Source organism: Mytilus californianus, unplaced genomic scaffold (assembly GCF_021869535.1).
Source record: "Mytilus californianus isolate M0D057914Y unplaced genomic scaffold, xbMytCali1.0.p SCAF_99, whole genome shotgun sequence".
NCBI lineage: Eukaryota > Metazoa > Mollusca > Bivalvia > Mytilida > Mytilidae > Mytilus > Mytilus californianus.
This window is the reverse complement of record NW_026262755.1, coordinates 31,226-103,314: the sequence shown is the minus strand read 5'-3', so window position 1 is coordinate 103,314 and position 72,089 is coordinate 31,226. Positions and strand designations below refer to the sequence as shown.

Here is a 72,089-nt window from a genome sequence, read left to right as displayed (position 1 = left end):
ATTTCTCTGGGCTAACCTTTGACAGACACGGAAGAATTGCCAGAGGTTAGCTTCCATAATATTGTAAATTATTTAGTCTACAGTCAAAGTGCTGATACATTACATGACTGTATGTTCATGCAGAGGAAGTTTTCGAAACTATAAAAATGAAAGATGATCAAGCAACGATCTGCGAAAGTGACACCCGAGATCAGTCAAATAGCAACCAGATCGTGTCATCAATACAACATACATACCAGCTCTTCAAAAACCCAAAAAGAACTTATTCATATATGCAGGAAGGACTCAAAGATGCCATATCATATATTGTGCTAATGAAAACTGTCTATATAAGTTGCTGCATTTCAAATGTGCAGGCAAAAAGAGAGTGCCTAAGTGAACATGGATATGCAAAACCTGTAGCAAATCAAAGTGCTGGATAGCACCTCTGGGAAGTTTGCAACTGTAGATGTGTATTATTTCAAATAGGTTAAAGATGTGTATTATTTCAAATATGTATTTAATCACAGCTTTGATGTTTTTAACTAAACCATTTTCTTTTTAGCAATTATCAAAAATCACTTTTTTTTCATATGTTTTTCATATAAAATTTTGATACTTTCTATTGCAACCTTAAACTGTTGTTCTAAAATAATCAATATATACAATAAGCTCTGTTAATTTCTTTATATGCCCATGCCATATCTAGGGCCTGTGATTTTAAAGTATTTTTTTTCCATTTGTAACTGGGCATAACCCTTACCGTAACAGTAAAATGACGGCACTAAAATTCAAACTTGATCTTGGTTTTCTGGTTAAAAGTATTGTGTATAAGTTTCGTAACATTTGGTTGAGGCACACTGAAGTTAGAGCACGGAATTGAAAAAAAAAACGTAAGTGTTCTGCGGAACCCGGTATCTCGCCTACTTTTGCTGTTAATCGCAGGCTCAACAAAAATGAGGAAAAAAAATAATAAAAATATTCCTCTTTATACTATCTTTGAATTGTAAGAAGCTTCTGTCCGAGTTTGGTAAAAATCCAGGATAGTTTATGAATCTAATAAATGTTTAAAAAAAAATTAAACTGCAGACTGTATGTAATGTTAACTGGAAGAAAAGCTAAGTCCATTCATAAGTAAATACGGAAAAACAAGAACAAAAATTTAACTAAATTTTCTTCCAGATACTAGCTTTTGATCATAAACAAGCTTCTGTCCAAGTTTGGTACAAATCCAGGATAGTTTAAGAAAGTTGTTAAAATTTCAAAAACTTTAACCACACAGTGAATGTAATGTTTCCTGGCAGAAACACTAAGTCCATTTATAAGTAAAATACGGAAAAAATGGATTTTTTTTATTTACAAAATTTACTTCTGGATACTACGTATCATATGATCATAAACAAGCTTCTGTCCAAGTTTGATAGAAATCAAGGATAGTTTAAGAAAGTTATCAAAATTTCAAAAACTTTAACCAAAGAGTGAATATTTGTGGACGCCGCAGACAAAATGTAGGATCGCTTTGTCTCGCTTTTTCAACAAAAGTCGTTGGCTCGACAACAATCACAATTTTTGAATTTGTAAAGGGGCATAACTCTAGAACAGTGAAACTGACGCCACCAAAACTCAAATTTAATCAGAACTTTGTGATATTGAGCATTGTATACAAGTTTCATAACATTTGGTTGAGACAAACTAAAGTAAGAGATCGTAAACAAAAAAATTCAAGCAACTTTTCCGTTTGTTAAGGAGCATAACTCATAGAATTGTAAAATCGACGCCACCAAAATTCAAATTGACCTGTGTTTTGTGGAATTTAATATTGCCTATAAGTTTCATACAATTTGGTTTAGAAAAACTAAAGTTAGAGAACAATAACCAATGTGTTAAGGGGCATAACTCTAGAATTGTAAAATAAACGCCACCAAAATTCAACTTGGCCTGTGTTTTGTGGAAATAAGCATTGCGTATAAGTTTCATACAATTTGGTTTAGGAAAACTAAAAGTTAGAGAACAGAAACCAATTTTTGGATTACGGACGTATGTACAAGTAAGGGACGTACATACTTACAGAAGAAAAAGGTTCTTATAACCTTGAAACACATTTTATAGTTGATGCTGTGAAATTAAGCATTGAGGCAATAACATTTCAGATTTTTTGGTTCGTCATAATTATTTGGATTAGCACTAAGAGTAAGAAAGTCATTTTGCTATTACATGGACAGATTTTATTTAATCATGTAAATAATTGCTACAGCACTTGTCTTGACACACTGATTTATTCTAAGTAGAAGCTGACTTGTCTGCCTTATCCTTTTAACGATTTGTGTACAAATGTAATTGTTAATAGTAACACTGAGGAGACTGTGATATGTACGAACTCTGTGATATGTACGAACTGTCGTTGAGTCAATGTTTTTCAGCTGTCAGTTTGATCCACGTGACTGAGCACGCTGGACGACTGAAGGTCCTTAAATCCACATTGGAATGTGAAATAGCTGGTATGTATTTAAATAGCGGAATTTAAAAGTTTTCAAATGTTTTTGGCATCAACATTTTGACAAAAACATGCACTTTTCTATCATAGCCGGTATTAACCTTTACTCGTCCTTGGCGTGTGACATAAGCCATATGATTATCGAGTATTTCTGTCACCTGTGTATAATTGTTCAATCAAACTTTTATCACTTGTCAATTATCCGACGGCTTGGTCAAAATATAAACAAGTCGCATTCAGTAATGTCAGTCATACGGGAGTTACCTGTCTTTCGGTACACTTGGGCTTTTACTTTATATTTAATAATTAACATTTGTAAATATCGTACATAGTAAATATTACGCGGGAAAATGTTCATTCATGAAATATTCATGAATGAAACGATGTCTCGCGTAGGTTTCTTTTGATTTTCTCTTCAGCGAATGGAAAATCCGCAAAGTAGTGTTTGTGATACTCATTTTCAAAATGAAGTTAAATTCACCTGAATTGTCGGTGAACCTTCATTCCTTTTTTATTCCAGCTGTAATCTTTTCAAAAGGACTCAAATTTTCTAAAGCATCTTTCTAGAATCAGTATTCAAACACTAGTACTACATTATCTTGGAGCAGAACATTTGCGATAGTCTGTCACCGGAAGTTTGAGGCCGACGCCTAAGGAAAGTATTGCTATAGCAAACTTCCCAAAAAAACTATGAACAGACTGTTAGTTATGTCCATTCATAAAGAGGCTACTACAGACAAATTATTGCTATCACAGAATGACGAGCCATATATGTGCAAAAGGCATTTGTACAAATTAGACCCTAGATCGACATCTGAGAATTTGACATTCTGACGATCAACCGTTTAAATGTGTTCTTGTCTATCGTCACATGAACAGTCTTGCTTGTGATAAACCTTTAACGGATACAGAAGTCATATCCTATAAATCAGAACGTTCAACAATTGTATATGTATCTATAAACAAAAAAAATAATGTTCGTTCAGACAGAATATTTGAAGTTCATAATGACATTTAAAACAAATTACAAAAAGTATCTCCAATTTTCTCAGCTGCTTCCAACCTCTCGTTCACGATGTTCACGGGTGTTTCTGATGAGCAATGAGTTTTCTTCTTTCAGAATTGCATAATTTGTTTTCTAAATGCATTTCCTTTGCAGAATTACGCCTTTTGCCTCGATATAATTTTAAAAAAATATGATCACCAGTTGCATATGAACTTCTTTTCTTCAGCTGGTATCTGGATGATTCGTTCCAACTCCAATTCGTACCAATCAATTCGTCCGAAGTTGCTTGGTCAGTTTGTTCAAACTTTCTAAAGAACAGTATTAAACAATATTAACCATTTAAATAGCCTTATTAATATTTTTGTTAATGCTGTACTTATATAAAATGTATGTAAATACTTATCTAAAAGCGATTCTATCCCGTTTGTTATATTTATCTTTTTGATACTGGTAAATGAAATTACAGTGTGTACTGGCTGGTCATTATCGCGTATGATACAATTTTGACACGCCTACATAGCTAATGCATATTCATGACTTAATAGATAAGATCAACACGTGTAGTCATAAACTGAAAGAGTTGTAGATTTGTAGCGTAATTGTATAGATGTTGTTTTGAGAATAGAAAATAGTTACAAAGATATAGTTATTAATTATTATAATCCGAGCAAGTAAAACACAGATCTATCATGGTGGAGGACCTCAATTATATATATGAAAATTGAGACTTTAATTTCAAATGTTTACATGAATACCATACGCAAACAATTATCGAAAATTGAGGAAATTCCGTAAATACACAATAATTTAACAAGTGTTCCGGTTATTTTATATGACAGCAAAGGTCGATGTTGCAAGTTAATTTCCGGAATTCAATTAAATGATGTTATTGATCAGGAGCTACTAAAAGGGAACAGTTTATTTTTTGGAACTTGTAAAACAGTATAACATTACATTGTTTGTGTGGTTAGGGACGAACGATTTAACAAAGAAAGAAAGAAATGGCAGTATTTTTTTTGAAAAATAGCGGAAATGACTGTGTAAATCATATAGATTCGATCTTCAAAGAAAAGAAGTGGGGAAAACAATACAAAATAGATGTCATTTGAGAATCGTCAAGGTCCCAATATATGAGTAAGACAGGTGTGATTGATTAAAGATGTAGTGTTATTTCCCTGTCGTTCTAGGGTTGCCCCCAGCCTGTCACGAGGGTACTTGTACAGCACCAAGGGATCCGAAGAAACACATGACACAAGGGTAACCGTTGGGTACTTCCAGCTTCTACTTCGAGTGCATCTCTCTCCTACCGCGGAACAAGCAAGGCAAGGAGCCTGAGATCTAGGACCTGACGAGGGTAGAAGGGACTCACACCTAGCAGGAAGGTAATGCACTCTCACACTTTGCAAAACTTGTATAAGCCCTTTGGATAACCGTAGAGCCCAACGAGACAGGCCATTTAAAACTTTACTGGTAGATGCGGGTGGTTTGAATTTTGGACCTGTAGGGGTTTGGGCGACATTTTAGCAACACTCAAACATTTTGAGTGCCTACGGTCAATCCTGAAAATTCATTTTTGTGTCCTAGAGAGTCATACCAGGTCCCGTGTTTTACTTTCTGGGTGAAAGTAGGTAGAATTACATCGTTATTGAAAAACTGTTTGGAAGTTCGCTGTACTGATGGCGATGTCACCTTGATTTTATGATAATTATCTACTCGAAAGACTACGATTATTTTTTTAAATATGCTCTGATTAACTGAAATAGTTTTCAATAGACCAATTAAATAAAGTTACATTAAGATAGCGCTTATAACTAAAACTATATTATCAGTCCACCTCCCGTAATAAAAATGTTTTTAAACATGTTTCACCAATCCAAATACATACAAATTTATTTTTAAATTTTTCAAATTTTGAATTCAAAGAATATATAATTAAAGAGTCCCTGGAAATTAACCAAAACATCTTTAGGATTAACAAAAGTTGGCCATTTCGACTACCTTTTAAAGAAAAAACGCAAACAAAAGGATCATCTTTAAAATCTTTCATCTTTTCTGTAAATGTATTTAAAACATGACAAATTGTTATCAAAATTTGGTCTTCTCAATACATTTTAGTTGCCCCAAGGGATGTTTTTGATGCAGTGTAGATTAAAATAAGGACCGTTAAGTTAAAATAAGACACTACTTTTGATTGAGGGATTAAGTTGGAAGGAAATATATTCATGAATGAATATTTTTTTTACTATGATTTAAATTCAAATTCTATTTCTTTCTCAATCGATAAATAAAAAAAACTAATCAAATGTTTTTCAGCACATACCGCAATGTCATATACAATCCTAATTTCATCTACGGATTTCAAAGCTCGTCGGCAACCAGCAGGTCAAAAAGAAATTTAAGATCAGTTTACGTAGTAGAGAATTTATAAGAAATAGTGGATTCGGAAACGATAATCAACGAGCTAGGCCATTGCTTTGGATTCTTTGTACATTTGTTTTTAAGATGAAAATGGTATCCTCTCCCTACGGTTATTTCAACATTTTACTCGGAACCCAATAATATGTATCCCTTACGAATCACAAATTCTCAATAAATTTTTCACTTAAAGGGATTAAATATTCTGAATTGTTTTCGTCCATGGATGAAATATTTCAAAGCTGAAAATTAAATAAAACTGTTCACAATTCAATTTTATTGTCTGCATTAAATAAAAACAAGAATTTCTAGAACGGAATATTTACCATATTATTATTTTATTAAAGATACAAATGATAACCATATATCAAAAATATATCTAAATACGATGATATATCCATCGCTATGTAATGATAATTGCAATTGAAAAAACTTTGAACTCACCCCTCAAAACCAATTGTGCCCCTCTTCTTGCCGACTTGTTTCTTTGTTATTATGAGGCTGATTCCATACGAGAACTTCTCAGGGAGAAGGATAAGAAGTTAGCAATATCATTTTACTTTACGTTCCGCTATAACAATGATGTTCTCTCACGAAATAATTAAGAAAAAAAGTGAAATATGTACATGTCTTTTTATTCATTGTTTTTCATAACATTACTGTAATTCTAAAATATTTCACTTGAACTTTAAAAATATGTTAAACATGTGTAAAAGGAGATGCGAGGTTTAAATAAGTCAATATTGAAGACAACAACCCAACAACCAAAATAACTGAAAGAAAATTTAGCTGCAATCCAACTACAAAAATGATCTCAAATACATCATTTTAAGAGCACCATACGGCCTTCACTAAACAGGAACAATATAAGGTCATCAACAAATGAGGGACGAAATGAATTTATTTGTATCCACGATCACCATCAATTTTCTGTCAATATCAGATCATACATAAGAACCAATTGTTGTACTTGAACCTAGCACATAAGGAGCAAAACAAAGAAATATGACAAATATAAATACAATTTTGGTGTCAGAACATTGAACTCTGGTGGATAGTTGTTTCATTGTCATTCATACGACTCTTTTTTTTATATCCTTGTCCCCTGGATAATAGTCTCATTGGTAATCATGTATCATTTCTCATGACGACCACAGCCAAACACGGGAACACATGAACATGAATGGAACACTACTAAACTATCAGGAACACATACAACTTTATGTACTTAAATTTATTCTGGATAGCTTTTAATAATAGAGATTTGTTCTTGCTGAAAGTTTTATTTACACACAACAAAATGCACAATGTCAAATTATAATTCAAGCATGTGAGAAACATTGAACATGTTCTAACTCTCTCTCAATTTCTACAAATTCACAACATAATGAAAAATTTTGTACAAATATAGAATGGCACAATATAAAAAAACTTTTATCATATATTACACGTTATACACAATTTATTTCACATATTTGTTTTCTCAAAAACTACACAACTTAATTACATTTTTAAAGACAGAAACATGTGAGAGAATAAACACTTCACTTTATAACTAATAAGCATGTTTAAAACTATTTTTTTTGTGTTAAATATTATTTCCTGTATAGTTGAAATTAATATAGAAAAAATAGAAATAAGTATAAAATGCAAAAAGGTTTATGAATGACTATTTACTGTATTGAGCATGTATCTGGTCCAAAAACACTAAATCCTTCATCTAAGGTAAATATTAAGATGACAACATTATTTGGAAATAAAAACATATAACAGGTATACATGTAAATTACACTTGTACAAAAAGATTTCTTGCATTTATAACATTAATATGTTCTGCGCTTTGGTAAAGAAGTGTTATCAATCACAAAGTTCCTGTCTCTCTGGTTACTGACATTTCCTCGTTTGGGTGCCAAAGCTTGAGCTCCAACCGCTCTCATGGAGGTCATCATATGACGAACATCATTCACTGTAGCGTTGTTATTGTCCCCAACCCTGTGTCGGTAGTGTCCAAAATGTTGTTCCAAGGGATCTTGGTTAAAATGATGTGTGAGAACAAACTTTGCGCCAGATTCTAATAGAAATTTAACACAGTCTACAACTGAAAGCACACTGATTTAAAAACCTGTCAATGTTTGATGACTCAGTAGCATTCCGTTGTTTCCTTGTAAAATTACCAGCTCGTTGCATCACCGGTTGGTTCCAGGAATCAAAGTACTTAATAAAGTCTACTCACTCTCAATCAATGTAATCTTTCATCATTGACAGTTGTAGATGGTTCAAGGTCAGGATTTCTCTTATTTCTACCTTCATATAGGTCTCTAACATTCAAACAATCAAAAATTTGTTCATAATTCTGATGAAATTTACTGTCTCGGTTACATTATCTCCATACATCATTTTAAGGGCATTCGCTACTGTGGAGCTCAAACCTTGTGCTGCAATGTTTACTTTCATGCAACCATAGGTTGTCATGTCAAGGTGAATTCTTGTCAATTTTGGACACGGACTGCACAGTGATAGTTCGCAATGGTCTTCAAAGAATTTCAACAGATGCATCCACGAAATATCTTTCCACATTTTTCTGGTGTTTTTGTGTGAACAAGAATTGCTGAAACAGTTTTCACAAGATGGGGAACATCTGAGATGAAATAAAGTTTTATTTCGTCATCGGCATAAGGATTGTTCGTGTAATGATTAAATTCATTCACCTGTCCATGAATATTAAAGAACTTCCTATTTGCAGATGCGCCATCACAAGTCAGAAAGAGTACTTTAAGTTGAGCAAAGCCGATCTCTAAAATGCGAATAGCCTTCCAAATAATCGGATAAAGAAAATCAGCAGTAATACTTCAGGTAGCAAAGCCTGCTAAAGGGAATTTTAAGTTTGTTGCAACACCTCTCACCATTAACACAAGCATGTATTTGGCAATGTATGCATCTGTCTCTGTAGAACTTGTATCTTTCATAATTCTTTCAAAGTTCATAATCTGGTTTCCGACCTTATCTAGATTGCAATCCAATTAGTTCGCCACTATGCTTATCGTACACCCAGTAAGATTTTACTTTGATTTCGTCGAAAACAAGTCCTACATAATTCTTCCACGGATCATTTTACTATACATTTCTCTTTTCGAAGCCTTATTTTTCAATTCTTTCACTACATCTGGCAACAATCCATTTTCACTTTTAGTATAATGAGAATAATCGAACAATGTCCTTGAACTTGAGAGAGTAATGAAACCAGAATTTCTTAAAGCCTCGTATGCTGCACTTGATTTGTGACGCAAGTACAGACACCATCTTAGTATCATTGGGTGCCATCGCATACCCTTCAATGACTTCACATCAGTGCTCTTTTGTTGTTCTGCCCAGAAAAGGCGTTGATAGGAATTTGCACCAGGAAAGGCTTTCATTATTTCAGTTGTACATGCTGCCATAGTATCTTGCATTTCAAGTGTCTGACATAAGTCTAATGTAACACCTCTACTACTAACCTCACGTTGAAACTTGCGTTGTGTTTTGTCAATTTCACTCTGTAGGGTTGTAATTGTATCTTTCTGCTGGTGAAATTTGGTAATTAATTCATGTCGAGACATCTTAGTATGTCCAATAGTACTATGTAAATAATTAGGAATATTTTCCTTACTTTTTCTCTCTTTCTCTTCTCTTCTGTGCTTTCTGTCGTAGAATTTATTTTAATTCCTATAAAATGCACGTACCATTGTTCTCTATTGAACATAAAGTTATTGATTGATTGATTGATTGTTGGTTGCTTAACGTCCAGTGGCAAATATTTCATGCATATTCAGGACGAGAACAAGTTCACAATAAATACAATAGGTAGGTTCTGTAATAGGTTAAGGGATTGAGGTCGGAGAAATTTAGACTGCCACGGGAAATGAGGGTATATTGGATAGGGACAGAAATTTAGCCTTGCAACAGGTCACCTACGGACCCCTCAAAGAGTTGTTGCAAGGGTTCTTAACGTGCAAAGAACGTGGCACTTTCTTTACACGAGGCATCGGATTTAACGTCCCCATTCTGACCGGACGTGGCTGCAAATTTGTACATCCCGCACAGCCAAACGGACGCCCCACTTTAGCACGGTTTTACTGCCGGTCGGAGGAAGACCAATGGTGACCATACTTCTATTCCCCAGTCACCCTTGGGGGTTAAAGTTATTGAAGAGAGATTAATAACCACACACAGTACATACAGAGAGTATCAAATAACAACATACAATACATATAGACAGTATCTAATAACCACACACAATACATACAGAGAGTATCTAATAACCACCAACAATACATACAGACAGTATCTAATAACCATAGAAAACATATACAGAAATTATATAATAACCAACAACAATACATAGAGACAGTATCTAATAACCATAGACAGTACATACAGACAGTATCTAATAACCACCAACAATACATACAGACAGTATCTAATAACCATAGACAGTATATACAGAGAGTATCAAATAACAACACACAATACATATAGACAGTATCTAATAACCACACACAGTACATACAGACAGTATCTAATAACCACCAACAATACATACAGACAGTATCTAATAACCATAGACAGTATATACAGAGAGTATCTAATAACCACACACAATACATATAGACAGTATCTAATAACCACCAACAATACATAGACAGTATCTAATAACCACCAACAATACATACAGACAGTATCTAATAACCATAGACAGTATATACAGACAATTTTTATTAACCACAGTCAGAACATACAAACAGTTTTTAATAACCAACAACATACACAACCCGTATCATATAATTATCAAACACATATATAGACCCTCTTTAAGTAAATATCTGAAAAAAAATGTATTACCGTGTTTAAACAATGCTGTTAATATCCCAGGCATAAGTGTAGGGTGTCTAATTTCGCCTTTCTTGCAGTTGTCATTTAACAATTATGATTTATCGGCCTCTCACAATCAATCATGCAATCATCGTTCGTGGCATTTATTGTTGCCAAACCGAAGTGAAAGTGGAACTGTTCGTCTACTTTGAACTTCAAGCAAAGCCTTTGGTTGAGGCGTAGATGAAAAAGTGGTGTGTATAGGTTATTTGACACTTATTTGAAGAACAAGAAAGACACAACAGTGAAGTTTGTACGGTTTAGTCACAGTCAATTCAACATTCTATTCTTGTAAGGTCAAATTACGTATTATCATAGACAGAACATCAGCCTTTTTATAGAGTCTGTACTAAAAGACTTTCAAAAACAGTTTGTACTGACATTTCAAATCTGGAACTTGTGGCTGGGAGCAGATCACTAGGTATTATATCTAAACTGGTAACAGCTCCTTAAGGACGGATATAGAAAAGAAAAACTCGCATACTTGATATGAATGATAACACAGAAGTCATCGTATTAGATTAGTCACCATTGATAATTAATCCGCTAACAAAGATAGCCACACCTGCCAGTCCGAAAGTAGAATCCTATGATCCAGAGAAGAATAGACTGAGAGGTGACTGTCAAAGAGGAGATTCCTTTCTACCCGTCAAGGAAAATAGACGTCAGCAGATATGAGAAGACATATGATTGGTCACACCTCAAGCTCCCCAGTCAAGAATGTAGGGACTACATATACTGATGGAACTCATTTGAACTCGTATGGAGTTGGTAGTTTAGTTGAGTGTATGAAAAAAAGTATTTAATCCTAAATTAGGGTTTATCATAAATGAGACAGAAATAGATAGAAAAAGAGTGTCTAAAAACTGGGACAAAAATCATAATAGTTACACTCAAGAAAGATTGATTGATTGTTGGTTGCTTAACGTCCAATGGCAAATATTTCATGCATATTCAGGACGAGAACAAGTTCACAATAAATGCAATAGGTGGGTTCTGTAATAGATAAAGGGTTTTACTGCCGGTCGGAGGAAGACCAATGGTGACCGTACTTCTATTCCCCAGTCACCCTTGGGGGGCACTCAAGAAAGACAAAACTCAAATGTGTATAGCAAAGAAAATAGAAATTTTGCACAATCTATATTTTAGTAAGACAAATTAAACTATAATAATCAAGAAGGTTCATAATATGGAGTAATGATAGTCATTTCGTACCGTAACCATTTCGAACCCCTATGGTTAAAATTTTACCGTGATTCGTCAAAATATCCTTATCGTGATTCGTCAGGGGTCTTGAAATTGTTATCGTTAGTGTTATTTTTTGGAAACAATTTAACGTGATTCTTCAAAATCAGTTGATTTTTTTATCGTCTAAAAGAAAGTGTGCATTTCAACGTCATGCTCCAAAAAATACCGTAAAGGTCGTTTGGCAAGAACTTTTACCGTTATTCGTCATGAAGCACCCCAATTACCACCCTCAAGCATATTGTACAACCATTTGTCAAGAGCAACCTATACTTCCTTGTACCATATGTTGTAATAAATGTGGGGTTTTTTTTTTGCAACTTTGCTATTTATGTGGACAATAACTTTAGTTCAGGTAAAGGGATCTCTATGAAATTTTGCCACACGGATTCATATCACAAAGGGAAGGCTGTGATTGAGTTTGAAGGTAATTTATTTTCTTTACAATTTTATCAAATTTCAAATTTTTGAAAAGTTTCAAAAAGAAAACTTCAATTGTACAGAATTGCACAATAGATTTTTAAGATCTTTGATCAAAATCCAAATTTAGACAGTATCAAGCTTGAATATTGTGTCCAAATTTATGTGCATGGTACATGACTATAACTAAAACATCTTCAAAAATTTTTGAGAAGTGATTATTGAATATCCGTGTATTATTTGATCACCCCTTGAGTTACACCCCCTCTCCTAAAAAAATTTAAGAAAGTCATTAATATTATGAAAAACAATGTTAACATTCTAACTGTCTGACAACATTATATTGTATTGATTGCTGAGAAATAAAAAAAAAAGACCTTTTTTTATCATGTATATTTTTATATTTTTCAGCACTGGAAAGAAATATTGGTGTGTCCCAGGATGCAGTCATACATCTGACAAAATAGGACTAGATGGAAGAAAATTTATACTTCACCGAATTCCCATGTCAGAAAAAAACCCATATTTAAAAACTGTGGATTCAGAGACTTATAAATGTGAAAGCAAGCTTAATTGTTAATTACAGTACAAGAGTTTGTAGTGCTCATTTCAATGGACCTTTCACACTTGGCTGTACATCCCGCACAACCAAACAGACGCCCTACTTTGGCAAGAAATTAAGTGCCGGTCGGAAGAAGACCAATTGACAATTTTTCTATTCACCAGTCATCCTTGGGAATCCCAATATTGAACCGGTTAAACTACTTTGGTATATCGTCGTCTTATTTACACTTGACTGCTGTAACCTTATTTTGACAATTTTACCTATTATGTCTGTTTTGTTCACGCATCGTTATAAATATAATGGAATTTGATGCGACTGTCGTACAAGTGAGAGGTTTAGCGCTATTTAACCAGGTTCAATCCACCATTATCTACATTTGAAAATGCCTGTACCAAGTCATGATTGATTGATTGTTGGTTGCTTAACGTCCAGTGGCAAATATTTCATGCATATTCAGGACGGGAACAAATTAACAATAAATACAATATGTAGGTTCTGTAATAGAGGGGTCTGGGATTGAGGTCTGAGAAATTTAGACTGCCACGGGAAATGAGGGTATATTGGATAGGGACAGAAGTTTAGCCTTGCAACAGGTCACCTACGGACCCCTCAAAGAGTTGTTGCAAGGGTTCTTAACGTGCAAAGAGCGTGGCACTCTCTTTACACGAGGCATCAGATTTAACGTCCCCATTCTGACCGGACGTGGCTGCAAATTTGTACATCCCGCACAGCCAAACGGACGCCCCTCTTTGACGAGGGTTTTACCGTCGGTCGGAGGAAGACCAATGGTGATCATACTTCTATTCCCCAGTCACCCTTGGGGAGACCAAGTCATGAATATGACAGATGTTGTCCATTCGTTTAATGTGTTTTATCATTTGATTTTGCCATTTGATTAGGGACTTTCAGTGTTGAATTTTATTCGGAGTACTTTATTTTTGTAATTTTCCTTTTTTATGTAAAAAAAAAATCTGAAAAAACCTCGGGTAATTCCAAGTTTCCAAAAATGGTAAGGAGAGAAAATTAAGGGGAAACAAATCATCAATTCATCTTGGCGTTACATAAAATAATCGTTCTTCTTTTCGGAAACTTCATTTGTGGATGGTTTTGGATTTGGCACAGGATCAGATTTTAGACTCCCTACTATTCCTTTTAAGCCCTAGCGTTACTCTTGATACCAATGGTAATGAAAATGATGAGTACTACTGAAACAAGTGTTGCAACCAGACCCGTTGTACTAACAACTGTGTCGGTTACTGTTCAATCATCACACGCAGCTGTAATAACAAGTTAGTATTTCTATGGATAATGGATTTTTACCTTATTATATTTTGAGGAGATGAACATTTATGGATCGCAATGCAGTGAATTGTATAACATGTGAAAAATTTGTCCCGGCTATTGCAATGTGGAATATTTCTGGGCAGCACTCCAGACGACCCAGTCAGGCACCCTATGGTTGTCGTGACGATTGTGATGATGTGGAAGACCATGTTCACATTTTTTATGTCCTTGATCCTGATTTTGACAAATCAAATCATTGAGATTATCAAAGCCTTCATCAAAATCAGGATTGAGACTCTCTCTTTTTCTTGTCTAAAATATGTAAAAGAAAGCATGAAAATTAAAGTAGAAATCTATCATTTATATTAGTGTTTGTCAAATGAATGTCATTTTTGCAGGACCAGTGGATTTGAAGCCGGACCAGTAGATTTTTTAGTCCACTGGTCTGACTGGCTAGTACACAAACAAGCTTAAATTCGACCCCTGAGCGTATCAGAACATCGGATTTTAATGAGATTGTGGTGAATCCAAAATTCATCACAATAAAGAAACGTAAACAAACGATGTTAATAGTTATCAAAGGTACCAGGATTATAATTTAATACGCCAGACGCGCGTTTCGTCTACATAAGACTCATCAGTGACGCTCAGATCAGAATAGTTATAAAGTCAAACAAGTACAAAGTTGAAGAGTTAATTGTGTTATAAGCCATTGTTTTTTTATACATAAAAGACATATAAGAAAAATTATCATTTCAATTTATCGAAACCTATCTAAATACATTACTGTAAATGGTTTAAGCATGTCCCCAATTCAGTTTGCGAACCGTCAATTTAATAGTGCGTTTATTTATGGGAATGGCAAATATCTGCCTTCACATTGAGCGTTTCGATCCTAAAGAATATCCGCATTTGTCCTATTAGAATCTAAATAATTCATGGGGGCTTGATTTTATACTGATTTTACAACTGGTTTGTCTTTTGTGCCGATATTTTACCCCTCGCCGTTGCTCGTGGTAAAAATATTTAGCATAAAGGGCCAAGCCCCCATGAATTATTTCCTAAATATAATCTTTCACCAATTTGAAAAAAAAAACAAACAATGAAGATATAGGAGTGTGTAGTGTTTGTTGATTAAAGAAATTTTAGATATGATGATTTGTCCTATGACAGTGAACCTTCTTTTTCATGGAGATATCAGTAATGAAGGAAATGATAACTGAATCATTGGAGACTGAATATGGCACTCAAGAATTGCAACAAATCTTACAGTTTGATAGTATAGAGACTGAAGATATGGAAATTGACACTTTTGATGAAAATGAAATGCTTCAGAAAGGGATAGTTCAGTGGAAGAAATCACAGCTTATAATACATAAACAATAACTGTTTCGGAAGAAGAAAAAAAAATAGAAAGTGTTCCTTTATATATTTTGCCATCTTATGAAAATATATATTCATCAGATATTTCACATACAGAACACTGGCTTTCCCTCTGTGCATTTTAAATAAAAAACGATTTGTCTGACTAAGTGCATGTGAATAATCTAGATGGACCTCAGTATACTTAGGTTGGATCCAGGCATCAATCGTGAAATGAATGAACGAAATTTAGATGAGACTGGTATACTAATGGCATGCTGTGATAAAATGTACGTGTAACCATAATTTATATCATCTATTTCTATTTTATGAGTTTAAACATTTAAATCTGGACTTTTTTCATAAAGAAAATAAACATATTTTTTTTACTCAGCTCTAGATTAGAAAAAAAAATGGTTACAGAACATATTTTAAGATAACAAATTATAGCAACCCCTCCTATTGTTATATATTCATGACTTAATATATTTTTTATTATTGGAGTACTTAAAAGAACATACATAATGTACAATTTGACTTGAATAACAGTTATTAAAGATCTATCTGATTTTCATTAAGCAGCAGAACACTAAAAATCAAAAGTAAAGCTTCCGGGGCTCGTTAATGAGCAAAATTGGTGACGAGTTCAACTTAACTTGTAACTACAAGTAAATGAGGGCAGTAAAAGAAGAAGGAAGACATAAATTAACTTTTAGAGTTAACCACAACTGCAAACATAAAGGCAGAGTGCCATAGGTCAAAGATATATGTGCTACCTGGTGATAGTTCTGTAACTTCTAAAGGGGGACTATGTTTAAAAATAGATCGGAAGTGTCCTCACATTTCGATCCAATTGCCAATGCATTGTAACAAGGAAGGGTATTTATCTCCTATATAAAATAAACAGCTGCGCCATGAGCGCATGATACGCCCGTCGTCTTGTGTGTGAATTTTTATGCAATAAGCATAAATAGTTTCTGACATACGGCGTGACATGCGAAAACCCCCCCTTTTTTTTTACAAAAAACTCAATATCTATAAAATAAAATTTTGAATCAAAACCAAAAAGTATACAGATCTTTAGATTAATATAACTAAGAAGTGTGTAAAATTTTAAGCAATAATCATAAATCGTTTTTGAGATACGGCGCGACATGTGAAAACACCCCTTTTAAAAAAAAAAATCAATATCTCAAAAATAAAATTTTGAATCAAAACCAAAAAGTATACAGATCTTTAGATTAATATAACTAAGAAGTGTGTAAAATTTTAAGCAATAATCTTAAATCATTTTTGAGATATGGCGCGACATGTGAAAAACCCCTCCCCCTTTTTTTACAAAATACTCAATAACTCAAAAATAAAATTTTGAATCAAAACCAAAAAGTATACAGATCTTAAGGTTAATATAACTAAGAAGTGTGTAAAGTTTTAAGCAATAATCATAAACTGTTTTTGAGATACGGCGCGACATGTGAAAAACCCCTCCCCCTTTTTAACAAAATACTCAATAACTCAAAAATAAAATTTTGAATCATCACCAAAGAGTATACAGATCTTAAGATTAATATATTTAAGAAGTGTGTAAAATTTTAAGCAATAATCATAAATCGTTTTTGAGATACGGCGCGACATGTGAAAACACCCCTTTTAAAAAAAAAAATCAATATCTCAAAAATAAAATTTTGAATCAAAACCAAAAAGTATACAGATCTTTAGATTAATATAACTAAGAAGAGTGTAAAATTTTAAGCAATAATCATAAATCATTTTTGAGATATGGCGCGACATGTGAAAAACCCCTCCCCCTTTTTTTTACAAAATACTCTAACTCAAAAATAAAATTTTGAATCAAAACCAAAAAGTATACAGATCTTAAGGTTAATATAACTAAGAAGTGTGTAAAGTTTAAAGCAATAATCATAAACTGTTTTTGAGATACGGCGCGACATGTGAAAAACCCCTCCCCCTTTTTAACAAAATACTCAATAACTCAAAAATAAAATTTTGAATCATCACCAAAAAGGTATACAGATCTTAAGATTAATATATTTAAGAAGTGTGTAAAGTTTTAAGCAATAATCATAAATTGTTTTTGAGATACGGCGCGACATGTGAAAAAAAAACACACACCTGTTTTAGTTACTAAGTCCCGTAACTCAAAAAGTTTTAATCTTATTTTCACCAAAAAGTATACAGATCGTTTGACCATCATAAGAAACAACTATGTTAAGTTTCATGAAATTTGGATAAGTCATTCTCAAGTTACGGTGCGACATGTTTACGCCGGAAAGACAGACGGACAGACAGACGGACGGACGCCGGACATTTGTATAACTTAATACGTCCCGTCAAAAATTTGACGGGCGTATAAAAATGAAACAATTCAAACCAGAAAACTAGCGGCATTATATTACAAAATACCATGTGAAATATACAGTCAACAAAAATGTGTCCATAGCACACGGATGGTCCATCCGCACTATCATTTTCTATGTTCAGTGGACAGTGAAAATGGGGTTAAAAACTCTTATTTGGCATCAAAATTAAAAAAGATGAGTACCAAGTTTCAGGTTGATTGGACTTCAACTTCATCAAAAACTACCTCGACCACAAACTTTAACCTGTAGCGGGACAGACGGACGAACGCACGGAGACCAGAAAACATACTGCCCATATATGGGGCATAATAAGTTTTATATCGACTTGTTAGATTATATAGAATCTCAGACTTTATCCTTTGTCAATATAATCTGAACAGGTCCTTAAAATATGTATTAAAATTGTCAAAAGTCCATAATTGATTGATATATTCAGCCTGGTCACTCTAGAGGGCAAGACCAATTGCAATTATATTATTCGTTCATCCTTTGATGATAAATTAGGCAGCACTTAGGTGTAATAAGACTTGCTTTTTATAAATAAGTACAGGTTTTACAATTTTACAAACTTCGTATTAATCAGAATTCATATTTATCAAGCCAATTGCCATTGACTCTTTATTACTTTCTGGTATCATTTATTTTAATGATGTGATCTTTCTGAATTGTATGCCAAATGAGAGTTCTTACCAAATTTCATGGTTTACTGAAAATGAAAAATAATAGTTCAATGGGTACGTCAGTGTTAAAAGTTCCATATTTATTTATTTTTGTTTTGTATAAAGATTATAGCATTGTGTTCTGGTTTCTTTTAGATAAAAGATACCAGGCATTTGTAATGGACTCGCAGACTCCATCGACATCAGGAATGGCAAAGAAATTGCATGATAATGCATACAGAAAAAAAGAAATACTAAACTACCATCTCCTACACTACTGACAGGTAGAAGTAGAAGTTGTAGCCCGAGAAGCTTGTCTGGATCGTCATCACGTTATACCAGATCTAGATCTCCATCATTCAGTCGAGACAGATGTAGTTCATCTTTAAGGCGCCACAGGTCAATATCATCATCCAAATGGCAGAGGTCAAGATTATTCCAATGATTTGTGGTCAAGGTTAAACTTATCCGAACATCAAACATCCAGATTATTTTCTAGATGTACGAATTCTCCTCCCAGAAATAGAAGTCGTATACCAAGACGCACTGAACGCCAACAATATAGATCACGGTTTCTCTCCAGAAATCAAGAGATAGGAAACATTCTTCTCACAAAAACTTATATAACTAAGTAATGAATACTAGCGGTATGGGCTTTGCTCATTGTTGAAGGCCGTATGGTGACCTATAGTTGTTAATTTCTGTGTTATTTTGGTCTCTTGTGGAGAGTTGTCTCATTGGCAATCAAACCACATCTTCTTTTTTTTTATATTTATCGCAGGGTTTGTTACTCGTGCTGTGTGGGTGCAGTAGAATGTGTCCCCGTGTCTGTAGTGTATGCCCTTATATTTTTACAGTTAGGGGTTTTTTGCTTGTGGGAGAGCTGTCTACTTATTCCATTTTCATGATTAGTGTTTTATTTCTTATACTGTAATTTTTATCCTGCCCCCTTCTATGGTTTTACTAAGAGTTCTTATATCTTCCTGTATTTGCCTTTAATAGGTCCGGGACACAGTTATCGTCCTTCTTTCGTTGTCTACGAATCTAGTCCCTAATGCGGATAGTTTCTTTTTTGTTTTACATTTTGTTTAAACACCTTTCAATTATATTTCCTTATATTTTATGTATAATATAGTTATATGGAGTAGAAATAACATGTATAAACAGTTTATAGTAATTTTTACGTGAAGGTAAATGAGTGATCTGGTCCAGTTTGAAAAGGTCAAAAATTAGTATGTCTAGATCTGAATCTGTCAGACTAAAATTGTCCTATATTTAAGTGACAATTTTTTTTTTTTTTTACTTAGGTGGCAGGTACCAGTTTTGCTGTACCAGAACATGTGTCCCACGCAGAAATTGTGTTATAGTTACGCATTGAGGTATTTTAATGCATCATGTGGACTGAAAAGATAAATAAATAAATGTAAATTCTAGGCTATTATACTACACAAGTAAGTTGTTGCATACACAGGTTGGGGATTTCCTTCACATATGGGTCCAATCAGAAGTCAAATTGTGGTCTCCTCACTTGACGGCATCCAGTCAAAGTGGGGAAAAAATTCAGTTTTAAGTAAACAAAAATATCTTGAGATTTTGATGGTAAGGATAGGTACGGACAAGGCTCTAATTCACTGAATATCATTTATCTCGTGGATTTTGCCTACAATTCTTGTCTGCTATTAGCAGGATTCTGAAGGTGAGGATTAGATTTGTATCAGAGCATCACATTTTTTGCCTTATTTCCAATGCATTTATAAATATTAAAATCTCCATGCTGGACAGACACCCAAATTTTAAGGTTTTCTATATATTCACATAAGCACGCACACATCTTAGTTACTTGAAACCATACATTTTATTTGTATATAAGCTTATATGATTTTTCAAGAAAATTAAATCATAAATCCATGAAATTCTAAAGATTTATTATAAAATAACTGGTTTCTGCCACTTTATCTATAATTTTGATATGGTGTGTCCCTGTTAATACACTACACTTTAAAAATATTTTTTGGATAGATCAAGTGCTGATTTTTGTTAAAATATTTTTGTTGCTTTCTGTTAACGATTAATTCACTACGTCATAACTGTTTTCTCAGACCAATATTTGTGACATGTCTGTCTTGTTTTACTGACGTCATTTTGTCGGGCTGTTCAATATAGTTTTTATAAGAATTATTCGACGGTTTTACAAATTGTTTATATATTCCGTTATTGTCACTCTTAATTCAGTGTTATGACTTTCGGCCTCATTTTACCGTCTCATTACCCTTTAAATAATCATGATTTTACGAAATGGAAAGAAAACTTTAAACACCAATCCCTCAAGGATATTCACGTGCTCTAAAAACCTCATTTCAAATATTAATTCAACCGCCGTCAATCGAAATTCCCAGTCTAAATTTAGCACTTTTTATAATTGACAAACCTGTTCTAGATCATCTTCTGATAATACTGTAAGGTCAACAGTGAACGGGAGAGCTTTTTCGCTTTCCTTTTCCTGTGACATTACATGAAACACCCAAAGCCTCATTTACCTGGTTACATGAACAAAGCCAAAGTGCGGTATACAATATGTAGGACAAACAGGACGGGAGTTTTTTAAACGAACACAGGAACATCTATACCGCTTCCGAAAACCTAAGAAATTCAAAAGAATAATTTATCAACATTTAGGTAAACACAACCACAATATTAAATATATTAGATTTCAACCACTCGAAACGATCCAAAAACAACAAGGGCAATCGCATATAAAATTTGAAGATTCCCGTAAAATTATCAAACTGTCTTGGATTAAACGAATTCAAACAGCTTATCCCCTTGGTCTAAATGACAATATACTTGGACAAGGGAACATATCTACAACTTCTTCTATTGATATCATAAATATTATGGATAAAAGATTGATTGATTGATTGTTGGTTGCTTAACGTCCAGTGGCAAATATTTCATGCATATTCAGGACGAGAACAAGTTCACAATAAATACAATATGTAGGTTCTGTAATAGATTAAGGGAATAAGGTAGGAGAAATTTAGACTGCCACGGGAAATGAGGGTATATTGGATATGGACAGAAATTTAGCCTTGCAACAGGTCACCTACGGACCCCTCAAAGAGTTGTTGCAAGGGTTCTTAACGTGCAAAGAGCGTGGCACTCTCTTTACACGAGGCATCGAATTTAACGTCCCCATTCTGGGGGGGTATGGATAAAAGACAACGAAATAATAGGTCTCATGGCAAACGTATCAATCGAAATCAACGAATTAAACATCGTATAAATTATACACTTGGTAATCTATCTATATTAAAAAAACAATGGTAGGCATCAATTATTATGTAAACTGGGTCAAAGAGCCATTAGTAAATTACACGATATTTTCAAGGAGTGTGACACCATCTCCCTCTTCAGCCCACTGTATGAATATTCGCGTATAATTACATCTTTTTGCCACCATAGGCTGTTTCCGCGTATCGACAAACCTGAAGATCATAAACGTCATTTTCTGAAAATTAAATATATAAGCAGAGGTATTGATTTTATCAACTTATCTAGTATATTTAATGACTCTACCGTTCAAAACTTTATACCTCCCTATTTTGATAACATAGAACCCCCTATTATTTCATACACTTACAAAAAAACCAGCAGAAGTTTGATTTTTAATTATACGTCGGTTACATCAGACGTTAACATAGAAAATAATACTCCCTTAACTTGAAACTGTGAATCGTCGAAGTTTAGATATGTTCCCTATGGCCATGTTATTACAGGGGACCTCAATATCGTCCAGGACAGAGAGGTTAAAAACTTTTTGAAAAAAAGACCAAAATATCGTCCTCCATCTAAAATAGATTGGAAAGTGTGTCGTCAAGTCACCAAAGATGCTCTATAGCTATAGCAAACTTTCCAAAAATACATTGCTTCAGAAGGAAGAAGGGGAGCTGCCGAGTTTTTCAAGGGGAAAGTGGAAGGGGAGGTGGTGCTAGGAGGAAAAATGTTGAAACTTGTGGGCCCCAGAAGAAGCTGAAGAAGACGCAGCAGATGATGTGCGTGGACGGAGCAATACTGAGGTTCCTGAGTTCGGGGACGAGGTAATTTTGAAGGAAGACGTATCAGAATTTGATCTAGAATATGCACATAAGGGTGTCAGTGTTTGAGGAAGTAATACACTGGAACCTGACGGCGTGTATAACTCGGATTCAGATACTATCACAGGTTATCAGGAAGAGGTAGGAGATTCGTACACTGACAGTGTGGATATAGTGAATTTATCTTTAATCACCATTCGATCGACCAGGGATGGAGTCTCATCCGTCAAGAAAGAACACAATTTTGCTACCTCCACACACTGTAATCCGAGGAATTTCGATTGGCGTGGCCTCATAAGTCATATGGAATGTGAGCTGTGTGAACACGCAGAAGCAATGCACAAAAAGGGAAGCCGTGATTGAAACTGTAGAATAGCTAAAGACTTGTTTTGTTTGTTATATATGGGAGTTTTGGTTTTTTTTTTATTATAGGCTTTTCTTTTATGGAACTCCAGAGACAATTTATTGGATTGGAGTCCATTTGATGATTTATATAATTTTGTTTTTTTAAGTATGCAAAAAGGTTAATCATGTTAAGGATCCATTTACACGTATGTTACTGGCATCCTTAACGGGTAATTTTATCTGTCTTATGATCTGTTCTTCTAGATCTATTTTTTTTTAAAGTTTTGGTACATTGAATGCCCTATTTTGTGCCACAATGTCGCTTTACATTATAATTTGATTCTCCTGGTACCTAGGTCCCTATGTTTGGTGTCCTAAGTCTATTTATTTGCCATATATAAGTTTATTTCTTCTCGCATAAGAAGATTCATACCTTTGTTTTTTTTTTTATATATTTACATGTATACATGATCCACATCAAACTCTTAATCAAGAAATTTTGAGATAGAATCGGTATGATGTAAATAATTAAAGACCATATATTTGGTCGAGACCATGGTTTTTGTCAATAGCTGTAATTTTTTAGACCATGTATTTGGTCAATGCAAATTGATTATAGACCATGATTTAATCATTAGCCATGGATTTGGTCTATAGCAATATACCATGTATACATTTGGTCACTGAAATTGATAATAGATTATGTATATAGATATAGGAAGATGTGGTATGAGTGCCAATGAGACAACTCTCCATCCAAGTCACAATTTATAAAAGTAAACCATTATATGCCTATTTTGGCCAAATTATTTGGTCAAAAGCTGTAATTTATGGTACAAGTTTAGGTCATTGAAAATTAATTACAGACCAGCTGTTTGGTCAGTATGGTATTCACATGTTAAACCCCAAGAACATAGCTGTCAGTGTCCAAGTTTTATCACAAGTTACTTGCCATCTCCAGCTGATAGTGAAAGTGGGGTTACAGTATCTGTCTTGTTAAAGGTTATTAATGGCAGTCATTTAGGTACAGCTACAAATGTTGAAGTGGAATGTTACCAAAACAAATGTGTGTAAAGTTTCAATAAAGACATTTCTACTGTAGAGCGTTTTACACATAATTATCTTTTGAAGTTATACTATGGGATAAACTCTCTGTATACCTGTGTAGAATGTAAGTCAATTCTTTGGATAAATAATTGATATTTTAAAGTTTAATGTCTATGCATCATTCTGTAAATTCAAATTTTTTCATGTTTTCACAGTAAATGTTTGAAAGTTTATCAAAATCGAAACCTGTTTCTTTGTTGTTGATTTTATTCAAATTTCATGGGAAAATAAGGAGAATCTCCCCCTGCATAACTTTGTCCTTAGACAGTTTTTTATTTGGTCTTCAATAATTTAGGTAATGGTTGATTAAATCATCATTTTGGCCTTGAGCATCATCACATGTTAGTGTGTTATGCATCTAAATTTGTATTTTTTATCTACATTTCAGAGTTTACAGTATTGTGTGAAATCATCTTATTTTTTGTGTTTCATAAGTTTTTGCAATTAAAAATTTTGGGATCAATATTTTGTTTTTTCAATTAACAAAGAAGACAAAAATGCACACAAAATAATTTAATTATACTAATAAATTATACATAAAGATATATCACAGTTTATTCATCATCATTTGAATCTTCATATTCACTACCAATTGTATCATTTTGGTCTATTTGTACATTTTCAATGTCATCAGGCTCAATTTGGTCATTGCGGTCATGATATAACAGATTTACAAAGTTATTCCATAATTCATCTGTAAAAGTATATTGTTTTGGTGTCAAACCCGATATCCAGATTGTCGACGTGGATGGTCATGTTGCACACGGTGTTGTACAGATGAAGCAGGTCTATCAACATGTTCATTCCAATCAAGTATTGATAGTCCCAACTTAATTTCATACATTAAATTATGATAATGTAACCTTTTATCCACATGTATAAGAATTGTATTATGATAACTCTCAATATAATGAGTGTCACGACAATGTGTATACTTTTCTGGATGCTTATAAATATAAAGGTTTTTAATACTGTTCCTTAGCAACAACTCTGCTGTTGGATCCCGAATAATGTCTCGTGATGGCACATAGTCATTATTTTTGCATCTAGATGTTTGATGACAGTTCCTATGATCTTGTTTGTAGTGGTCCACAATGGAATCAAGCAAGAGCACTAATTGAGCAGCATTGCCATTACAGTTCTTCATTGCCCAGTAAACATGGGTTTTAACACCAGCGGATTTGTCTCTTAGTTCCGGATGCCATGTCTTTCCGATGTTTTTCCTTGTCCCCTTTGTAATTTTTGCCATATTCCTGCGCACCTCCTTTGCACCATGCCAAGTGTCATAGGAATCAATTACATCTGGTTGGTTTTGGCTCAGATATTTACTGACAGATGCATTTCTATCATGCGAATGAACTTTCACTTTTATCCTTTTCCTTTCGAAATCTTCGTATAGCTTTTCTGTTCCATAAGTTTCATGTTTCTGGGAACTCCTTTCCTGGTTCTTAGTAACGTGACTATATCCTACTACTTTATGAGTCAAGTTTCCCAGAGCTGTTACATCAGTGTGAAAACTGTTCTTTCAGCATGCATGTCTTGCATCTGTCGTAATGTCAAGTTTATTATCACTGTAAGAGTTTTTATTTTTTTCCTCTTTTAAAGCATCATCAATGCTCTTGTCCCGAAGCGATATCACCACCTGTCTGAATGTTGGAAACATTTTTTCACGGAATCGTTTCTGTGGAAGTCCAATGTTAGCAAAACTACTAAATCGTTCGTATTGGGCAGGAAACATCCCAGCACAGAGATAAGAATGAATCAACTTGTAATTCACTGTAAAGTCCTGCTTCAGTGCGGGGGAGGAATGCCAGAAAATCGGAAAAGATGTGGTTTTAACTGGTTTAACAACTAGTCTGGCAACGTGTCCAATTTTTGTCATTTCGGACGGTTCAAGGGGACCATACCACTGTGATAGACGTACCAGTTCAAACAGTTTCTGTTTTGAGCAAACAAAAAGGTCTTGGTCATCCTGTCCACTATTATCAATTGGTTTTATTCTTTCTTCCAGCTTTGGAGTTGAACAGTTCTGATTGTAAAAGTCCATCAAAATGTTCAAAATGTCCACATTAGATTTTACTTTCATTTTCCTCTTTAGGCCTTCATATTTTTCATCAAATGCCAACTTTTGTGAATCATTGTCAAAATTGTAGTCAATGGATTTTCGAGGTTTTCTAACATATTTGTATGATTTTACTTCTCCATTTGAAAGTCTCTTTCTATTAAAATACTCCACATTTGTGATATTACTTAGTATATTCATATCGCTAGCTATCTTGGAACTTATTGTATACAGGAACAAAATACTATGTTTGATTTGAAATTGAAAGAATATAAGCGCATCAATGAGCAAACCAATCAAATTCAAAGTTTATAAATCACATGACTTTGATAAATGATCTGGGCCAATCAGATTTGATTTCAAATTGAAAAATTAGGCGCAAAATTTAATAGACCAATCAAATTCAAACATATAATCACATGACTTAGATAAGGTCAAATGTAAAAGCAAAAATGGAAGAAAGTGCAAAAGCAAAGATGGAAAAAAGATGTGAAATGGTTTTGAAAGTAAATGAAGAGGAAAAGGATAAATTGATGATATTTTTGAAAGAGCACAATATGACATCATGTATTGTTGGTAAGTATATTTTTTTTTATTCATTTACTTTATAGATATTTCAATAAAACATTATTCTGTAAAGGTGAATATTTATTTAAATAAGATGTCATTTATCTTTTAAATTAGATTATGTTATTATATTGTTATAATCATGTGACAAATATAAATGTAAAGAATGCATATTATAATGTTTATATGTATTTTATTATTTATGACTGCAATTTTATTTTAGAAAAGAAATCTTTAAAGAGAAAAAGGTCTAAAAAGGATGAAAGTGGAAGTACTTCTTCGAGCCAAAGAAACAATCAGGATGAAAGTAGTGACAGAGATGACAATGGTGACAATGGAGATCCAGATCCAGGCCATGGAGACCTTGAATTACGAGAAGGACAATGTCCTTATTGTTTCATCAACCCATGTGTTGCTACCTCAAACATGACAGCTCCATGGGTAGGAAATGGCCAACCACCCTCAAATGCAAACCCCCAGATACGAAAAGGGATATATAGAAGATTTTGGAAATGTATAAACAATATGTATGGGTGGTTACTTCCACAGTATTTGGATAAAAAGAAAAAAGTTGATGGTGGTGAATGGGTTGTTATGCACCAGAGGGAAATTATGCCTGAGTGTGTTTTGGAACTTGTTAGAGAACTTTATCCTAATCCTGTTGGAATCCAATATATGGGGCATATGTGGGAATAACAGTAAACTGTGTTTAACTTGTGTAATTATAAATCGTCTAAAACTACAAAATATTGTGTTTTTATCAATGAAGTGAAATATGATGCTAATACATCTGTGTAGTGTAAGCTACAAGGTATTTGATTTTTAATGGCTCAAGTGCATCTGGAAACCTCATTATCACTGGTGATAATTCAATGATCTGTCATTCCTCCTGGTGGAAGTTCTTTGGGTTTAATGTTAACCTTGTTATTTATCAAAGACTGTGTTTCAATAAATCTTTATATAGACATACACTTTATTTTTCATTAACTTTGATAGTATCTTGTATATAAACAGGATGCCTCCGAAAAGGAAACCTAAAAGGCAGAAAAAATAAAAAAACCAAACCCAAGAGAAAGCTATGACAGAAGTAATCTTGGCAGCTGTTACTGCCAAAGTTCTGGAGAATTTGAAGGACAACAGGATTTCGCCGCAACCTCGTCAGACGAGACCCTAACGTGTTGAGATGGATGTTCACGTTACCTAACAGTTTAAGTACAGGTGAACCCACACACAGTTTGTCACACCACACACAAACTTCTAGCTATTCTAGAGAAAACGTGTCCAGTTTGGCACTCACAATACTCAAAACATGGTTCAAATTCCTTCAGAGCTTGTTTGCAGGTTTTAATCAGGTTCACCATGGTACAGCAACCTATAAACCAATAGGTAGACCTTTGTATAATAAAATAAATTCTAAACTTCAAGAAAAAAATTAAAAACAAGTTTATTGATATGTCTCACATCCTGCTGAACTAGATCTTCATTTAGCTGTTCAGAATAAGAGGGTGGGTCTGACGTCTGGAAAAAGAGAGATGTGTTAACACTGAAAGTTGGACATATATTTTTAGCATTTTTCATCCGTACTCAGGAAGTTTAACCCCACTCACCCTACTAAAGGATTTATGTATTCGTTTTTATTCTGTTGTTGGTCCCCACTTCGGTGTTACCATGTATATATATTATATAGTAATTTTTGTAGGTTTAACGTTTGCAAAAGTATGAATAATTCTAAATAATAAGGATGTTCTTATCCTTACGGCAGAAAGTCTTAGCCGTGTTGGGCACAACTTTTTGGAACTTTTGGTCCTCAGTGCTCTTCGACTTTGTACTTGTTTTGGCTTACAAACTTTTTATTTGCGCGTCACTGGTTGGTCTTGTGTGGACGAAGAGCGCGTCTGGCGTATTAAATTATTTTCCTGGTGCCTTTTGGTGGCTATTATTCGTGTGTTTCTCTGTCCTATATGTTCTCCCATTTATTTGTATTTTAGTCCTGTCATGTAATGTTGTCATTTTATATTTAACATTGCCATAAAAGCGGGAGGTTTGTAGCCACACAACCAGGTTCAACCCACCATTTTTTCTTAAAATGTCCTGTACCAAGTCAGAAAAATGACCATTGTTATATTATAGTTCGTTTCTGTGTGTGTTACATCTTAGTGTTATGTTTCTGTTGTGTCGTACTTCTCTTATATTTGACGTGTTTCCCTCATTTTTAGCTTGCAACCCAAGTTTGATTTTTTTCTCAATCGATTTATGAATTTCGAACAGCGGTATACTACTGTTGCCTTTATTTACCCATATATATGGATTCAACAAAGGATGGTGGCGGTTGGTATTTTTACGATGTTAATTTTAGACAATCAATGCAAAATGATGACACACTTTCTTGGCGTTATGTAGATCAAATTTTACAAACTAGGTCCCTTAATAAAATTATTCACAAAGTAAACAATCCAAACCCGATAAAAAACACAGTATATTATTTGATCATATTGAAGAAAGTCTTCATAACAGGAGTCTCATCAGGTATTGTACTTTAATACCTTAATACCTTATCTATTATTATGACTCGACAAAAATATTTCATATCTAGTGGCTTCTACCTGCTAAAAATTCAGTCGAATTTATATTTTAGTATGACAATTAAAATTTCTCGTTGCATTTATTTTTTTACCTTGCTATTCCAATCATAAACAAGCATTTGATGTTTATTTGAAAATTACAGATGTGAAAACCAGTATTGATTCTGCAGCGCTACAGGTAATTAGAAAAATAACAACTAAATGTTAAACCGCATGTTACAAAACTACAGAGAGAACCAACGAGAAGGTTTCTAGACTTGCATACAGTCCAGAACTATACAGATAATTTCTCAAATTAGAGAATCTTCATCAAGGCAATCTCTTTCTGATTTTACTGGTTCATCAGAAATAAAATCGTCTGATATTTCTGGCCGATCAGGGATAGAATCTGATCTGTTCAAACGAATAGCCATCAAGGCATCAGTGCAAATAAATTAAATCAAACAACACAAGTCAGAGAGGCAAGAAGCCAACCTCTAATAAAATGTACAAAGATGATTTTTATTCTGCTTTGGCTGCAATGTCTGAAGAAGAGTCATCATTACCGGTCCTCGAAACCAAACGGAAATGCAAATATTTCCCTGCTCCATCCGATTCTCTGAACCTGTTACGAAGCAAAACAGCTAAACAAAGGAAGGTCGTCCATGTTCATTCTTCCGACTCTTGACATTCACAAACACTAAAAAAAAGTGTTCGTGTTTCGAAGAAGAAAAAACAAATTCTGCTGTTTCCCATCCTGATGACATGTACAGGTATAATGCAATATGAGTTCTTGAAAGTGGACATTATCACCTGGTCTTACTGGTTGCTTAAAATATCTGAAAATTAAATTAAGGTACAGTTTAAAAATATGACAACTGGACAGAATAAATATTACAACATCAAAGCTACTAAAAAGGGGGTTCTCATGTATGACTGAATTCGTTCTTGTTTAAAAAAAGTTGTATTGCATTATAAAATTCGTAAGTGGTTAATGTGTCCCAGATAACAAATATCTGTATTCATTGTTATATATTAATATATTGTTGTTCTACTGTTATGGCTCTGGTTTAGGTGTACACCTACTTCAAATTTCTTCTTTTTCAATTATAACTTCTTTTTTAGGACATGTATGAATAAAAATGATTATCTTTTTAAGATGGCTGGGATATTAGTTTTTTTAATGCAATCACGTAAGTGAGAAAAGAAACATAGACAGTTGGTATGCATAGTTACTGTTTAAATGGGTTTTCATGAAAAGACATACGACATATATTGAACACTATTTTTTAGCATTTGTTTTATTTTACAAGATGAAATAAAATTGTATATGTATTATTCAAATATGTTTCAGAGCCAATGACAGCTCAGCCTTCATTCAGTGGGACGAAGAGAGGCATAATGAAGTTTGGCGACGTCAAGTTCAGTGTTGGAATCAATAATATGTCAGCGTATAAAAGTACAGGGAAATTTGTGGTAAAGAAGGAGGAACTTTACATATCATTTTTAATCTACGAATGGTGAACTCTTCTACATTTACCTGATGTCAATGTGATATCGATGACATAGATTGGTTATATCAATAGTCCTTCTTTTGACATGACCCATACCGGAACTGTTGTAACACTACAGTTAAGTCTTGATGATAGTATATGGGTATCCTATCTTAGATCTTTTATATGAAAGGCGGCTGATGGTCGACATTAACAATTTTAAAAATATAAACTAACACATATCCGTTAAAATCTTCTTCGATCCACAACCAATTATGACCAATACAACATTTTTCTAAATGGTATTAAGATATCGGCGACAATGATTGGTTATACCATTAGTATCTCCTTCTACAATCAACATACCAGTACTGTTGTTGTAGTACGATGTCACAGGGTGACTTTGTTTACTCACATATATGTTGTTATTTTGGTTGTTAATTCTATTTCGATTTGCAGAACGTCAGTATCTTATAAATGCTATATTCTGCAGACTTCGGTGTATAATACATGTCCACATTTTACATCTAATTAATTAAGTAGTGCCCACTATTTACTTGGGCATTTACCTGTAAACTTGTCGAACGGGTTGAGTAACAGTGATACCTGTATTTGATGAGCTGACTATTCACTCTCAGGTAACACCTTAACGAGTCAAGGTGTGGTCAGAAATGTTTGTATAAAGTTAGTTTACAATGTGGCGTGGACACACACACTGGATTTCTGAGGTAGGATTCAATTTATTCTTATTTATTTAATCATTATTCGTTCTAAAGTGTTCAGTTTTCTGCAACAACGCAAATATAGAAATATTATTTCAATTGTAATTGTAATTTTTGACATTGCTATTTTATAAATGTAATAAGTTAATTAATGTTCATTATAATGAAAGTTTAACACGGTTATATGTTTCCGGCTGTAGTAAATATTCGAGTATCGAAATTGTTTGGTATTTTAGGAACGTTTGCGTACGATAATGCAATGATGTATGTATCTCCATAAGTATGTAAAGTAATATGCAACGTATAAGCATAAATGTATATTCAGCGTTAAAAGCTGTATATTGTGTGTAGTAATTGTATAATGATAGTATACAATAAAGTCAATTATGTGACTTGTAAAGTAAGGCATTGTACGATATGCCGTAGTTTGTATTGTGTAAAGTAAGGCATTATACGATATGCCGTAATTATTTGTGTATAAGTAATGCATTATTCAATATGCTATAATCTTCTATAGATTGAACATAAGTAGTCGTACTAAGTATTTGTCATTATTTATGCGACATGTGTAATACATAAACATATGTATATTTCTTAAGTATAGTATTGTATCTTAAAGTACAGTATGTATTTCAATAGGTCCCAGTTTGCGGGCTAGGTGTATGTAGTTTTGTATAGTAAAGTATGGAGATATAGTACAGATGGTGGTGAAACCTGTTGACAGTGCGGCGTTCCGTGTTTATCATCAATAGTTTGGCAACATAGAATATTTGGAGTCGAGTCTAGACAATAGGGCAGCCGTAATGTGTACACCGCTTATGTTGGGCCAGTTTTGTGTAGTTACCGAAAACCAAATACGTAAAATTCCGTAGTATCGTTTATCCAGATTTCATAGTTTAATATAAAGAAGAAGGAACAGTTCATTAAACATTTGACAGTATTATTTCATTTGATTTCATCTATTTATATTTGTTAATTTGTACCTAATTAAATTGTTATTTTGTTTAAAGTAGTAGTCATTTATTATCTGTAAGTACAAACTCCTAAGTCAGCTCTCGTCTATCCGTGACAATTGGTGTCAGAAGTGGGATTTGTTTAAAAGGCTTAGAGAGTTTTCATTAAATTTAAATTTTCAATCTTATGTATTTTTGATTGTATTTTTTTTTCACCATGTATTTTTCCATTTGTATTGTTTTATTATATGTTTGAATTGTATAGCTTCAGGTGTTTGTGAGGAGAACTGAATATTTGGGACCCAGATTTCACAGTTGTGTCTATGTTGGTTCGTGCCTTGGAGGTTTGGTGTTGTTTCTGCTCTACATTGTAAACTGTGAGTATCGGTACTTACATATATTTAGTAATTGATTGTAGTACACTGAGGGTTGCAGTAGGTACATTGAGTGCTGGCGTTTTGTTTTTTGAAATTGGTGTTTGGTTTGTTGACTGTTCAAGATGGAACAGATTCAACAGATTAGAGATTTGGGTACTTCATTAGGGTATGAAGATGATGAGTTGAGAAGGTTTGTTAAAGATCAGCAGGATAGGGTCCGAGATGAAAGGGCTGCTTTAAGGCAAGAACAGAAAGACGAACGAGATAGAAAAGCAGCTATAGAAAAAGTTTTGATTGAGAAAGCTAAGGTTGAGAATGAATTGGAACTACAAAAGTTGACGCATAGTCAGAAAATGGAAGAGTTAAGTAAACAAGCTGAGTTACCACAATTAGTAAGTACAGGGGGGTTACATGATACAGTTCGTGGACCTAAAATTCCAGCTTTTGAAGAAGGTAAAGATGAGATAGATAGTTATCTTAGGAGATTTGAGCGTTATGCTACTGCTCAAAAGTGGAAACCTGATATTTGGGCCACTCATCTTAGTGCGTTATTGAAGGGCAAGGCTCTTGATGTATATGCACTTATGCCGGTTGATAAAGCTCTTGATTATCCAGCTTTGAAAGATGCTCTACTAAAAAGGTATGATATGACTGAAGAAGGATTTAAACGTAGATTTAGAAGTTGTAGACCAGAGCCAGGTGAGACTTTTATACAGTTTTCTGTTAGGTTAGATAGCTATTTTAAGCGTTGGATTGATATGGCACATACAGATACTACTTATATAAGTTTGTATGACTTGATTATACGGGATCAGTTTCTACATATATGTTCGAAGGACTTGTCTTTGTTTTTAAAAGAGAGAATACCAGATTCTTTAGAGAAAATGGTAGCTTTAGCTGATCAGTATCGTGAGGCAAGACAAACAAGTGCTTCCAATCTTATAGATAAAGGTAATCAGTCAAACACATCTTCAGTAAGAAACCAAAGTGGTTCGAAACCAGTTGATTATAGTACAAAGAAAGAACAGAGAAGTATAAAACCAACAGAACGTACTTCATTTGTACCTAATAGGGACAGAAAGTGCTTTAGGTGTGGTAAGAATGGACATATTGCAACGGATTCTAGAGTTAATCTACAAAAGACCAACAGTGGATCGTCAGACGATAGAAAGAATTTTAAAGGTAAAGTATGTAATACCTGTACTATACCTACAGATTCTATAGTAGATGCTATTCCTACTGGTTGTACAAGTACACTTCCGTTGTCTTGTCAGTCAACCGCAAATGTAAGTATGCCTGTAAGTTCAGGTTATGTTGATGGTAAACCAGTCACGGTTTTACGAGATACTGGTTGCAGTGGTATTGTGGTTAAACGTGATATGGTTGGCAATGAGTCATTAACGGGTGGAAAACAGGTATGTATTTTGGCAGATGGAACCAGAGTTGAAGTGCCAATAGCTAGAATTGATATAGATACACCATATTTACAGGGAGAATTTGAAGGATGGTGTATGGCTAATCCTGTGTATGACTTGATAATTGGTAATGTAGAGGACGCTAGAGAACCAGGAAAGCCTGATCCTTTGTGGCAACAAACGGGAGCTGTTGAGACAAGAGAACAGGTAAGAAACAAAAGTAAGCCGTTTGTGCAACTGAAGGTAAAAGATATCATCACAGATGAGGTAAATCCAAATGTAATCAAGAAAGCTCAACTAGAAGATACAACGTTGGATAAAATAAGAAGGTATGTATTAACGGGTGATACAGTTACACGGAAGAATGGAAAAGTAAAGTGGATTTTAAAAAGAGGTATGATATACAGACAGTTTTCGTCGTCAAAACCTGATAGGGTAAGTTGTACTCAGTAGTTCCGAAGTTTCATCGCGAGACAGTGACGAGAGTAGCACATGAGTCGATTATGTCAGGTCACATGGGTACACAGCGTACACTTGATAGAGTATTATCAGCTTTTTATTGGCCAGGTGTTTCGGCGGATGTTAAGCGATTTTGTCAGTCTTGTGGCATATGCCAGCGTACAGTTCCTAAAGGAAAATAGGTAAGGTACCTTTACAGTCTATGCCGTTGATAAATGAGCCGTTTAAACGCGTAGCAGTTGATCTCATTGGACCTCTTTTTCCAAGAACAGACAGAGGTAGTAGATATATACTGACTTTGGTAGATTATGCTACACGTTATCCTGAAGCAATAGCTTTGAAGGATATTGAGACAGAGAGTGTTGCTGAGGCATTAGTAGATATATTTTCTAGAGTAGGAGTTCCACAGGAAATGTTAACTGATATGGGAAGTCAGTTTACATCTAAGCTTATGGCTGAGGTAAGTAGACTCATATCGCTTAGACAGTTAACTACAACTGTTTATCATCCTATGTGTACTGGGTTAGTAGAGAGGTTCAATGGAAGTCTAAAACTGATGTTGAAGAGAATGTGTCATGAACGACCTAAAGATTGGGACAGGTATGTAAATGCATTACTGTTTGCATACAGGGAAGTTCCACAGGAGAGTCTGAAGTTTTCGCCATTTGAGCTCGTGTATGGTAAACAGGTGAGGGGACCTATGGCAATATTAAAGGAGCTATGGACTAAAGAGATAGACGATCCTGAGGTAAAGTCTACATATCAGTACGTGATAGATTTAAGAGAGAGATTAGAAGCTACCTGTGAGCTTGCTCGAAGTAATTTGGCGTCTGCATCAAAGAAGAATAAGGTATATTATGATAAATCGACCAAGCAAAGACATATGAAGGTAGGTGAAAAGGTTCTTGTGCTCTTACCTACGGATAAGAATAAACTGTTGATGCAGTGGAAAGGTCCTTTTACTATTACTGAGAAATGTGGTAAGGTAGACTACAGAATACAGATGAATGGGAAGATTAAAACGTTCCATGCAAACTTATTGAAAAGGTATGTGGAAAGGTGTGACGTAGATGATGATTTAACAGTGGTAAGTTCTGCAGTGATAGATACTGATAGTGACCAAGTGGATGTTTATGATGAGATTCATGAAATACCTTTTACTGATTCAGGTGAGAATGCTAGTCATATTGATGTTAATCCAGACTTGGATGAAAATCAGATATTACAGGTAAAGGAATTGCTGTTTTCATTTCCTGAAGTCTTTACTGATTCTCCAGGATGTACCGATCTTCTGGAGCATGACATTAAATTGTCCAGTGAAACGCCTATAAGGATGAAACCGTATCCTATTCCATATAGTATGTTAGACACAGTAAATGCTGAGGTTAGTAAAATGTTAGACCTTGGAGTTATAGAAGCATCTACGAGTCCTTATGCGTCACCGATCGTCATTGTTAAGAAGAAGGACAATACAAACCGATTTTGTATTGATTTTAGGTCGTTAAATAGCCAGACTTTGTTTGACGCTGAACCGATGGGGAATGCAGAAGAGATGTTTTCTAAGTTAGCAGGACATAAGTACTTTTCACGAATCGATTTATCAAAAGGATATTGGCAGTTACCGTTATCAGAGGATGCCAAACCGAAAACCGCTTTTCAAACACCTAAAGGTTTGTTTCAGTTTCGTAGAATGCCGTTTGGACTGGTTACTGCGCCAGCTTCTTTTTGCAGATTAATGAGAATATTGTTAAAAGGTATGGAGAATATAGATAATTTCATAGATGATATAATCATCTTCACCTTGACATTTGAGCAACATTTAGAGGTACTGGATGAACTTTTGGTCAGACTTAAAAGGGCAAATCTTACAGCTAGACCTACCATAGGTTATGGTAGTCTAGAGTGTTTGGGTCATTTTGTCGGTGATGACAAACTTAAACCTCATCCAGACAAGGTTAAAGCGATAGAAGAAGCTCCACGACCAGTTACAAAGAAACAGGTAAGGTCTTTTCTTGGATTAGTTGGGTTTTACAGGAAGTTTATTCCAAACTTCTCCTGTATTGCACTTCCACTTACTGATCTGACGAAGAAAGGACAGCCTAGTACTGTTGTTTGGGAAAATGCACAGGAGAATGCATTTCAGTCTTTAAGGTGTGCTTTAGTTAGGTTTCCTATATTGAAATTACCAGATTTCACTCAGATTTTTGTTCTGATGACTGATGCATCAGATAGAGGGATTGGGGCAGTACTGATGCAGTATCAAGAGAACTCCAAGATGCCTATTGCATATGCAAGTAGGAAACTTAAGAAGAGTGAAGTGGCTTATTCCACTATTGAAAAAGAGTGTTTAGCCATCGTTTGGGCTGTGCAGAAATTTCAGAGGTATTTATACGGTAGAGAATTTATACTTGAGACTGACCACCAGCCACTTACTTATCTTAATAAGAAGAAAGTAGAGAATGCTAGACTTATGAGGTGGGCATTAGCTCTACAGCCTTACAGATTTAGAATTGTAGCAGTTAAAGGTATAGATAATGTGGGTGCAGATTATCTCAGTAGAGTTTAGGATGTAAATATTACAGTGTTTTGTTTTATAATGAATAGTAAGTAGTGAAGATTTGATAGTGTTAGTTTTATTTTGTTGAACAGTCTAAATATCACAGGACTAGATTTGAAATGGTGACAAACCGTGATGTTGTGGGCAGGATATGTCGTGACATAACACTTTGAATAGGTTTAAGTTATGAGGCGATAAGACATGATAATGATCCTTATTCATCTTTTAGGTGAGTATATGTCGATTTGTTGTAAGGGTCGGTTGGTATTTTATTTGGACCTGGTCAAGAGTCGAGTACTGTCCGGTAGTGTCGTTAGTATGATTAGTTTGTCTTTTGATTTGGACTAGTTTATTTGCATTGATGGGTTTTTGTATGTAAATCTATTTCTGTTTATATATATTTTTTATTATCAGTACTTCGTACTTCTTTTTGTGGGGAGGAACTGTCACAGGGTGACTTTGTTTACTCACATATATGTTGTTATTTTGGTTGTTAATTCTATTTCGATTTGCAGAACGTCAGTATCTTATAAATGCTATATTCTGCAGACTTCGGTGTATAATACATGTCCACATTTTACATCTAATTAATTAAGTAGTGTCCACTATTTACTTGGGCATTTACCTGTAAACTTGTCGAACGGGTTGAGTAACAGTGATACCTGTATTTGATGAGCTGACTATTCACTCTCGGGTAACACCTTAACGAGTCAAGGTGTGGTCAGAAATGTTTGTATAAAGTTAGTTTACAATGTGGCGTGGACACACACACTGGATTTCTGAGGTAGGATTCAATTTATTCTTATTTATTTAATCATTATTCGTTCTAAAGTGTTCAGTTTTCTGCAACAACGCAAATATAGAAATATTATTTCAATTGTAATTGTAATTTTTGACATTGCTATTTTATAAATGTAATAAGTTAATTAATGTTCATTATAATGAAAGTTTAACACGGTTATATGTTTCCGGCTGTAGTAAATATTCGAGTATCGAAATTGTTTGGTATTTTAGGAACGTTTGCGTACGATAATGCAATGATGTATGTATCTCCATAAGTATGATTGATTGATTGTTGGTTGCTTAACGTCCAGTGGCAACTATTTCATGCATATTCAGGACGAGAACAAGTTCACAATAAATACAATAGGTAGATTCTGTAAAAGAGGCGTCCGGGATTAAGGTCGGAGAAATTTAGACTGCCACGGGAAATGAGGGTATATTGGATAGGGACAGAAATTTAGCCTTGCAACAGGTCACCTACGGACCCCTCAAAGAGTTGTTGCAAGGGTTCTTAACGTGCAAAGAGCATGGCACTCTCTTTACACGAGGCATCGGATTTAACGTCCCCATTCTGACCGGACGTGGCTGCAAATTTGTACATCCCGCACAGCCAAACGGACGCCCCACTTTAGCACGGGTTTTACTGCCGGTCGGAGGAAGACCAATGGTGACCATACTTCTATACCCCAGTCACCCTTGGGGTTTCCATAAGTATGTAAAGTAATATGCAACGTATAAGCATAAATGTATATTCAGCGTTAAAAGCTGTATATTGTGTGTAGTAATTGTATAATGATAGTATACAATAAAGTCAATTATGTGACTTGTAAAGTAAGGCATTGTACGATATGCCGTAGTTTGTATTGTGTAAAGTAAGGCATTATACGATATGCCGTAATTATTTGTGTATAAGTAATGCATTATTCAATATGCTATAATCTTCTATAGATTGAACATAAGTAGTCGTACTAAGTATTTGTCATTATTTATGCGACATGTGTAATACATAAACATATGTATATTTCTTAAGTATAGTATTGTATCTTAACGTACAGTATGTATTTCAATAGGTCCCAGTTTGCGGGCTAGGTGTATGTAGTTTTGTATAGTAAAGTATGGAGATATAGTACAGATGGTGGTGAAACATGTTGACAGTGCGGCGTTCCGTGTTTATCATCAATAGTTTGGCAACATAGAATATTTGGAGTCGAGTCTAGACAATAGGGCAGCCGTAATGTGTACACCGCTTATGTTGGGCCAGTTTTGTGTAGTTACCGAAAACCAAATACGTAAAATTCCGTAGTATCGTTTATCCAGATTTCATAGTTTAATATAAAGAAGAAGGAACAGTTCATTAAACATTTGACAGTATTATTTCATTTGATTTCATCTATTTATATTTGTAAATTTGTACCTAATTAAATTGTTATTTTGTTTAAAGTAGTAGTCATTTATTATCTGTAAGTACAAACTCCTAAGTCAGCTCTCGTCTATCCGTGACATACGACAGTTACATCTTAATGATAGTATGTGGGTTAGGTATCATAATATCTATAAAATAGTAGGCGGAGTATGGTCGACACTTACAATAGTAATAAATTGCTTCGCTGAGCGCAGCCTGATAAGACTGCAGAGGTCCAACCCTGAACAGTTGGGGCAAATTTAGACACAATATTAAAGCTTGATACTGTCTGAATTTAAATTGTGATCAAATTTTAGACATAATATAGGTTTCTGACACACAAAAAAAATCTTACAAATCTATTGCGCAATACTGTGCAATTCAAAGTTTCTTCTTGAAACTTTAAAAAAAAAAATTGAAATTGTTTTAAACATAAATATGAACCCCTTAAAACATTTGGAAAACAAATCCCCTCACAACTTTTTAAATCCTTCCTTGGAGCAATTGCCCCCAAACACAATCCAAGCCTTTGTAGTATGGAACCTTGTAGTACAATTTAAAAGAGATCCATTCACCTAAACGCAAGTTATTGTCTGGAAACTAGAAAAATCCTTCTTTTTTGCCCCTTATTTCTGCATGATTGGGGCAATTACTCCCAAACTCAATCCCAGACTTCTTTTTGTGATATGGAACCTGTGGTACAATGTCAGAGAGATCCATACACTCACACACAAGTTATAGTCCGGAAACTACAAACATGCTTGTTTCTGGCCCTTAATCCCCAAACTGTTGGCACCATAACCCCCAAAATGAATCCCAACCTTCTACTTGTGGTATTAAACATTGTGGTACAATTTCAGAGCAATCAAAATACTAATACACAAGTTATTATCCTGAAACTAGAAAAATTCTTGTTTTGGGCCCCCAATTCCTAAACGGTTGAGATAATCATCCCCAAAATCAATCCCAACCTTTATTTTGTGGCATTGAACCTTCTTTAAAAATTTCATAGAGATCCATTTACTTAAACTAAAGTTATTGTCCGGAAACAAAATGTGTCTTCGGACGACGACATCATACCGTTAAACGATCCCAAATTTTTTTTTGCGGTCGTATAAAATCTAAATAAACCATTAACTTACATAAGTTAAACAATGATTCTGTTTATGGACATGGTACTACCGTCTTTTCATAGATACCAGTATGACTTCGCACCCATAGAAATTAATTTCTTTATTTTGAATTAAAAAAAATATCCTTACGTAAAGAAGTATTAGAATGAAAGTTTTTTTTATATTTGTGTATTGCTAGAAGACATACTAGCCTAGATATCTAATTCATTTGAGTTCAAACGATTTTTTTAATTTGTTTTATAATCATATCTATTTGGGTTTGATTTTACATTTCCATTTTCTTTCTGCGTCTTGGTTAGCTTTCTTATTTTTACATTATTTGTTAAAAGCGTTTGTGGTCCTGATTATCACACTAATTACAAAAAGATGTATGTTTATATAGTATCAATTATATTTCACAATTTTGTTTATAAATGGCACATTATACTTGACATCTAATGTGACGTGTGGCTTATTTTATGAAATATGAATTGATGTTCTACACCATGTAGTAGATGAGCACGAGTTTTCATACAGCACTAGTAACACATGTGAACATGTACCTTTGTCAACAGAAAGGGATAAAGGATGGATAAAGAAAGATTCACCAGTACATTGTTCATCGATATATACAGTCTAGAACATAAGACTGATCAACAACATTCCACACTAAACTTACTGCAGGTATTAACAATCCAACTGTGTCATTATATTATTTAAATAATTAAAAGGTTGATTTAAAGAGGCAGAAGGAAACATATAATTTAATACAAACTTCTGATTTGCTTTTAACAGAACATTTTAATAGGTTCTTTTCTTCATTAACATGTAGTTGCAGTAGATTCATACATTCTTGCATTTATTTAGCAAATTTTTTTTTCAATATTATTTATCAGCTTTCTCTTATTTAAATTTACGAATCAATATTAGTTCTAATACTGAATGTATTATGCTTTTATGGTTAAGACATTTCTTTTCGAAACCAAAATTCTATTTTTTTGTAATCCTATGTATTTTCCAGGTATCAAGAGGGTTTCAGAAAAAAACAGCCGCTAGTCGGCAACACCATGCAAAACAAATAAAGAATTTACCTATATACCTGAGGTTATTGAAAACGTGTTAAAGGGACTTGCAGGTGAATTTGTGTACATCGAGAGTTGTGCTTGAAGTTTATGACCCCAGGAGATTGTCAGCACACTTTGCAGCAATTCCATCACCAAAAACGCAGCAGGGTATTTTGTCACAGCGGTCACAATTTACTGTAGACAGGTCAAACAGAACCAATGATGATATTGAGAGGAAAGTCCATTACAAGGTATAAAAGTATTTCGTCTACTAGTAAGTATAACATAATTGTGCAGCTACCTCTCAAGAATGTTCATGCAGAGAACAATTGTCAATGCGGAGGACATTTTATAAATAGGACTTGTTGGACCTCTTCGCGTGGACTAGTTCAAATAATTATTTAAATTCACATACATGAACAAATTCTTCTTGCAAGTGTTGGTTCAAATCAGATCAGCATGGCTTCTATTACAAGCGGAATCCATCAAGCCGTTTTGTCTGTGTGCATGTCCTGGATTCCATCTAAGGACATCATCAACTAACATCTGTATATTCTCATCTTTCCTCAAAGTGTCGGCGCCTTTTTCAAAGACTTCATCGGTCAACGACAACATCGCCATTCAATCTTTGGCAAACGTCGAAGTGTTCTAGCTTTAACTTATCTAAACGTTCAAATATCGTAGTGTTATCATGTCAAGTGAAAAGTCTGACACCTCAGACGATGAAATTTAAGACCAGCTGAAGTTCTGTCAGTAAATTTGAAACATTGAGATTGACTGTCGATCAACTAGTCGAGCAACTAGACATTGACGTCACATGACGATTCTAATACCCATCAAACAAATCATGTAGATTTTGACTATGAAAGTGATTCAAGATAAGACATTTCAATATATAAACTAGGCAGCACTAGATCAAAGAACACACATCAATCCAAGTTGCAGTAGAGCTAGTACACACATAATGTCGAATAAAAGTTGTGTGTTCAATTGTCTCTGATTGTCATACGGTACTTGTACACCACGCACATACAAACGACACTCCACTAACAGCAAGAATTTTAACTGCCGATCGGAAGAAATACAACGTTGCTCATCATTTAATTATTATTTCATTATGGTTGACCAATGACCACACATCGACATCTACTAAACTCCTCTATCTTCGTTCTTCAGAATAGAAAACGTCTCCAAAACGCCAGCAAATCGGCCACTCTCAGAGGTCTTTTATAAGGAGGTCGCGGCATACGGACTTGAAAACAATTTGTGATTGCATATTGATTGCTTTTCTAGCTTTTGTATGTACATAGATACATTATCTTTTGTCTTTAATAAAAGGAAATGTTCATATTCATTTTTCAGGGTCGGTCTTAAGAACCTGTGTTAAGTGGAAGTAAAGGTGTATAACAAGACAGCCAGTCTCACGTAGTAGGATAACTGGTCCTTTTTATCAACAATACAATGAATAATATTGGCACATTGTCATTGAGATGTGTCATGAATAGTATCAAACAAGATTTCAAAAGAATGTCTGGACAGTATTAGAATCAGAAGAAGTCCAGATCCATATAAAAATGTTTCTGTGGATCATTATGATCTAACAAAATCTCTGAACATTCCTCTTTTCGAATAATGGAGAAGATTCTGAAAATCGGTTATTTTTTTTTCTAAAAAAAAGTTGTAATTACGATTTATCAAGGTTGGCAAAAAAGCGGTCAATTCTAGTATTGACCATGCCAGCGGTAAATACTGGCATTTACTGGCAAATACTGGTCGATTGCAATCTTGGATGAACTTTACTTTATAAAACCCCCGTCTACCTGTGCAATTGCTGTCAGTAATGAAATAATGAAAGTGTTAGTTATTTAAATATCCTTATTTCTATTTCTTTTGTAAATTCATAGTAAACAGTGATTTACAATGACTTATTATTCCAAAAATTATAACAGATTTGTCTCTGCCAAGGGAACTCATTAGATGACTTTTGCACGGACTATAGCATTGCAATCATTATTTTGCACTGGTCCTGGTGTCTTCTAAAATTGTATTACAGTTCCAGATATGGTCTTTACTAAAGTTTAGGTTTCACTTCGTAGTTTAAAGTCAAGGTGGTTGTACTATGTGTATGTAAAAATTTATTACACCACATTATATATTTTTTCATTTACACCATAAATTATAGAAGCCATAACAGTAAATGTTCTTCATGCCTTCCATTTCCTGCAGGAAAATGATTTTTGTCTCACAGTTGAACAGACAGGAAACATTTTATTGTTTAAGATAATTTTCAAATATCCCTTTTATTACTTTCAACCCATGTTTTGTCATCATTTATTGGGGGCTGTTGTTTTGGTAATTAAATTATTACACCTAGCAATGCCAGGTGATAGGTAAAATGACACCTGTAACTTTATTAACCTTTTTTATTTTCCTGGAAACATTATTTCAATAGAAATAATATCTGAATTTATAAATGTTGATATGATTTTAATATGTCAATTCTTCATATATTACTTAAGATGCATTATCATAGTTTATAAGGACTAAATTTGAAGGCATATGTGTTGAAGATGAATAAAACATATCAAATCCATTCATTTATATCAGCTGTAACATGCTAAAAGATAACAAAATCAAATATATTTTACTCTTTATCTAGGTTTTACTTCAATAGATAGTAAAAACCTCCATAAAAATTTCAATTGACCAGTATTTGCCAGTATTGACCTTTTGAATAGTATTGACCGGGGCGGTAAATATCACTGGTAAATACCAGGGGCGGTAAATACCGCCCAACCTTGCGATTTATTATATGTTCCAATTTATCCCCTTTGAACGAATGTTTGATATTCAGGTTTACCCGTCTTGATTTGTGTTCCCTCAACCTTATAAAGTGAATTATTTTTCTAGTCATTACACAATAATTCTTTAGAAGTTTTATGTTTTATGATGGCCGGCAGCCATCGCCGAGATGTCCATTCATTACATGACAAGTTTTTTAAATAGCCGAGTGTGGTATCCTAGAAGCTACTGAAACCAGAGATGAGAAGAAACCGGCACTGGTAAAAGATCCAAGCAGTGGATCTTGTGGATCCTATAAACTATCGACCAATAAGTCTTACCAGGTGTGTCTTTAATAACACTAGAACGGATGGTCAATGATTGCCTTGTTTGGTTCCTGGAGTGGATCAAGTGGGCTATTATCCAATATCCAGCTTGAATTCCGACCGGGCCGCACCTAGGGACCCCTCAAACAGTTGTTGCAAGGATTGTTAACGTGCTCAGATTTTGACACAGTTTTACCACGCGGCAACGTATTTAACGTCCCCATTCTGACAGGACGTTGCTGCAAATTAGTACATCTCGCACAGCTGCACAGTGAGGGTTTTACTGACGGTCAGAGGAAGACCAATGGTGACGATACTTTTATTCCTTAATCACCCTTGGGGTCGGGATATAAATAAACGACATTTTGAAAGTTAACGATTTGTGCGTATGAAGATGAGGAATTTGCAGATGAGAAATAGAATGTATTGCTTTAGACGGATGATGCAAACACTGCGAATTATTTTACTCTGTTTATTTATCTTATCCTCACGTTCTGTCAATAAGAAAATAGGGGTGAAACCTCGGAGAGACAGACAATTAAAAAAAAATTCAAATCTCCCATCACATGTGGGATCAAATGGCACCACTCATTCCAAACGAGTAGCAAGGTGAGATCCCGTGCACCTATCGGAAAACGTGTCAAGGTTGGCAAGTGGCATTATACGACCAACTGAATTGCGGACTTGATGCAATCTTATTAGATCAAATCGCTGAAAAAAATAAATCCAAAACAATCTGACGAAGGCATGGCTTAGCAAAGGAAGGTCTACATACAAACAAAAGTATACAACACAGCTCATAGAAAAAGCCCCCACCCAAAAGATGTAAACTTAGTACTACCAATGACAACACTATTTTACCATTCCATGTGTGGCGTTTGGTGAATAATAGCTATAAACTTCAAAACTTGTAGTAAATATTCGGGACTGCTGTTGTGTATTGTTGTTGAATGTAGTCATGTGTGCCGATTACTTAATTATTTAAGCACATTAAAGACACTGAATAACCGCTTGAATAAACAAAGATGGTCATATAAAATACTGAATACAGTAGATGTCAAAAACTTTTGTCGATAATATACCTAGTCCTATAATTTGTCGGTCTATAAACCGACCTTGCAAGGGCTGTATAGCCAGTCAAGGTCGTTAAATACATCCATTCGTTGTAGTCTATAAAATTCTTTCTCCTATATATTTCAGTATATATATACTATGATTGAAGACTCGTGTTTTCGATTACCCATGACCTATTAATTATTTCCACCATGATAGAAATAGAACCATGCAGAAAACTCAAAATTCTTGAGAATGGAATTAATAACATGGCGTTCTATTCGTGGAAAGACTATTGTCCACTAAGTGTGACTACGAGCTTTACAGGACTCACGGTGTAAGGCTCTACACGTTAACCTCTACCTTTGAGTGTTAAAACTGTGTAAGTGCGATCATTACGTCATATTTTTTCAACATCGTTCAGGCCCGACTGCTAAGGTGTTCAAATATTTTAGCCTAAGTAGTTTTGTTGTCGTTGCTAGTTCTCAACTAAATAGGTTTGACGTTGCAATTAGATTGACGTCAATGTGAAGCTTAGATATGGCTCAAAATGTCCTTTCGTCTTACAATATAATCTTGGCGTACGACCAATGACAAAATTACTTTATTCTTATCTGATTGACATTGACACCAACACTGTAACCCGCATCCGGCTCTCTCTCTCATCTACAGCGTAACACATATTTAAATATGACCTTCTATTTATATTGGGCCGAATCCAGTATTTTGCTTGGAAAGTGCCGGATACATTGAAGGTGTCAAAATCACACAGGTAATTATTAAATAATGTAGTCGTTGGTAAACGACAAAAGTGTAAGGACAGACAGTGACACACACTATTTATAATTGATTAAATGTGTAGGAGAATGTTGATGAATCAACTTCTTTTTAACTTCAAGTTGATCATGTTGTCTTGAAAAATATTTTCATTTCAATTTTCATTTAAAAATTTTAATAGAAACATCTCACAGGATTCTTTGTACATTCAGTCCTGCATTGCTCATCTAGAAAAAAATCGCAAAGATCGAAATTTTGACTTCTGTTTGCCTTTTCCAAAACGGTATGTATTAAGCAACAATCTAGCAACATCCTGGACAACGCCATCACAAGTAGATAAGAAGTTCACCAGATTGAGATTATCTCTACCTCCTCCACGCCTTGTGCGAATCGCCATCTTGCCAGCCTCAGAGCCTGTGATCCTGGCTAACTCAGTAACTGCACGACAGTAGATCGAGGAATTATAAGACTGTGTCAGGATGCCAGGCTACATGTCTGCAAGATCCTCTTATCCATCGAATTTACCATCTTACAAGTTACATGAAATTGTTATCACTGTCACTTGCTGTCTTAATTAAAGTTCATTCGTAGGTACTTGGACTTCTCCTTAAAAATGAACGGAAGTTTCAATCGATGTTATATAGATTTTGATTGGTCGAAAAATATGTTTTCTGCGATTGCAAAAATATTAATGCGACTGCATAAATGGATAGATATTTAAGAGATTGCATTTATGGGATTAATGCTATCGCATAATTCAATTAATGCGATTGCATAAATAATAATGCCATCGCATAATTATTTATGCGATTGCATAAATTGAATTATGCGATCGCATAATTATTAATGCGATTGCATAAATTGAATTATGCGATGGCGTAAATGAATTATGCGATGGCATTAAAACGCCATTGTGACACTATTCCTGCGCCATAGACCAGCAAAGAAAACAGTAATAAGTTCACTAATACACCCAGTATTTTTTTTATTTACTTTTAACATTTGAAAGCTTTGACAATATCCAATATAATTAACTTTCTTCTAAACTTTCCAACTTTCCATGGATTTTAAAGATACATTAAAAATCTCAATTTGTTTTCAATAACTTTTAATATAATCTTGGCCGTTAATTACTTTTTATTTTAACACTTCAAATAAACAATACCATGAAATATTCATTGAAAATATAAAGTCGCTTCTCTATCAAATCTAACATTAATTGTCATTAATTACTAGGACTTTTATCTTCTGTTTCTTTTGCGTACCAGCTGTGTTTCTATTGTAGGGGGTGGTACTGGAGTTCGGGATCCGGCTTAGTAGATTGTTGGCTGAATTAAAGGCGGTCAAGCACTCTCTGTTGTCTGTTGATAGTTATCTTACTAGAAAAAAATAATTGTGAGCTGCAAACTTTTTAGTAGAACTCACACTCAGTTTTGGTTAGATATATGTACTTTCTAATAAGGTGTATTGGTCTTATACAATATTCTTGTTCTAACCTTACTACTAATTGATTTGTTTTTTTGTGAGAATTCCTTTTAATAACATGCAAAATAGTTGCAAGAAACTGGAGGTTTTCTGACGTTGGACTTAATGTTTGTGTCTTGGCCAAAAGATTTCTGTGTGCATTCACACCACTTCCATTATTTTTTGTCATAAAATAGTTAAATCTTCGCCCAATATCTGCAAGGGTTGAACTGAAATATATAATGAAGAATTCAATATAGGTGGTGGTTTAAAAATCAATCTTTAATCTTAAAAGTTGATTTCAAATCTTGAATGACTCCATTTTTAGCATAGATCTACAATAAGAATATATCTTATCTTGTAGGTCAATATGAATGAATATTCAGATGAACAATGTAAATTTGTCATAAATTAAAACCAAACCACCAAAACGAACAGAGTGCCCAACATTGCACATATTTAATTAACACAAGGGCAAGAACTGTAAACTTCATTGTTTTTATCTAAAAAAAAAATACAATTATCTTATATATAGATAGTTGGCTTAAGAAAAAATACAGCACAATTTCCAATATAATTAATATATATAATTACCATGAGGCATTTCTCTTTTAAAGTTATTTGATTCACACTGATTTTTTTAATTTTAAATGCATTGCATATATAAAACGTTAATTGAAATGTGAGAAATTCGGCATGAATTGTACACATAAGAGCACTATATTTAACATTAAAATTGCCCTTAAAGTAATATTCACAAGAGAGACTGAATCTTTTAAAAATTGTTGATCAGCACAACTTTTCACATGCAGCGCAGATCCAAACCTTTGATATAAGTATAGTAAATAATCTGGCAAGGGTTGAAAACAAAACTTTACGACAAACGAGATGATTTCAGCTTCCCAATTGTGAACTTTCCATTTCTATGTAGCAACATTCCAGCAGCGCCTGTATACGGAGTATATATCTCCCAATTGATACGATATTCCCGCGCCTGTATTTCCTATCATGATTTCCTTGATAGAGGGTTGCTACTCACAAGGAAGCTATTAAACCAAGAGTTCCAAATAGTCAAGTTGAAATCATCCCTGCGTAAATTTAACGGACGCCATCATGAGTTGGTTGACCGTTATAGAATAACCGTTTCACAGATGATATCGGATAGGTTTCTAATGACGTTGCTAACGTAAATTGTTATTTTCGCGACGTCAAACTATGACTTATCGGGAAAAGATTCAGTTTTCGACTGATTTTTATCATTCAAACTTATCTAACTTGAAAACGAGTTCATGGACCCCTCTGTTTTAAAATGACCTTTGGTTTGATTACGTAAGAAGATCATGTGTGCCAATTTTTATGAAAACGTAAATAGTGCAATTTTTTTTAAATTTGATAAATATGCAGCAAAAATGACGTTTTTTTTTTACTACAATCGTGTACATTTGATAAATATGAGTTATTTGGAAAACAAATTGCACAAATTTAAAGGACATTTATATAAAACAGAATTTACAAATAATTTAACAAAAAACAGCGTGTGTTTATCTTTTAAAACACAAATAATTATGTATTTCTGTCGAAAGGAAAAATACGTCCACAAATCCGATTTTTGAGCAAATATATAAAATTTGGACCTAATTTTACTCAAAAAGTAGTACATGAAGGTATATTTTTTATTACATATTTGATTTAATCAGACAAAAAATAGCCTATATGCAAAATTTCAATACGGGATCAAAACTGTATCGTATGCCCTTAACTGTGAAATTCAAACCAGTAGTCACAGCTAAACGAAAATTGTAATGACAATATCCGACACAAATTATTCCGTAAAAGTTTTCCATAATTTACCAACCTTCTTTGGAATGATTATGAACTAACTCGATATTAAAGTAATATAAAAAGAAAAGATAAAAGTATTTGTTAAATAATTTAAATAAAGGTAAGGTTGCTGTCTCCTAAACTTATAACTATTGTTAATTGTAGTATGCGTTACTACTAAGAGTACTGATTGATAATTTAGTCTTAGATGCATGATTTTTTTTTATTAGTTGTTAGTGGCTTTGAACTAACTGTCAGTAACTACGAGTACTCTCAGATCTGTACTCGGTGTCTTTTTGTCGTTGGGATTTACAAGTACCAAGCCACGTCTACTTGTATTTGTAGTATTTGTATGTTTATCCATCTGATGAGTTAAGTCTTTTTCAACTGATTTTTATAGTTCATTCTTTTATTGTACTGTCATACCACTTTGACAGGTTAGGGGAGGGTTGGGATCCTGCTTACGTGTTTAACCCCGCCACACTCTGTATGTATGTGCCTGTTCCAAGTCAGGAGCCTGTTATTCAGTGGTTGTCGTTTGTTTACGTGTTACACATTTGTATTTCGTTAATTTTTAGTACATAAATTAGGCCGTTAGTTTACACGTTTGAATTGTTTTACATTGTCATTTCGGGGCCTTTTATAGCTGACTATGCGGTATCGGCTTTGCAAATTGTTGAAGGCTGTACGGTGACCTGTAGTTGTTAATCTCTGTGTCATATGGTCTGATTGGCAATCAAACCACATCTTTCTTTTTATAAGGATGGTAAAAATTGAGTACCTTTGGCTGTTGTTGTATTTGTTCTGGTTCTTCTTCTGTCTGTTGTTCTACCTCTGACTGTTCTTCTACCCCTGGCTGTTCTACCATCTCTGACTGTTCGTCTTCTACCTCCTGTGGTTCTACTACCTCTGGCTGTTCGTCTTCTACCTCTGGGTGTTCTACTACCCCTGGCTGTTCTTCTCCTACATCTGGCTGTTGTTCTTCTTGTTGTACTGGGCGTTCTTCTGTAAGCTTGTTGGTAAACAAATTTCTGCATAATATCCAAATCCAAAGCAATTCAAGAAGGCATTTATAGTGGAAAGAAACCGTCAGTACAACATCAATATCCAGACTGAATCTATCAGCAAAAAGATCCAGTATATGTTGAGTGATAATCCTACCTGTGTTGGCAAATTTATGACATCAGATGATTATACATCAAAACCTGGGGATAGAGCTATAAACAAACTTAACAGAGATAAAACAGAGGATCTAAAAGTGCTTGTGGAGATGGTTGAATCTGATGTCAATACCCATGATTCAAGCCTTTATATAAATAGCGGCAGAAAGTTGAAATCTGGAAGAGATTGCCACCATAGCTTCATAAAGAATGAACTATCAGTTATCCTTAAACGTACTCCGCCTTACTTGTAAATATGGTTATAAGTTCATTTGAACAAAAATTCATCCAATGCTTATTGATTAACATTTTTTCTTATTGTCTTAAAAGTAATATTTAGCGGAATTCGATCCGGAAAATATTTCATGCATGTTCAGGACGAGAACAAAATAACAATAAATACAATAGGTAGGTCTTGTCATAATAGAGGCCATTCGGGATGATGGTCGGGGAGATTTGGACTGCCACTGGAAAATTAGGGTTTATTGGATAGGGACAGAAATTTTGCCAACGGACCCCTCAAAGAGTTGTTGCAAGGGTTCTTAAACTTGCAATCCCCAAGGGTGACTAGGGAATAGAAGTATGGTCACCATTGGTCTTCCTCCGACCGGCAGTAAAACCCTTGCTTAAGTGGGGCGTCCGTTTTGCTGTACGGAATGTACAAATTTGCAGCCACGTCCGGTCAGAATGGGGACGTTAAATTCGATGCCTCATGTAAAGAGAGTGCCACGCTCTTTGCACGTTAAGAACCCTTGCAACAACTCTTTGAGGGGTCCGTAGGTGACCTGTTGCAAGGATAAATTACTGTCCCTATCTAATATTCCCTCATTTCCCGTGGCAGTCTAAATTTCTCCGACCTTAACCCCGGAAGCCCCTATTATAGAACCTACCTATTGTATTTATTGTTAATTTGTTCTCGTCCTGAATATGCATGAAATATTTTCTACTGGACCTTAAGCAACCAACAATCAATCAATCAATCTTAAACTTGCAAAGAGCGTGACACTCTTTTAACACGAGGCACCGGATTTAACGTCCCCATTCTGACCGGACGCGACTGCGAACTTGATACATCCCACACAGCCAAACGGACGTCCCACTTCGGCAAGCGTTTTACTGCCGGTCGGGAGAAGACCAAGTGACCTTGGGGGCCAGGTATGATGAATTAGACGCTTACGAGGAGGATATCATAGAGATCTGTATTTTTTTAAGATCAGAAGTTCTACGACTACCATAAATTATTTTCAGCAAAACCTCGACACTTCTTGAAAGATACAAGTAAAAGTCGATTGGAGTAAAGGTGATCTTGACCTGATGATCTTGATAGGTGCGGGCGTTGAAATAAATATTTGCAAGGTTTGTCACATGGTTGACCATCACACAAATTCTGTCCATTGCAATTATCAGAGAAAAGCGTAAATAAAATGGCGATAATCCTCTTACTCATGGTAAGAAGCGTTTTATATGGGTCATGTTCTATAAATGTCGAATTTTGAAATTGCAATATTGATTTAAAGTTACTTATTCAAACAACCCTCGTCATAAGCAAATCAAAACAAACAGTACTTATAGAAAAACATATAAATAGATGCAATCTTGATAATGTCATACAAGAATATATTGAAACATTTTTTGATAGGTGGTGCAATATTTTGTCTCTCCTGTTACCATGTTCAAAAGAAATTTCGGGTTATTTAGAAAAGGTTTCGGTAAAATTTTAAGCTTGCGTTTTGTAGCCAATAAGATGGTTTTCAAGAGTAAAAACTTCTATATATATTCATTCTGTGAAATAATAGAGTATTTGCCAATTTTCCTTGTTGTACTGAAAAATGCCTCTAAAAAATTGGTTTTCAAAGGTTATAAAAATAACTACCAGTAATGCAAGTCTAAGGTAGCAATTCATAATGTTCAGCATTTGTTCTCTTTTTCAAATAAACCCAACATCAAGTAAATCCCTCGCATTTTGGTTTACTTTTGTCTTTATTGTATTGGTAACAGGAACGTACGTTAATGATACATTACTATATTAAGTTCTATCCTGTTACCGATAGCAGTATTGCACCTGCAAATGCTAAATTGCGTAGATTAAGACGTTATAACCTTTAGATGAGTTCAAACAACAAAACATTTCATTATGTGTGCAACTATATGTTATTATAAACTTTTTAAAGACGTTTCTGTCTACTATTGTCTATCCTGTTACTGTAACCATAGTAACAGGATAGACAAATTTCTTCATTTTTGAATGCTGTTGTGAAATAACTACTCCCTTGGATGAAATGATAATGTTTTTCTGTTGTGATTTTGTTTTCCAACACGTTATTGCACTTTTTGCAAGTATAATATTTGTGCAATTAATCAATAAAATGGTAACAGCATAGACATGACAAAAAAGTACCCACTAATTTTTTTCACTAAATGTCTTGAAATTTCTTTTCTCTACACTGTTATACAAGAAACGTGCTGTGTTAAATGTTTAGGTTATTTTGCGCTTTTGAAATCAACACTGACTAGTTCAATATTCATAGGGAGAAAAAATGTTACATATAATAATAAAGAAGCTACGATTTTTCGTTAGAGTTATTATTTACGTTCTAAAAAAAAGTCCCTTTTGCAGATATCAAGGCGATCAGAAAATAGGAAAAAAATCATTTGAAATGTGTTACTCTCTGACACTGTACGCACGTAAAATACGCAAAAATCGGACATATTCTAATCTTATCAAAATAGTTATAATCGTGTTTATTAGTAATGTTCTGACTCATAAATCCTACAAACTTTCATTTAAACACTTACAACTGCATTTTTCATTAGAAATAAAAAAAAATTAGCATGGGTGTACTGAAAATTCGACATTTGTATACGCCCGTTTACGGGACGTATTATGGTATACCGCTGTCCGTCCGTCCGTCGTCAACATGTCGGACATTAATTCAAAAATGCTTTAACCAATATGCATGAAACTTTGGTGAATTGTTTATATCTATTGACGTGAGCTCCCTTTCGTTTTTTATAAATTTCAGATTTACCATTTCTGAGTTTTGGGGTTTTATTCATTAAAAAAGGGGGGATTTTCCAGTTTTTGGACAATAACTCAAAAACAATTTCACCAATTTGCATGAAACTTTTCTGAATTGTTCATATCTATTGACGTGAGCTCCATTTTGTTTTATATAAATTTCGGATTCACCGTTTCCAAGTTTTGGGGATTTATTCATTAAAAAAGGGGGGATTTTCCAGTTTTCAAACAATAACTCAAAAACAATTTCACCAATTTGCATGAAACTTTTGTGAATTGTTCATATCTATTGACGTGAGCCTCCTTTCGTTTTTTATAAATTTCGGATTTACCGTTTTCGAGTTTTGGGGTTTTATTCTTAAAAAAAGGGGGGATTTTCCAGTTTTCAGACAATAACTCAAAAACAATTTCACCAATTTGCAAGAAACTTTGGTGAATTGTTTATTTCTATTGACATGAGCTCCCTTTTGATTTTTATAAATTCAGAATATTTATTTATGGGGTTTTATTCATTACAAAAAGGGGGATTTTCCAGTTTTCGGACAACAACTCAAAAATGCTTTCAGCATTTTTTATGAGACTTTGGTAAATTGTTTATATCTATTTTTGTAAGCTCCCTTTTGATTTTAATAAATTTTCGATTTTACATTTCAGAGTTATAAGATTTTATTTGTTTATAGTCTGACAACACATGTACTAAGTATTGCGCAACAGCACAGTGTATTGCACAACAGCGAAAAATCTTTCATATAACCAATTTCAAGTTCTTTGACTTCATTTATTCAGAAACCTATAATATATCAAATACTTAATAACAATCTGTACCAAGCTTGAATATTGTATCCATTTTTGCCCCAACTGTTCAGGGTTGGACCTCTGCGGGCGTATCCAGCTGCGCTCAGCGAAGCAGTTTATTTTAAAATGACCCATATCACAACGGAATAGAAATTTTCAATAATTTCAATAGTATATCTGGCTGTAATAAAGACAGTTCTTACACATGTACCCTATCTGTCGTCATGATCATGGTTTAACCGCCCGTCATCGTCTATCTACGCATAACGATACCGAAAATAATATATTAATATATTTTCCTTCTTAATCTATTAGATATTAAAAAAGTAGTATATCTAGAAGAATAAGTACTCAAGGAGACTATAACTTCAAAAAGTTTATAGATTGATCTAGATTTGGCATAAACATGAAACAACTTTATTTTTGCTTTCACATGTTCTCTTAACATTTAAATGTTATATTTAACACTGCCATTAAAGCGGGAGGTTTGGCATGCCACAAAACCATGTTCAACCCACCATTTGTTTCTTAAAATGTCCGGTACCAAGTCAGGAAAATGGCCATTGTTATATTATAGTTCGTTTCTGTGTATGTTACATTTTAATGTTGTGTTTCTGTTGTGTCGTAGTTTTTCTCTTATATTTGATACGTTTCCCTCAATTTCAGTTTGTAATCCGGATTTGTTTTTTTTTCTCAATCGATTTATGAATTTCGAACAGCGGTATACTACTGTTGCTTTTATTTACGACAATATTTCAAAATGGCGTTATAGTATCTGGTCTCAGATTAATTGCGTGTTTAATGGATGAAAACACATATCTCCATCACAATCATTCGTAAAGAGTATTAGAGAAAAGTTGAAGATTGTATTTGCTCGAGATGAAGAGGTAAAAGTAAAATAATATTGACGTTAGTAGCACTAGAGATGTTTAAATTGTTCCGATTTTCGTATGAATACAATTTGAAGGTGTAAAATACATGAGATCTGATGTAAATTTAACCAAATATTTGTCATGTCTAAGAGAGACCGGCATGCATTGTCGCATCTTATATTTTATTTCTGCGGTAACGTAATATAGGTAATGACAAAAAGTCACAAATTCGATAGGACAAAAAGTCACAAATAATTTGTATACAGTTGTTGGAATGTATAAGATAAAGATCTGGAAACATTTTTTACAGTTTAGGAAATTGTTCATTAGACTTGCTACATGAAGATTTACTAAATTTTAATCATGTAAAGGTGATATTTCTTTGCACCATGAAGCCATTTAAGTACCAACCCACTTTGACATTTTGTTTTCTTAACAATTATTTGATCATCTATGAAATGTTTCTTATCAATTGTGATATCAAAGTTGGTTTATATACAATATTTAAAGAAAAGTACAAAAATTTTTTAAAAATAAGTGTCTCCATGTTCAAAGAAAATAATCTCAAAAACTGAATAGTGACTTTTTGTCCTGTGACTTTTTGTCCATGACTTTTTGTCTGTGACTTTTTGTCCATGACTTTTTGTCTGTGACTTTTTGTCCTGTGACTTTCTGTCCTACATTCCTTTGTTGTTGGCATTTCGATAAGTTATGCATTAAGTCGTGTCGAACTTAGGTATCTAACAATGACAAATAGTTATCAAAGGTATCAGGATTATTATTTAGCAGCGAAATAAGTTCAAAAGTGAAGAGCATTTAGGACCAAAAAGTTGTGCCTAATACAGCCAAGGTAATCTATGCCTGGGATAAGAAAATCCATAATATTTTGAAAAATTCATACTTTTGTAAACAGGAAAATTAAAAAAACGACCATATAATTGATATTCATGTCAACACCGAAATGCGGACTACTGGGCTGGTTATACCCTCGGGCACAGTGGCATCGATCCAGTGGTGTAAATAGTTATCAAAACTATTTATGTTTATCTGTGTGTCTTTACCATCAATTGAACTCCGAGTTTAAACATATTTATTTAGAGAGACTTTGAAACATACAGGCAATGACAAAAGTATTTCCCTTTAACTGCGTGCTCTTCGTGAAACCTGCGCGAACAAACACGTGGGATGTACGCAACCCTTGGATTAAGAGATTAAATATTATTCAAGTTAAGTTTGTCATATGACCCATATATAAACCTTTATGATTTCACATAACAAAGAGTTAATGAACAGAGTTTGCAAGAACATCATATATAGATATAGGAAGATGTGGCATGAGTGCCAATGAGACAACTCTCCATCCAAGTAACAATTTATAAAAGTAAACCATTATAGGTCAAGGTATGGCCTTCAACACGGAGCATTGACTCACACCGAACAGCAAGCTATAAAGGGCCCCAAAAATTACTAGTGTAAAACCATTCAAACAAGAAAACCAACGGTCTAATCTATATAAAAACGAGAAACACGTATGAACTACATAAACAGACGACAACTACTGTACATCAGATTCCTGACTTAGGACAGGTGCAAACATTTGCAGCGGAATTAAACGTTTTAATGGTACCAAACCTTCTCCCTTTTCTGAAACGATAGTATAACATGCACATATCTTGAAGATAAGCATTTTCCAGAGCCTCACTTATTTTACTTAATACAAAATATCTGACATAGCCAGTCAATAGCTGTTAATTCTTATATATTGCAGAATTGGTATTCATTGCCTTGATGTAAACAGGTACTAATAGAATCTCTACACCACCATTTTCAAGTTTATGGTCTCGTACATTTCTTAGCGTGCCTACCAATGAAATAAAATTTTCAAAAAATAAGTCAAGGCCAGAATACAGCTTTATAACTTGTATCAGTTTCTGGTTTGAAAGATTCAATTCTATTGAAAGCTCACCTGGTAAATTTTCTGAAAACCCATTCTTGGGTTGCTGCCCCTGATTTGGTAACTTTAAGGAAATTTTGCAGTTTTTGGTTATTATCTTGAATATTATTATAGATAGAGATTTAACTGTAAACAGCAATAATGTTCAACAAAGTAAGGTCTATAAATAAGTTAACATGACCCGAAATGGTCAATTGACCCCTTAATGATTCCTTTATAGTAAATTTTTAACAAATTTGTAAATTTTGTAATCTTACAACAATCTTCTCCTCTGAAACTACTGAAAACAAAATTGCTCTTACTGTTTATTCAACTGACACATGTGACACCTCAACACTTCCTAAAGGTTTAGCTCTAAAATTGAAAAGACAATTCAAAACCTTTACTGAGTCTCAAAGGAATTTTATGACAGATAAATTTGAAATTAGTAAACGGTCAGGTCATAAATGTGATCCAGAAGATGTGTCAACTTTAATGAGATCTGTTAAAGATGAACATGGAAGGAGATTGTTTAAACCGGGTGAACTTTTAATCAGCTAGTCCAATAACCAGCTAAAGTGGGGCGTCCGTTTGACTGTGCGGGATGTACAAATTTGCAGCCACGTCCGGTCAGAATGGGGACGTTAAATCCGATGCCTCGTGTAAAGAGAGTGCCACGCTCTTTGCACGTTAAGAACCCTTGCAACAACTCTTTGAGGGGTCCGTAGGTGACCTGTTGCAAGGCTAAATTTCTGTCCTTATCCAATATACCCTCATTTCCCGTGGCAGTCTAAATTTCTCCGACCTTAATCCCTTAATCTATTACAGAACCTACCTATTGTATTTATTGTGAACTTGTTCTCGTCCTGAATATGCATGAAATATTTGCCACTGGACGTTAAGCAACCAACAATCAATCAATCAATAACCAGCTTCTTCAGCAAACTTGCCTTGAAGAACAGAGAAAAGACGCCGTCAAGAGTACAGCGAAGACGATCAAGATGCAGAGAATGATGCTGTTTACTTTAGAGATTTGGCAAATGTTTTTAAAAAAAATCAAAATTTAATTTACTTATAACGATTATACACTGTTTATTTATTTTAATGTAAATTGTTGTCCTTCATTCCTTGGAATCGCCAATGATAAAAAAAAATCCTGAAGAACAGACATAGGTACAAATTGCAAATTGACTTTTAAATGCAATTAGTGATAAGACTTTATATCTCAGAGGGTTGAAGACCTAGAACATCCATACCATGTTTAGTATGAAGTCCATTATCAGTGAGCTAGTATACATTTATGTTATGTGTAACAATAGATTGAGTTACTTAGTTGTCTAATGAAAGTTACAGGTCCCTTATCTCATTAAAATCAGACATTGACTGTCAAGGTTGCCACACATTTTTATGAGTTGGTCAGTTTCTTCGGCAATTGAATGCCAACACAATCATGTTTGGTGTATGGGTGCATTATAAGACTTGTAATGTTGGTTCAAAAGGTTACAATATTAGTTTTTGTACATATCATCAAGACATACACCTCAATAACTGACTTTGATTAGTTTGCTTCTCATTTTCATTAGAAGGTCTGGTTCTCATTATTTATAGCATGTAGGTCATCTGACTATTACATAATAAATTGTTACATGAACATGCAAGTCAGACAGATGTTACTTGACCTTGGCGTAAATGTCTCTGTTCAATGATTTGCATCACATTTCATAATTATGTGCATTTCTCAATTTCCATAACAGCTAGATAGGTGTATCATATTTGGACAGTAAATATGTTGCAACTTGTTAACAGTAAAGCAAGTGTCCCTTGACCTTTTACTTAATTCCAGTCATATATTTTTGGATAGGAATTTGATATATAGTTGGTCTTGACCTTGATGAAAGTTATTTGTATCCAAAATTTTCGTAAAGCATTGCTATGCTGTCACTTTCTGTTTGAATTGAACTTTTTACTATAATTCTTCAACATTACAACTTAATGAAAAAGTAAAGCTATTTAAAAGAGAATTAGTTAGGGTACATTTAGAATGATATTCCTTGCAACACTGCATCATCAGCAAAAATTCGAGTCCTTAGAAAACATTTGTTATGAACACTAAAGTCCTTAGCAACCTTAGTTTTTTGACCGAAGAAGGCTATCAATAAAAGGAAAAAGGAAAGACCATTCAGTATGTTCAAGAACAATTGACTTTTAATTTATTATATGCATATATCAGATATGTAACTCTATAAGAGGGATTATTATCTATTTCTCATTTAGTATGTTCATGTTCTGAAATGTACCTAACTAGCTAAACGCTCATCCAAAAATAATTGAATATCGTGTTTTGGGCAAATTTGCTGTTCCGTTACTCTTATTTAAATAAAAAAAAAAAACCATAGTCATTATATCGAAATGGTTAACTGATCTTTATTTTGGGTCGTCTTTTCCTTTGTCTCTATTTAAGGTATCACCGGCTTACTTGCACCTTCTTACCGCTGTTTCATAATGTTCTATTTAATAAATCAAATAAACATTATGTAATTTTTTAAATTTATAACGTCACAAGCTTATCCAGATATATATTAAGATAAATAGTCTCTTAAAGGAACATTTATGTTTTGTATTCATTCATTCTAAATGTTTGTCAGTTCTTTAAGAGTTCAAGCCAATCAATCAAATATTTGGGTTGATTTAAAATACATATATAATTAAGCAATGAATCAGGTTATTAAATTTTATATATGCTTTTTTGTACTTCTTTGTTAAATTCTTGTTTGTTTTTGGTCTGATTGAGATTGGGACTGCTGTACCTCTATTTTGACAATTTCACCTACTATGTCTAGTTTTGTTCACGCATCGTTATAAATATAACGGAATTTGATGCGACTGTCATACAAGTGAGTGGTTAAGCGCAATATAGCCAGGTTCAATCCACCATTTTCTACATTTGAAAATACCTGTACCAAGTCAGGAACATGACAATTGCCCATTCGTTTGATGTGTTTTATCATTTGGTTAGGGACTTTTCATTTTTAATTTTCCTCGGAGTTCAATATTTTTTTGATTTTACTATTTATTGTTAGCTTTGCACACATTATGTATGTCCACTATGTGTAATTTCTACTTTTTTGGTAAACAAAGAGTAGGTGAGTGACAGCAATGAAAAACAGTATTAAAGGATAAAGCCAACAGCAAAATATCATGACTATACTGCATGTAGTTGCAATGCAATTTTGCAAACATGTATGTCCACTTCGTCTTAAATATAAGAAAAAATTGTTAAAAAAGAAGATAAGCAACCGCCATGAATATGCTTCACACGCCATAGTACTATAAGACAAAGCCTTCACCAACATATCAAAAGTCTAATGCATGTAGTTTCTGAGAGAACTGCAATGAAATATATTGGGTAGTTAAACCATCGCTAAAAATGTCTAAGGTGTTAACTTTTGGATTGGCTTTCTTAATCCCCTCTAAATTGATTTCATATGGGCCCATATTGCTGCTGGTCCATGGTTTGAAGCTTTCTTATATTGTGTAGATTTGTGTGTTGCGTTTTGACGAATGAAATAAACTCCTGTATGAAGGGACAGGTGTTTTTTAAGCTCCAAAAAAAAAGCATAATTTGAACCTCAGATTCCAGCTCGCATGCATAATTTTGAAAAATCAAAATGCATGATGCTTTCCTTTTCTTTTAATGTCTCTTTTCTTTGTTTGAAATAAAACATGTTTCTTGTATATTTGCCTTTGCTTTCGGTTAAACCATTCTGAAGCATTGCACATTATCTTGAATAAAAGCTATATCGCTGTTGCAGTTCTCGTAGTAGAGTAATGCTGCAACACACAACCTGGAAGTTATTTTTTGCGTTATTAGATTAAAATTAAGGAAATATATATTATATGCAACAAATAAAAACAAATATATATCTTGCAAGAAACATAAATGAATAGAAAAAGTGAGTGCTCTTTGGTGCAAAGTTGTGCACCACTGAATAAAAAACCTCCAAGGCATAGGTCTGGTTCACTGGGGATAACTTAAGAACCTCTGTTAGAAGGAACTTGCTCTCAACGACAACTTTCATACTTTTATATGGCACAGAACCTACAATAATAATTACAGACATATTTAGAACTTTTAAAAAATGTATTTATGGCTCGGAAATAATTGTAGAATAGTGTTTAATAACATCAAAATGGATCAAGATAGACAAATCTTGTTAAAAATGAAAAGGGAAATAACTATGTATCTTGTCTCATTTTAACAAATGCAACTCTCTTTACATGAAGTATCGGAATTAACGTCCCCATTCAGACCGGACGTGGCTACATAGATGACGATATCCTCGCTAAGGGTGACTGGGGAAACGAAATATGGTTACTTGGTCTTTTCCCAACCAGCAGTAAAACGCTTGCTGAAGTAAGATCAAGTAAATATCGTCTTGGTTGACGGTTGCAAAATGTGCTTGGTTTCATTTTGACTTATAATTGAGAGGTCGGAGAAAAAGAATTCGTGAATAGTGAACTATCAATAAATAGTGATGATTGATTGATTGATTGTGCGAGTGTCCTTATATACAATTAATTTTATTATTATACAAATATAGACTACCCTTCAAAAAGGTCCCACAACTTAAGGAGTTTGTTTACAAATATCGATCAGCTGATGCATGATTAAGAGTATCAGAATGAGTATTTCTTTTGTTTTTAACTTTAAGAGCAACGCATAAGAGAATTTAAATAGAAATGAATAAGCACCTTCAGAAGTTACAAGGACCAAAGAAGATTCACAACCATTAAGACCAACGAAACTGGAACAATCCTTCATCATTTCAACTATTTGCTCTGTTTCATTTGACATCGGTATAGGTGCTGGCCACCACCTGTTTGCTTTGAATATTTGTTTTTTTTTTTTTCAGCATACCGCTTTTTGGCCTGTGTTTGTACCTGGTACCTTTGATTACTATTTGTAAATTCTGCCATTTGGGTATAACCTCTTTGTCTGAACGACAGTGTAAACATAGAGCATTGATTTGACATGATATGTTCTTCCAGGCCACGGTCTTCTTTGAATTTGTCACATAATTTGTAAAGTTGCTTCTAATGATGGTAAAGTTTTCTTCAACAAGTTGCTGCAGTAAAGAAATTTCCGATGAATCCCAGTTTGATGATCTTTTTTTTTTTTCTTTCGGCGTCTACTTGGTTCTCCATTTTGATTCCGTACAAAATTCGCGAAAATGCACGTGAATGGGGGAACTGTATTAGAACAAGTCAATTCTGAATTGAAGGACACTTAATTAAACATGGGCGTAATTAAGCTTTGAGCAACGGATTTTAAACTGTTGTTTAACTAATTAAGATTTAAGAAGTTAAGTATCATTTTAAGAAAACCGTCCGTCAAAAATATCCGCGTTCAGTTTTTTTTTCCAACAAATTGCGTAATTTTTTTCCCGACTTTTACTGCATCATCACAATGATACAACCACTGAACATATAGTTCATTGAACCGAGTATAATACTGATGCTTTTACTGAACATAATGAATAAGCCACCGAATATAAAGAAACCGGGACCACTGAAAGTAATACATAATGTACTGCAAATAATATTGAATCTACTGAACATAATGTCAAAAGTACTGAACATAATGAAAACTGCACTGAATATAACGTCAGAAGTACCGAACATCATTTAAATAACTCTGCATATAATAATGAAACTACTGGACATAATAACCAAAGCACCGAATATAATGTCAAAACTACTGAACATAATGTCAAAACTACTGAACATAATATGAAAACTACTGAACATAATATAGGTACTACTGAACATAATGCATAAAGCTCCGAACATATTAAACGATCAACATCAGAAGACAGTCATGGCGTTCCATAATAATACAATCATGTATATGCATATGTTAATTATGCAAGGGAATATGCACTGTTAAATAAACTCATCATAGATACCAGGATTAAATTTTGTACTTGCGCCAGACGCGCGTTTCAAAAGACATTGCTATTGAATAAAGTCAGTAGTCTTAGTATATACATGTAGGTAATAGATATAAATCTCTTAAGAAAATCTTAAGTGTAACACGCAGCAGTGTTTTTTACCGTTAGTTAGACGTATCTAATTTGTTGATTTTTTGTAGTACTGCCCACCTCACTACAAGAGATTGCCATAGCACAAACGACTTGGAACATGCATTAATTTCTTCCTTCCATTGTGGGTGGTTTGATGTGCCTGCTAGCAAAGATGGAGTCATATGACCTTATAAGTTAGCTGGCTCAGTTGAAGCATCAGGCAGAGCAAGATGACCATAATGGTTATGTCTTTTCAAGTAACCATATAACTAATGCAGGATTGCAACCTGGCACAACATTGTGCTTCTTGAGCCCAAAATGCATCATTGATGTGTCAACAGGAAAGTTGGTATGTAACAATTAGTTTTCTAGTACAATAGTATTGGATGTATTCCATGCATGTAAACAAGTGTCCATAGCACAAAAGAATTTGAACACGCATTAAATTCATCCTTCAATTGTGGTGGTTTGATGTGCCTGCTAGCCAAAAGGGAGTCGTGTGACCTTGTGAGCATCAGGCGCGGATCCAGAGCTTAACGCGGGGGGGGGGGGGGGGGGGGGGGGGGGGGTTTGAGAAGCATATTTGAACATTATAGAATTTTACTTAATTGTTCACCAAACCTTATATTTTCAATAATTGGCACACTTTTTGTTCATCCGTCATATGGTTACTCAAAATTGCATTTTTAGATTAGTTTAATTATTCAATTCCAGATAAAAATACTTCAATAAATGAAAATTGGCAAACATTGAATGTAGAAAGTTATCCTAAAAAGTCTATTGTTGAATGATAATTTCATCTTGGTGTTATAGCATATTGATCGATCACGGCACTTTTGACAATTTTCGTGCTAGTGTTTCTAGATAGTGTTGCATAATTGCAAACATATGTTTGCATGGTACAATGTAGCAAGTTCCACTACCAGGACAGGCATTCGCATTTTGGGGGTCTGAAATGAACTTCGTAATACCCAAATATTTCTCCTGACTTACTCTTTACCTAAAAATATAATGTATAACTGTATTCAACGTTTACAAATTTGTAGATAAAAAATATAAGCTGTGTACCTTTGATACGTATTGATTATGAGTATATATTACTAGAATTATTTCAACTGACCGCCCGATCAGTTGAAAAAAATCTAGTAATACTCCGGGCTAGAATTCCACATTTTGTGTATGTGCAATGACAGATTGAGATATTATTATTATAAATGACATTTCCTTAAGTTTCATGTACAAAATGGCAACATCTTTTAACTAGTATTTGGTTTTAATTTGATATCATCGCACTTTAAAATGTTTATGAATACACAGGTATAGATAAATGTAAATAATAAATATTATAAAGATTGGGAACGCTGAATGTGTCAAATAGTCAACAACAACGACCAAAATGTACAAAACATACTCAAGGCTACCAATGGGTCTTCAACGGAGCGAGAAATCCTACACCCGGACCTGATCATGCCCTGAAATATTAATGTATATTATATACGGATAATGTACGCCACTCTACACTACGAAACACTAAATAAATACATAGATGTGAAGAAAAAAAACCTTAGAAAAACATATGTTGAAATAATAAATGATATGATTAAAATGTAATTCTGTTACATACATTATCATAAATGAGCATTTTTCCAAGAGCAAACATGGCGAACACATTTATTATATGTTATATATTATTGTGGGTTTAATGTGAAGAATAAGCCGAGTCCCTTTATCAATGAACATTGGTATGCAACATACAATACCAGTTAGGCTTTTGCTTAACCAATTGTATGCCAAAAACCATTGTTGTGTATAACGCATCAAAAAGTAAAATCACAAAAATACTGAACTCAGAGGAAAATCAAATCGGAAAGTCCCTAATCACATGGCAAAATCAAATGACAAAACATCAATAACGAATGGACAACAACTGTCATATTCCTGACTTGGTACAGGCATTTTCAAATGTAGAAAATGGTGGATTAAACCTGGTTTTATAGCGCTAAACCTCTCACTTTGTACGACAGTCTCATCAAGAGCTGGGATTGAAGCCAAAATAATTACTTTAATTGAAGTAGTAGATAGCTTTTCCACATCTGTAGCATCCACTGCACTAGACAAATTCATTTTGTCCATACCCCCAAGGGTGACTGGGGTATAGAAGTATGGTCACCATTGGTCTTCCTCCGACCGGCAGTAAAACCCGTGCTAAAGTGGGGCGTCCGTTTGGCTGTGCGGGATGTACAAATTTGCAGCCACGTCCGGTCAGAATGGGGACGTTAAATCCGATGCCTCGTGTAAAGAGAGTGCCACGCTCTTTGCACGTTAAGAACCCTTGCAACAACTCTTTGAGGGGTCCGTAGGTGACCTGTTGCAAGGCTAAATTTCTGTCCCTATCCAATATACCCTCATTTCCCGTGGCAGTCTAAATTTCTCCGACCTTAATCCCTTAATCTATTACAGAACCTACCTATTGTATTTATTGTGAACTTGTTTTCGTCCTGAATATGCATGAAATATTTGCCACTGGACGTTAAGCAACCAACAATCAATCATTTTGTCCATACAATTTCTGATGAAAGTAGATGGTCTTTCCTTTACAAAAATTGGAACATCTACATTATACTGTCGTCCTACTGCCTCTATTGATGTAGCATTGTCTTTGATGTAACTGAAAAGGATTAGCTAATGAGTTTTTTTTATAAGAATCTTTAATGATTGATTGATTGTTGGTTGCTTAACGTCCAGTGGCAAATATTTCATGCATATTCAGGACGAGAACAAATTAACAATAAATACAATGAGTAGGTTCTGTAATAAAGGCGTCTGGGTTTGAGGTCGGAGAAATTTAGACTGCCACAGGAAATGAGGGTATATTGGATAGGGACAGAAATTTAGCCTTGCAACAGGTCACCTACGGACCCCTCAAAGAGTTGTTGCAAGGGTTCTTAACGTGCAAAGAGCGTAGCACTCTCTTTACACGAGGCATCGGATTTAACGTCCCCATTCTGACCGGACGTGGCTGCAAATTTGTACATCCCGCACAGCCAAACGGACGCCCCACTTTAGCAAGGGTTTTACTGCCGGTCGGAGGAAGACCAATGGTGACCATACTTCTATTCCCCGGTCACCCTTGGGGGTGAATCTTAAATGTGTTAATTAATTAATTTGTAAAATTGTAAACTTAATCAATAATTTTCGGAGCAAAACTAAAAGAACAATGACCTTTTTCTAGAATTTAGGCAATAAGACATATATAAAAACAAAAGGAAAAACTTATTGTAGAACTGTTATCATTTGAATTAAGAAAACGTTCTTGGAAATGAAATAAGTAAATATAAATAAGAAGATGTGGTATGAGTGCCAATGAGACAACTCTCCATCCAAGTCAATGTTTACCTAATCATGAGTGATGAAATAGTATGTATTTGTACATAAAGAACACACGAATAGCATGTGAATTAATAGTATTAAAGATATATGTGATCTAAAGTAGCAGGTGGACATAGTATGCATTGAGTATGTGACAATATTAGAATATGTAAGCTGCATCCAACACCACATCTTAGACTTACCAGTACTGAAAACCTGTTATGAAATAAGTTGAGATGTTAGAAAAAATACATTTGTAATTGACAAAGATGTTTTACTTAAAAAAAATAATATTATTTATACTAAGCATAGTAGTTAATTTGACATTTAATAAAAAAAATCCGCTTAAAATAATGAAATCATGTTCATAAAGTCATGACGATTAACAACTGTATGTAGTAATAATCAATTTAATTTTCTAATGTATGATCTAACTTTTGTCCCTGTAAGGAGGGATTAGTTGAAGGAAATACATTTTACAATATATGTCAGTGATCAAATGAACACAAAATACAAAAGCACGATATGGTCTGATGGAAAAGAATACATTCTTCGTACATCAAAAGTGATAGGTTGAGCTCTTTCGGTATTTAAAGATCATGAGACTCACACAAATTAATACACGAAGAACCTTTGATAGTAGCTTTTTAGGCATTTGTATTTTTGTAGCCCTAATTACAAACTTACATATTAAATGTTAATTGAATTATTGCATTACAATGCATTCTTCAATTGCAAAAACAAAAGATAAAACCCACTATAGCATTTAAATGAAATCCTACAAGTATAGTTTATATAGGAAACAGTAGTATACCGCTGTTCAAAAAGCCATAATTCGATAAAGAGGGAACAAATCCGTGAAACAAACCAAAACCGAGGGAAACACCAAACACAAGAAAACAACAGAAATACATAATTACAACAATGGAGAACACCAATCATCATAATGTGTCGGAAAATTATTTTCTTTATGATTTCAAAATGAGAAACTGAAGAACATGATGATGAACATAAAACATTACATCATCATCATCCCAGGCAGGTATTCCTGAACAAGCACTGTGACCATTCCTGACATACTGTATTTTTTTTACATTCTTAGTATTTATACTTAAAAGTCTTATTTTGTCTCTCCAGGTCATAAATACTAACAAGCCTTTTCCATTTCGAAATACCCAAGACCACCTCTGAGACATAAACAATGGTAATTGTACTCCCATAACATGGTCACAGGAATTGTCCAGTCTGATTATTTGTACGTTTCTTTTTTAAAAAATGGTTTGATTAGTTGGTGGAATATGTTCGCAACTTTATAACATCAGTCAAAAATTGATGTTACAACTCAAGAAATTTTCAGTCGCCATCATAATCTGATTGGCTATTATAACAAAAGTGTGTCAGAAATCATATCAGATATTCGTTCAGGGACACATTCATGACATTTAAATCAGAAAAAGGCCAAATTTAATACATGTATGAGTGGCTCTTATAATTTCTTGAATTAAAAGAGATACATGAAGACAAGTAAAGACATTTTGACATTAACAGGAATTAGCTGACCACAAACATTACAAGAACAAATCTGTGTACCAATCAAAAATGTTATATGATATCCACCGTTGTCCTTCTCCAAGTCCTCCATGGATGCATTTGGCATTGTGCTAGGATTCGTACCGAAATATCTCGTCGGCTTACTTTTATTGATCGCGGTTTTTGATTCGGCTTTCTTCGTCAATCTTGGATCTTTAATGGAATTTATTTCATCGAAGCCCATCTCTAATATATATTGTTTCTATCTACCATTATAAAACTGGTTTGTCCTACATCACAGTGTGACATATCTTCCTGTTACCACAACAGTTTGCAAATATGTCAGGATTCGTATTTGATTTTGAAGATTTTCGGCTGTGCAGTATTATATTGCCATTGAAATGACAATGTCAATTTGTTTTTCAGAATATTCAATTATGACCGTTGATCATTGGCAAGTGTTACAATATGACAAGTCACTGTAGTTTCTACTGGTTTTTCAAAATTCACTTGACTCATTCTAAAAAAATTGATGAATTTAAGAAGAGTTCGAATTCGTATGTTTAGAATTCCTCTACCCCTCTATCTGCTGTTACTTTTCCGACTATGTCCCCGATTGATTGTTGGTTGCTTAACGTCCAGTGGCAAATATTTCATGCATATTCAGGACGAGAACAAGTTCACAATAAATACAATAGGTAGGATCTGTAATAGATTAAGGGATTAAGGTCGGAGAAATTTAGACTGCCACGGGAAATGAGGGTATATTGGATAGGGACAGAAATTTAGCTTTGCAACAGGTCACCTACGGACCCCTCAAAGAGTTGTTGCAAGGGTTCTTAACGTGCAAAGAGCGTGGCACTCTCTTTACACGAGGCATCGGATTTAACGTCCCCATTCTGACCGGACGTGGCTGCAAATTTATACATCCCGCACAGCCAAACGGACGCCCCACTTTGACGAGGGTTTTACCGCCGGTCGGAGGAAGACCAATGGTGACCATACTTCTATTCCCCAGTCACCCTTGGGGATCCTATGTCCCCGAAACTTATCAGTAAACAAGCAGATCAGATATGTTAGGTTCTGAAAGTTTTCTTAAGGCCGTTGTTGTTTGCAAGATTCCGAGCTCTAGTTAAGGAAGCAGAAACATCTTCTTGGTTAAAGATTAGTAACGAAGAGTTTATCAGGGATCAAGAAAAATCAATTTCTACCCTCATTGGTCGACATGGTCCCATCGATACTACGACTTAATGGACTGTTGTTTGAATTTAGAAAGGCCAAACATTTTTGTTGCTGATGACTGGTCAATGCTTAACATTTTCGAAATTAGAATGTGCAATTTTGATTCAAATAATTAGAATGCATATCTAATAAATATGATATAACACCCGTCAATACCTCAATTGCATTTTCATCGTCAACCCAATGAGGTTCATTGAACAGATCACAAAATATGTATAAAGCAAACTGGAATGCTAATGTTCTGTAGAACAGTAGATCGTTTGATGAGATAGTTTTCTGGAAGTTAAACATTGAGAAAATGAATGGTAGAAATTTGTATCTTGTTGAGCACAGATGCTTCGGGCAAAGGTTACGGTGGATCTTTGTTAAAAGCCACAGACGAAGAGATTACGGGTAGTTGGAACGATGTAGAAAAATTAAAAAGGCCTACAGCAACCTGAAAAAATAAATAAAATAGTAAGTTGGGCAAATCAGCAAAAATGTGATGTAATATTCATTCAAGAAACTCATTTTATCAATTTAATGCAAAATACATTGAATAAAGAATTTGGCGAGAATCTTTTCAGAAGTGATGGTACAAGTAATTCACGCGGGGTAGCAATATGGATAAAAGATAGAATTAATTTCAAAATTATTGATGAACACAAAGATTCTGAAGGGAGATTTATTCTGATTAATATTGAAATCAATGAAAATATCTACACGCTAGTAAACATCTACGCTCCAAATAAATTAAGAGAAAGAAATAGTTTCTTCAAAACAGTTAAATCTTATATAAATAAATATGGATTAGGTCAAACAATTCTTGGGGGTGATTTCAACGACATCTGGTCATTGATAGATACAAAAAATAAAACTAAATCTTCCAAAAAATTTGATAAACCAGTTACAAGTTTAAAGGGGCTTATAAAATCATGTAAATTAATAGATATTTGGAGGAACAAAAATAAAAACCTAAAACAATTTACTTGGAGTAGGAAAGATAGATCAGAGGCCACCAGGATTGATTATTTCTTGATTTCCAAGGAAGTACTAAAAAATTGTAAAAGTTGCGATATTAGACCTATTGTTCAAAAACTAACTGACCATAATGCAGTATCTTTAAAAATCAATACTGATAGAGGAAATAAGGGGCGTGGCTACTGGAAATTAAACTCCAGTATATTAAACAATGAGGACTATGTAAATATAATAACAAATCTAATAATTAAATATGAAAAGGAATCAATTAACTGTAATAATTTGGGGATACTTTGGGATAACTTGAAAATAGAAGTGCGGGATGCAAGTTTAAGCTATTGTAAAAGACAAGCCAAATTAAAAAAAGATCAAATAAATATTTTAGAAAAACAGCTGAATTATCTCAACAAAGAAATAAATAATGGTACCCTTATAAATCAAAAATTACAAAAAGAAATTGAAAATGTGGAAAATTATTTAGAGGGCTTGTATAAAGACAAAATTAAGGGACAAAAAATAAGGTCAAGGGTAAAATGGTTTGAAGAAGGAGAAAAAAATAGTGCATACTTCTTGGGACTAGAAAAGAGTCGCCAAACAAAAAAGATTATAACTGAACTATATGATGAAAATGGGTCTGCTACAACAGACCAAGATAAAATTTTAAATCTACAAGTGAAATACTACAAAACTCTCTATGAGTCCACTAACCCTTGTGATGATGATGTTAAAATGTATATTAAAGAAACAGAGCTACCAAAAAAGCTAAAAGACTCAGATAGTAATCAATGTGAAGGGGAAGTAACAGAAACTGAATGTACAGCTGCAATATTTAAAATGAAGCTAAATAAATCCCCCGGTCTAGATGGTCTAACAGTGGAATTTTATAGGCAATTTTGGAATAGCTTAAAAAATATTATTGTCAAGGTATTTAATTATAACTATGAAAAAAAAGAATTAACAAACTCTCAAAAGAAAGGTGCAATTTCACTAATATTTAAAAAGAATGACCCTCTTTCATTAAATAATTACCGTCCCATAACTTTATTGAATATTGATACAAAACTATTAGCTTATGTGTTAGCTCAGAGACTTAAAAAAGTTCTACCATCTATC

The 72,089-nt window shown here is 34.1% G+C and overlaps 1 protein-coding gene and 1 long non-coding RNA gene across 2 annotated transcripts; both read left to right on the top strand.

Moving 5' to 3' along the window:
- The first annotated feature begins 33,463 nt into the window (after positions 1-33,463).
- On the top strand, positions 33,464-37,439 carry LOC127717282 (uncharacterized). The gene is made up of 5 exons (XM_052223057.1): positions 33,464-34,849; positions 35,073-35,333; positions 35,859-36,543; positions 36,823-36,872; positions 37,299-37,439. The coding sequence occupies exons 1-5, from the start codon at positions 33,584-33,586 to the stop codon at positions 37,437-37,439; spliced, it is 2,403 nt and encodes an 800-aa protein (XP_052079017.1). The 5' UTR covers positions 33,464-33,583.
- A 178-nt stretch (positions 37,440-37,617) lies between these two features.
- Positions 37,618-39,653, top strand: LOC127717285 (uncharacterized). The gene is made up of 2 exons (XR_007989166.1): positions 37,618-38,214; positions 39,284-39,653. It is a non-coding gene; the product is annotated as an uncharacterized LOC127717285 (long non-coding RNA).
- Positions 39,654-72,089: the final 32,436 nt, after the last annotated feature.

Coding starts and splice junctions, on each gene's coding strand:
- LOC127717282 (XM_052223057.1), top strand. CDS start 33,584: ATGCCGGTTGATAAAGCTCTTGATTATCCAGCTTTGAAAGATGCTCTA. Junction 36,544..36,822: donor CGCTTTTCAAACACCTAAAG/GTTTGTTTCAGT, acceptor AACCTCATCCAG/ACAAGGTTAAAGCGATAGAA. Junction 36,873..37,298: donor GACCAGTTACAAAGAAACAG/GTAAGGTCTTTT, acceptor ACTGACCACCAG/CCACTTACTTATCTTAATAA.